The sequence below is a fragment of the Gymnodraco acuticeps genome, unplaced genomic scaffold (assembly GCF_902827175.1).
Source record: "Gymnodraco acuticeps unplaced genomic scaffold, fGymAcu1.1, whole genome shotgun sequence".
Lineage (NCBI taxonomy): Eukaryota > Metazoa > Chordata > Actinopteri > Perciformes > Bathydraconidae > Gymnodraco > Gymnodraco acuticeps.
Window position 1 is genome coordinate 464,862 of NW_022992055.1, and position 72,089 is coordinate 536,950.

The 72,089-nt window shown below is 41.9% G+C and overlaps 1 long non-coding RNA gene across 1 annotated transcript; it reads left to right on the forward strand.

Moving 5' to 3' along the window:
- The first annotated feature begins 29,319 nt into the window (after positions 1 to 29,319).
- On the forward strand, positions 29,320 to 29,864 carry LOC117537005. Its single transcript, XR_004567656.1, has 3 exons — positions 29,320 to 29,413; positions 29,522 to 29,609; positions 29,694 to 29,864. It is a non-coding gene; the product is annotated as an uncharacterized LOC117537005 (long non-coding RNA).
- Positions 29,865 to 72,089: the final 42,225 nt, after the last annotated feature.

Genomic DNA, 72,089 nt, shown 5'->3' on the forward strand with positions numbered 1-72,089 from the left:
TCTGTTGGCTGCTGCCAGACGTTCCACCTCAGTGATTCTAGCCACTCTGAGCGCCCGAGGCATGCAGCTACAGCTCATGCAGGCGTTTACCGTGAGAACCTCCCTCAGATGCTCACATTTCGTCCCCACTGACCACCAGAGGCGGCCGAGGCAGGAGGGGCAGCGGTCGTGGCCGTCCTCGGGCTCAAAATAAGCCATACAGGCGCTACATGAATGGGCCATTCCATAGGTAGCCAGATGCAGCGTAGCCGGGAGCGGGTACACAGCCTTCACCAGCTACCTGCTTAATGGAAAGAGTAGAGCGTTGCTGCTACTCGCCGAACAGAAAGAGGGATGTAATTACACCCACGTTACCGGCAGAGGGAGCGGGAGCGAGAGCACTGCCTTCACCTGGCTGGATTAATAAACACGGCAGTTCAGCGTCTACCAGGAGCGGGGGCGGGAACACAACCTTCACCAGCTACCTGCTTAACTGAAAAACAGGGCAGTTCCGCGTCTACCAGGAGCGGGGGCGAGAACACTACCTTCACTGGTTGAGTTAGAGACGAATGCCAGATGCAGCGTAACCGGGAGCGGGTGCGGGAACACAGCCTTCACCAACTACCTGCTTAACGGAAAGACAAGGCAGTTCAGCGCCTACCAGGAGTGGGGGCGAGAACACTGCCTTCACTGGTTAAGTTAGAGACGAATGCCAGATGCAGCGTAACCGGGAGCGGGTGCGGGAACACAGCCTTCACCAGCTACCTGCTTAACGGAGAAACAAGGCAGTTCTGCGTCTACCAGGAGCGGGGGCGAGAACACTGCCTCCACTGGTTTGAGTTAGAGACGAATGCCAGATGCAGCGCAAACCGGGAGCGGGTGCGGGAACACCCGCCTTCACCGGCTACCTGCTTAACGGAAAAACGAGGGCAGTTTGGCGTCTACCAGGAGCGGGGGCGAGAACTGCCTTCACTGGTTGAGTTAGAGACAAATGCCAGATGCAGCGTAACCGGGAGCGGGTGCGGGAACACAGCCTTCACCAGCTACCTGCTTAACGGAAAAACGAGGCAGTTTCAGCGTCTACCAGGAGCAGGGGCGAGAACACTGCCTTCACTGGTTGAGTTAGAGACGAATGCCAGATGCAGCGTAACCAGGAGCGGGTGCGGGAACACAGCCTTCACCGACAACCTGCTTAACGGAAAAGCGAGGCAGTTCAGCGTAACCGGGAGCGGGTGCGGGAACACAGCCTTCACCAGCTACCTGCTGAACGGGAAGAGTAGAGCGGTGCTACTACTCACCGAACAGAAAAAGGGATGTAGCTACATCCGCATTACCGGTAGAGGGAGCGGGAGCGAGAGCACTGCCTTCACCTAGCTGGGTAAAATAAAGAAGCTTAACAGTACACGCAAGACGTTAGCCGAGCAGCTGCTGCTAACGATCAAGCGATATCAAGTCAAATAACACACATGTTTAAGACCAGATAACTAGCTTCGAAAGAAGAGAACAGCACAGAGCCGTAGTTACAGCAGTAACCATGGCCAGTGCTCACACGGCATATAACCGTAGTTACAGTAGTAACTATGGCCAGTACTTACACGGCTTAGACCCGTAGTTACAGTCGTAACTATGGCCAGAACTTACAGCATAGAGCCGTAGTTACAGTAGTAACTCTGGCCAGTACTTGCACGGCTTGGAACCGTAGTTACAGTAGTAACTATGGCCAGTACTTACACAGCATAGCGCCGTTTACGGTATTGACTATGGCCAGTACTTGCACGGCTTGGAACCGTAGTTACAGTAGTAACTATGGCTAGTACTTACGGCTTAAAACCGTAGTTACAGTAGTAACTATGGCCAGTACTTACATGGCTTGGAACCGTAGTTACAGTAGTAACTATGACCACAGCATAGCGCCGTTTACGGTATTGACTATGGCCAGTACTTGCACGGCTTGGAACCGTAGTTACAGTAGTAACTATGGCTAGTACTTACGGCTTAAAACCGTAGTTACAGTAGTAACTATGGCCAGTACTTACACAGCATAGAGCCGTAGTTACGGTATTGACTATGGCCAGTACTTACACGGCTTGGAACCGTAGTTACAGTAGTAACTATGGCCAGTACTTACACAGCATAGAGCCGTAGTTACGGTATTGACTATGGGCAGTACTTACACGGCTTGGAACCGTAGTTACAGTAGTAATTATGGCCAGTACTTACGGCTTGGAACCTTAGTTACAGTAGTAACTGTGGCCGGTGCCTAAAAGTGTCAGCCAAACGGCTGCCCACTAGATAATATAATATTGGGAGGATGAAATCCTCCTTAATGGCCACACATGCAGAGCACACATCACACAGTGAAGATTGTTCTCTGCATATCGTCCTAGTGCTAGGAGTCTAGTGCTAGGAGTCTAGTACTAGGAGCAGTAAATACAACGATATAGCGCTACTGCAACCATACCATGCGTTTACCGCTGAGTTAAATAATGAAGCTTAACAGTACATGCAAGATGTTAGCCAAGCGGCTGCTGCTAACAATCAAGCAACCAAGTCAGAACACAATGTTAAGACCAGATAATTAGCTTCTAAGAAAGAGAACAGCCCGCATAGAACCGTAGGCCATGGTTACAGTAGTAACCGCACATGCGGAACACACAGCACCCGCAGTGAAGATGTTCTCTGCATATCATCTTAGTGCTAGGAGTCTAGTACTAGGAGCAGTAATACAACGATCTAGCGCTACTGCAATCAAACCCTATGTTACCGGAAGCGGGAGCACTGCCCTCACCGGCTGAGTTAATAGTTAAGCTTAACAGCAAGGTGTTAGCCAAGCGGCTGCTGCTAACAATCAAGCGACCAAGTCAGAACACAAATGTTAAGACCAGATAATAGCTTCTAAGAAATAGAAAGTACTTACCTTACTCTCTGCATCTAAACGAAAAACGGGTTAAATTGAATGAGGGACACAGCCAAACTGGGACTCAAATGCTAATGATAGCTCGGGCACAACGCCACAAGCAGAACTTTCAAAAGAGCATAAGGGCAACTTTATGGGAGAGGAAGCGGGAACACTGTCGTCACCAGAAAGTCTAAGCCAAACAAAAAATAAGACAGCAATCAGGACAACTTGGCTGGGAGAGGGTGCGGGGACACAGCCATCACCAGCAACAAGCTGACACCAACCTGTCTGTCGAAGTTCTGCACAGCCGGCCACAGCTCCTGGAGGACGCGTTAACGACCCGTAGCTCCGACTGTCAGTCACGAAGCTGCACGCGGCCAGCTGCTTGCAGAGAAATCCCTCAGATCAAAACGTTCAAACCTGAACGCTGTAGGCTACAAAAATGTAGCCATGGTACCCTCGCGCAGCGAGAAGATGAAAGGAACAGATCCTCTGATGACACCAGCTGATATAGCCGGTGTCACGTGGGTCACAGGTGACTTTGTTGGTATTGGTACTCGAGCTGCGCATGCGTGCGATGGACATATCCAGTGCTGAAAGCAACGCCTCTGGTGGTCAGTAGGGACGAAATAGAACCCACAGTAGAGTATGAGAAGAAAACAGCACATCTCAGGAAATGAGAAGCATTTGGTTTAAACATATAAGGATATAATACAAATGTCCACTACATTCTCCCCTTTTGATCATACTTGATCAATAAAAAAAACAAATGACAGGATAGACTGATATAACACATCAATGAATACACTCCATCGCTGGTTTGAGTAAACACATCACAAATATATCATAGAAAACTGGCTGTTTTTGTGGAGGACAGACTCCAATATAATGTAAGTATAAGAGCGGGGTACAAATGGATTATATTGTAGTGTCGAAACCAGACTCTTCTGATTCTAGTCTATCTCACTGTGGCGCAAAGGATTGTTGTGTAATGGAATAGCAGCATACTGAACGAAAGCTGAGGATACCATGCTGGAAACGCACTTCTTCAGTATTGGGATAATCAAACAGGTACAACTGATTAATAGGCCGAAAATTATCGCCAGGGGTGTAACTATCCTAACACAACTATCATGGCAAGTATGCAGAGGAACCGTTCTATGATTGTCCAGGCTCTCCAGTAGTATCCACATTGCTCAGGGTTGCATTGTCGTCTTTCCAGGCGAGCCCTCATCACGAGGTGGGAATGCTCCATGGGGTGTGTGTGTGTATTCCCTCGGTTGATTTTGTGACACGGACAGTCAGACTCCGCACACCGGTAACACAAACGAGGAACCAGAGGCATATGGAACCGCTCAGCTGGCACTCGCTCATGACACCTTGTGTGTAGTGTGTTTTGGTGTATGTAGTGCAAGTGTGGTGCTGGTGGTGACTTGGACACGTCACTTGTTGTCGTCTTCCGTTTCTCCTTTCCTGTGACTACCTTGCAGTGGCTGGCGTGGACCCACGTGGCTCTCTCGGCGACCTTGACCGCTGTCTGGGTGACGAGAAGCACCTGGTAGGGACCTTGCCAACGATTGGATTTCCAGCTCTTTCTCCGGAAATCCTTGACCAGCACGAAGTTGCTGGGTTGGAGATGGTGAAATGGACCAGTGGCAGGGGTAGGTAAGGCTGCGGCTACCTGACGTCGGATGTCTGCTAAAGTGGATGGCAGGTTAACACAATATGACAACATAGCATCCTCACACAAAGTTGTGGAGGGAAGAGGACATCCTGGAGCATTGAGTCCAATCTGTGGAGGAGCTCCAAAAATGATTTCAAATGGGCTGAGTTGGCTCCGTGTTCGTTCCCGCATCCGCATGTACATCAGCTCAATGGGCAGAGCTTGTGTCCATGACAGACCTGTGTCTGCACAGCATTTTGCTAGTTTGTTTTTTATTGTGCCGTTCTCTCTTTCCAACCCACCCCCACTCTGTGGATGATAAGCACAGTGCTTTCTGATATCCATGCCAAGGTATTCTCCTTTCTGTGCAATGGCCTCATTAGCAAAATGTGAACCGTTGTTCTAATTCAAAGGTTGTCGCTAGAAAGTTTTGTCTGGTAGTCCCCATCTAGGAATGATTTCCCTCAGTAGTGCCTTTGCCACAGCATTTGCTCTCTGTGCTTTTACTGGGAAAGCTTCAACCCATTTGGACCACCACCAGACAGTGCTTCTTACCCTCTGATGGGCTAAGCTCAATGAAATCCAGCATTTGGTGCTCAAATGGCCTGGTGGGAGGTGGATGTGCTCCGGGTCCTGTAACCTTTACTGGTCTACCAGCATAATGCAAATTAGGCATGCTTCACAGTGCTTTTGAGCTGTTACTGTGAACTGTGAACCCCCTTGTGAACCACTCCTGATTGATAGACTCTAACATCCCCCCTTTTGACACATGATCCAACCCATATGTCAACTTAGCAAAATGAGGGAAGAAATGTCTTGGGAGACATGGATTGGAATTTGGACCAACCCAGATGCTGGATGTTGGGTCAAAAACAGCCCCAACAGCCTTCCACTGAGCCTTCTCAACCGATGTAGCTAGCTGCTGCATGGAAGTCAGTGACGACATTTTATCAGTGAAGGAGGAGACAGGGATTTTAACAAATGATTGTGCGTGAGGTGCGAGAGAAATCAGAGCAGCTGCCTTTGCGGCTGAGTCAGCAGGAAAATTAGCGGACCCAATTTCTTAGGGAAACTGGGTCTGTACTGCTTGCGTGTGCGGCACATCTCCAGACTGCAACTTCAGATGGGAGCAGAATGGCGTCTAGTAATCCTGCAACCAGTACATGGTTAAGTACTGGTTTGCCATCAGATTTCAGAAATTGTCTACACTTCCAAATAGCCCCAAAATCGTGTACTACCCCAAAAGCATAGCGTGAGTCAGTGTAAATAGTCACGGTTTTGCCTTCTGCAAACGTGCAGTGCACGTTCAGGCTTCAGTTAGTGCGATGAGCTCTGCTGCTTGTGCTGAGAGGTGACATGGGATTGGTACAGCAGAATCTGAAACAACAGAAAAACCCACCCGATTAGTGCCCCCTTGGTCGCGAAAGGCAGACCCATCAACATACAAAATGAGGTCAGCGTTGGTCAGAGGAACGTTTTTTAAGTCCGGTCTAGGTGTGCACACCATGAGAAGTTCGGCAACACAGTCGTGTTCGTCACCGTCTTCAGGCAAAGGCTTAAGAGGGTTCTTACACCTTTTCCAAAGTCAAATTCAAGCACTTTTCAAGCATTTTCAAGCATCTTACAGCTGTTGTAAATTACATATTTATATGCACATACTCAAATGATTATTTCCCTACCTCACATTAACTCAGATGTTCTTTATGCTATAAACAACCAAATGTGTGTTTCGTGATAGCATTCTACACGAGGATGAAAAATTAAAGAAAAGAAAACTAAGTTTAATATTTCAAAATGAGTGATCTGTACATCTAAAAACCGAATTCAGGCGACCTTTCACCTCCACTTAATTAAATGCACTGGTTGCAAGATAAAAATGTGAGTTAATTGATTTAGATAAACATTTTAAGTTGCAACATTAATTTATAAGTTGTGTTGACGTAATAATGTTGGTAATTACATCAACTTAATATTGTGTGTCATTTGAACTCTGATTTCTGCGTTAATTGATTTCAAACTAAATTCAAGTTGAAGTAAGTAATGCAATTGGTTTGATAACTTAATTGTTCTACACCTTGAGTTAAGGATTTCAAGTCCACTCCCACTTAAGATGCCTGGACAAGTTCCCACAGTTAAGACAAATAGAAATATACAAAGGACATTTTAAGGTGAGTGTCATCTTTTGTCATTCAAATACAACTTGAAATTTGAACTCTCCTGATGTGTTGAAATAAACAACTGCAGTTCAAAAATAAAAAGTGAATTGCCTAATATTTTTGTTGTGGAATCAATTAATTTCTTTCTTTAAAGGCAAAAACATGAAAAAAAAGAGAAAAATCCGATTGAATACAATATTATTTGGAGCAACTTAATTTATAAATGGTTGTCAACTTAAAAACATGTGTTCATGTTCAACATGTGGTAATTAAGTACATACAATTTAAGATTACATTTAAATCCTACGGTAAAACAAGTTGGAACGTTTGGAGTAATCAACTTAAAACTTGTGTTTATGCTACCAATTATTAAGTAAGTGTTAATTGAAAACACCTCTGATTGTAGAGGAAAAGCCTTCTCCCCTAACTCAAATAACTTTGTTGCTTTAACAAAATGTCATTAGAAGTTGTCTTAACTCAATAACCATCGATGCAACCTATTGCCTTGATTTTCTTTGTTAAGCCAAGCATTTGTTTTTAGAGTGTACGTAGACTGGGCCTCCCATACAACCTGGCTGAGCCGATATAAAAACAATCAGCCAAATAACTTTTCAATACATTATTGATTACTATTCTTTTAGGTACTTTTAGGTTGGCAGTGAACATAAGTCAGAGGTACATGGTGTACTTTTCCTTCACTACATGTATTTAATACCTTTAGTTACTTCACAGATGTGGATGAATGATGTGAAATATAATCAAGTGTTAAATCAGACTTTAGTTCCACCTGGAGTAAATCCACAAGCTACCCTGCAGTACACAAAGTCATTCAAACTAGCTGCACCTTTACCAGCTTTGAGAACACTTTCATGATCAATCATTATAAAACATATCATATATATTATTCTGAAATGGACCAATCTGCACAATGAATACTTTTACTGTCTTTAACTATATTTTGACGAGAATACTTTTCTACTTTTACTTGAGGAACATTTTGAATGCAGGACTTTTACTGTAACACTCTGGTACTTCTACTTTTACTCAAGTACAATATCTGAGTACTTATTCCACCTCTGGTAGTGTATTAGTCTGAATTGTAGCTACAAAATCACGCAGAGCTGCATAAAAATAGCCTCACAATGGTAACAAGTGGAAAATAATATTTACAAATGTGTACAATGATTTGTAGGTAATTTTGACTACTCAAGACACCTGACTTATACAAAGGAAGACTGTGTTCATTCTACAATTACATGGGATTAAAGCAACATGTAGTTTTACTTGTATAATACTTCCATTTTGTATAAAAGACAGTTTGTTTTCATCTGTTTTTAAATAAACAAAGTATTGGCTTTCAGAATATTAAACTTGTAACGGCATAATTACAAGCAGAGAACGGACTAATGTAACATCACAGCAAGCATAACAACAGCCGTGTGTTATGAACACTGTTACGATGTGAGGTGCAGGTGAAAGAATGATACGTGGAGAGAGGGTTTTTCTTGCAAAAAATAAACAGGCGTTTTATTCTTAGTCTTCCACATTATTCCACAGAAACACAAACTGCATGCCTGGTGCTGCATTCACCAGCAAGGAACAAACACAAAAACGAATGCCCCTTCCCCTCTCTTCCCAACCACATTTATAGGAGACTGCCCGCCTTCCCACTCCAACCTGGCCAATCAGGTCATGGTTCTGAAAGTGGAGTGAAGGGTTAAATACAAAATTAAACACTGTTGTCTACCTTTAATAAAACCCTAAAGGCTTAAGTAAATTCATTATTGCATCGCAATAAATATTATACCTTCAAGAACAACAAGGTCTGCTTAAAACGGATAGTTTTTAACCTAATTGACACTGATAAAATCACACATTTCCTGACCAATCGCGTCCAAGACTCCGCCTACTCATACGGCACATATAAGGAGTACTTTGGAGGCGTGCTCCCCCTTTGAGCACTGGGACAAGATGGCCTCCAGGTCTGAACAAAGGAAATGGTGATTACTTGGTGCTTGTGTGTTTTACAGACTGACAAACGAATTTAGACGCATTTTATTAGTTTGTCTATGTAAACTGTTTTTATAACTTTAACTGAAATAAAGACAACTCAGAAAAAAACATGTACTACCTTTCTTAACAAACAAATAGTTAAGACCAACATGTTAGTGAGGGAGTGTGTGCGCTTCCTCACAAACACATACGCAAAAATGACATCATCTGTCGCTTAGTTTAGGAAGGATTTATTTTTAAATATTGAAGTTAAAAGCATCAATCTGGTGCACTTTGAGAGCAAAATGAAGAGATCTATGGATACATCTCTCAACACCCATATGAAACAGAACTGTAAACAGATTTACTTTTTCTTTATGGATATTTTACAAATCACCTTTTTAAACTTTATTCTTGTTTTACTGTCATATAGTATTTCATACCTGTTTTTCATTTATTCTCGTATTTTTTTATAACTATAATGATCATATAAACGTGTGCCTTGGAAATAATTGTTTACATTAATGGTGACCAAAACGTTTGAGACCCACTGAGATAACACTGATAGAGTCCTTTAGCTCACTGAGTCTCTCAGTCTGACAGGAGAGGACTCTCCTCCACCTTGTTGTTGAAAAAACTCCGTTAGCGCAGCTCGCCAGCATCAGAAGCTAACAACAACGATCTCCGGTACCGGTGCGCTCTCTCTCTCTCTCGCGCACACAAAATGGCTCGTTCCACACACACAGAGCCGAGCTTTAATGAAACACAGAGACCCAGACGTAATAGTACTGTACTGCATCATATTATTTTCGAATAAATACATTTTCAAATTATGACTTTTTTTTTTTTATCTTTTTTTTTTTTTTTATAACAATTTTTCCTCCTGGTCTCTCGCGCCCCCCCCCCCCCCTGGCATGACTCTGCGCCCCCCAGGGGGCATTTGAGAGATCTTATGAAAGTACAAAATGTTGCAGAGGCTGGAACTTGGGAAATAATCAGATAAGGATTCGGGACGAGCGTGCATGCACAGCTGCATTTACAGCTCGTAAATCCAGGACAAATCTCCACTCGTCAGGAGGTTTGTCTCTGATCTTTTTGACAGGAAACACTGGAGTGCGTACCGGAATCGTTACACGGAATAATGACCCCTTGTTTAGGCGGAGAGGTAAACACTGGCCGAATGCCATCAACAGCTTCACGTTTCAATGGGTACAGGGTTGATTTGGACGGAATGTGGACATTAAACCTACGTCATATCTGTGAGCTGCCCAGAGTGAGTATGGCACATCTGAAAGCGCGGCAGGAAGCTCAGAGATATGAGAATTACCCGTAAAGGTGGAAAAATGGCATCACCAACGTCATCCTCCTTAACCAACAGCAATGTGCGCAGAACGGCTACGTTTGTGCACATTTTCATCTTATACACGTCACGTGACATAGAGTACATGACATATTCTGTGTGTGTAGGTGCCCAATCAGTGACTGACTCCCAATCTTTAACGATTGGACCCAAATCCCTCCATCTATCAGTGGGGACCCTGGCTAGTGAAATGTGTGGACCGCCCCTGGGATTTGACACAGTTTGTGTTGTGTGGGTGTGAGTGCAACAGGAACCAGCTCTGCGCAGCAAACTCCAATACATAGTTTTAAGCATGAGCTCATCATTCACACATTCTAACAGAAAAACTCTCATCATAGCATTTACACGGATCATCAACAACGTTAGCAGTACAATGCAAATGAGAAGCCTACATGAACACAGCAGGTGGAAAAACACGTTGATCAGTCAAACGCAACAACGCCTGAGAATCAGGATATGTCAGCAGCCATTTGATACACATTCACCAGTTCTTTATCATCAAATGCCAGTTTTTAACCATCGTAGGAGATGGCTGTCGGACTTTAAGACCCTCATTTGTGGAAAAATGAGGTCTAAGCCGAACCGGAGAATCAGATCTCTGCCCAGTAAATTTATTGGGCAGACAGATGATAAAAGGAAACTGTTTTTGACTGATGTGGCAAATGGATGACTATCATCACCGTTATCTTTACTCTGAAGTGATACAAAAACTTCTCCTTTACAGTTACCCCAGCCGCTCCTATTGAGTGAATAAATCTACCACTACATTTGCAATCAGGCAAATCTGCCCTTTTTACCATAGAATGTGTAGCCCCAGAATCAACCAAAAAATGTAACATCAACACCCATGACAGCCAAAGTCAGTGTGGGACATTTCTCAAATGCTGTTTCACTGTCATATTTCAAATATATATACCCTCTTTAACCACAGACATGTCTTCTACATTTTCCAATTACTCAATAGCATGATGTGTTTGTGTGTGTGTCACTTCCCTGGTTAGATGCTGCTGGCTGAATTTCCGTCTCGCTCGATCGGGCCCCTTCCTCCCCATCTGGTGTAGGTCAGTCTGATTGTGAATGATGGCCCCGTCCTTGCTGTCCCTCTCTGCCTCCACTGCCAGTGTTCTGTGAGCAGTCCCATAATCCAATGTTCAACACTGCCACACTTGAAACATCTTTCGTCAAATGAAGGTCTTGCTTCTCGTCTTCTGCCTCGGAAAACCTCTTCTGCCTCTCCCTCGGTATTGTGAGCGGTCAGCATTCTGCGTAGCTTGCGCTGTGTCTGTGAGTCCGTTGAGAAAGGCATTATCTGAGGTGTGTCCCCCATCGGGTTTGTTTATCCCGCTGTTGTCCCCATCTACTTGAGGCTGATGGGGGTGGACGAGCTTACGGGGAGTCTGTTGACTGCATGGCTGGGGCTTGTAGTGGCGGTGGAGGTGGTTGAGGTGGGCCAGCCGGATTGCCAGGGTTGTACCCCGGGGGAGGGAAAGGATACCCAGTCGAGGAGAGGTCATTCAGGCCTGCAATGGAAGGACACAGAGATGTCTGGGGTTTACATGGTTTTGAAAATAATTTATTTTCCTTCTTTTCTACACATTCATCTTCAACCTTAATATTTTCTTTAATGCCCAAGGCCAACTGCCTTCTTTTACTCCCCAGTATTATAAACACTTTCTGTGAGTGTCCAGTTTTCTATAAGTCTTTTACTTTAACTTTATTTTTACCCTTCATTCCATCTTCATGTTCTTGTAATTTATTCTTTAGGTTCTTGATTTTTAATTTACTCAAAAACCCTCCCTTTGGAAATCCGAACATTTCCGTCCAGATATTTAATTTAGACAGACTGTTTTCACCATTTCTGCTCGCATGACATCCACAATCGGACCCTCAGGAGGGTGTACAAGCCCCCTACTCTGCTTTGCGTTCCATAACAAAGTATTTAAGTGTTTACTCTAAACACCCCGTGTTACCAAAACACTATTTTTCACCCGTCAGTGATGTAATATTTTGTTCCTCAGTACAAATCACACAAAGACTGATCGTAAACCCAGGCTACGATGGATATCCCAAATATCCTACTTTCGAGCAGTCCCTCTCATAAATGTCATGGAGTTTAATTACGTTTAACTTTAAACAATTTAGACACTGTACATCTCACTGAGTATTGAAAGCCTTTTGAGTTCGTTGGATCTCGTGAAGTCAATCGGTTCCACCCCCGGCGCTGGTCCTCTCGTCCTGGAGCTAGCGACCACCAGCGTCCGTAGGTGTCCCCAATCGAACTTGCAGAGATCCTGCCGACAACGCCAATTGTTATGGAAATCTGAGACCCAACACTGTGGAGAGTACAAGTCAGAGTGATCAAAACAAATAAATGGTGAATCAGACAGAGTTGTCTTTCTGGTTATTTATTTGAAGCTTCAAATACATAAGATACAATAAAAATAGACACAGGTCTCACAGAGTATAGAATAGTCTGCGCGAGTGTGCGCAGATATAATAGGAAAGCAAAGCTTATATACAGCAAAGGGAGGGAAGCTCAGAAATCTGTCTTCACACGGTATTAGACACCTGGCCTTGAGCTGTAGATAGTATAACGGTTCTCAGAATAGGGAAGTTCTCGTGAGACTTTGTGTGAAGACTTTGTGTGAAGAGGAGTAATCTCAACATCAGCCAAATCAGCTCTGTGGCCTTGAAGCGCTTGGGAATAAAACCCACAGTAGAGTATGAGAAGAAAACAGCACATCTCAGGAAATGAGAAGCATTTGGTTTAAACATATAAGGATATAATAAAAATGTCCACCACATTAGCTACAGGCATTTTTGAAGCTTGTAAAGCAGGGGTGCCCAACCAGTCGATCGCGATCGACCGGTCGATCGCAGGGAGATTCCCAGTTGATCGTGTGATGTGTCTAAAAATAGAACAACAATATTCTGTTTTATCGTTAATGTCCCATAACATAATCTTCCTGTGCCAGAATAATGCACTTGAACGCATCACAGCTTTGTGATTGGCGTGACCCCATGTGTCGGGGCTTGGCTGGCGGGCAGTGGGCACTAGTTCGCTGACGTTGTCCGTGGTAACAGGAGTGACAGTCCGCACACACACAAGACCGCAATGGCAGAAGCAAAAAAGCCCCAAATATATCATTTTCACTCCAAGTGGGAGGATGATTATTTTTGTATCTATTCCAATTCAAAGTCCATCTGTCTCATCTGCAATGCGAGCGTGGCTTTATCGAAGAAGGGTAATTTAGGAGCGGCATTTCAAAACAGTGCACAAACGCTACGAGACGGAATTCGCTCCTAATTCTGCCCTACGCTCCCAAAAGGTGAGGGACCTGAGAGGACAGCTAAATGCACAGCAGTCCATTTTCACCAGGCCCAACAACAAGAGCAAGGCTGCTACCATAGCATCTTATTGTGTCAGTCACGTTCTTGCGAAACACATGAAGTCTTTCAAAGACGGCAAAGTTGTGAAAGAAGCATTCCTGGAGGCTGCCAACGCGCTTTTTGGGGACAGTAAAAATAACAGTAGCATTTCAACAGGTTTTTGATATAATAAAAACTCAAGTTAGATACCGTTATTAATCAGCTGTAAGTTTTAGTTTGTTTGAACTTATTCATTATAATTATTGCACAACATGGTATAAGAATGCAAACATTAAGATCTGTTCTGTTTCATTTGATTATAGTCTATTATCAATTCATTTAAGAAACTAGTGTTGCTTGCATCCTATTTTAAAAGGCATTTATTTTTATACTCTACTAAAATACAACAAAAAAAGGGTTTGATTCTATTAATTTTGTCTTTTTTATTGCACTTTGGCAGCAGATTCCTGTGTAGCTTCAGATCTGAGTTGTCTTATTAGTAAGCCTCATTTATACGTTTGTAGCAACACTATTTTTATATAGTGGCAAAGAAAGGATTCAGTGTATTTTCTTTTTTTCATATGTGGCAGCACTGTTCAATGTTTCTTGAAAACATTACCCACTGTAGTATGTGACGTGTGAATAAACTCCAACTCTGTATCAACAACACTGTTGTGTAACTTCAGTTAAATACTTGTATGTGTGTAGATTAGAAAGAGGTAAGATAAAGGATCTGCAGTATTTTATGAAGTATTCATCGTACAAAGGTCAGTTTTATACAAGTAGAAGTGTGTATTTACCTGGTAGTAGACTGTCAGTAATGGCTATGCCTCTCTATTTGGACTGGTATATCTCGGCAGACTGGCAACTTTAAAAGTAGCTCTCGGTGCAAAAAAGGTTGGGCACCCCTGTTGTAAAGGGAAGATGACAGCTCGCCTCTCACTCGTCACTCTGCTGTTTCTCAGCGCCGCTCCCCCTCCCTCTGCTGAAATGATGAATGTAAGGCATATAGTAATCACACGGTAGGGTCCGTTAAAGTTGGTTTTTATCTGATTTCAAATAAACAAAGTCTTGGCTTTCAGAATATTAAACTTGTGTCGGCAAATTCAGATGATAAATACAACTTTGAAGCTTGTGACGGCATAATTACAAGCGGAGAACGGAGTAATTTAACGTCACAGTAGGCATAACAACAGCCGGTGTTTCTTACACAAACGCAAAAATACACAAATACACACATGTACAGTGGGGCAAAAAAGTATTTAGTCAGCCACCAATTGTGCAAGTTCTCCCACAGATGAGAGAGGCCTATAATTTTCATCCTAGGTACACTTCAACTATGAGAGACAGAATGGGGGAAAGAATCCAGGAAATCACATTGTAGGATTTTTAATGAATTAATTGGTAAATTCCTCGGTAAAATAAGTATTTGGTCACCTACAAACAAACAAGATTTCTGGCTCTCACAGACCTGTAACTTCTTCTTTAAGAGCCTCCTCTGTCCTCCACTCGTTAACTGTATTAATGGCACTTGTTTGAACTCGTTATCAGTATAAAAGACACCTGTCCACAACCTCAAACAGTCACACTCCAAACTCCACTATGGCCAAGACCAAAGAGCTGTCAAAGGACACCAGAAACAAAATTGTAGACCTGCACCAGGCTGGGAAGACTGAATCTGCAATAGGTAAGCAGCTTGGTGTGAAGAAATCAACTGTGGGAGCAATTATTAGAAAATGGAAGACATACAAGACCACTGATAATCTCCCTCGATCTGGGGCTCCACGCAAGATTTCACCCTGTGGGGTCAAAATGATCACAAGAACGGTGAGCAAAAATCCCAGAATCACACAAGGGGACCTAGTCAATGACCTGCAGAGAGCTGGGACCAAAGTAACAAAGGCTACCATCAGTAACACACTACGCCGCCAGGGACTCAAATCCTGCAGTGTCAGACGTGTCCCCCTGCTTAAGCCAGTACATGTCCAGGCCCGTCTGAAGTTTGCTAGAGAGCATTTAGATGATCCAGAAGAGGATTGGGAGAATGTCATATGGTCAGATGAAACCAAAATAAAACGTTTTGGTAAAAACTCAAAGTGTTTGGAGGAGAAAGAATGCTGAGTTGCATCCAAAGAACACCATACCTACTGTGAAACATGGGGGTGGAAACATCATGCTTTGGGGCTGTTTTTCTGCAAAGGGACCAGGACGACTGATCCGTGTAAAGGAAAGAATGAATGGGGCCATGTATCGTGAGATTTTGAGTGACAACCTCCTTCCTTCAGCAAGGGCATTGAAGATGAAACGTGGCTGGGTCTTTCAGCATGACAATGATCCCAAACACACCGCCCGGGCAACGAAGGAGTGGCTTCGTAAGAAGCATATCAAGGTCCTGGAGTGGCCTAGCCAGTCTCCAGATCTCAACCCCATAGAAAATCTTTGGAGGGAGTTGAAAGTCTGTGTTGCCCAGCGACAGCCCCAAAACATCACTGCTCTAGAGGAGATCTGCATGGAGGAATGGGCCAAAATCCCAGCAACAGTGTGTGAAAACCTTGTGAAGACTTACAGTAAACGTTTGACCTCTGTCATTGCCAACAAAGGGTATATAACAAAGTATTGAGACAAATTGTTGTTATTGACCAAATACTTATTTGCCACCATAATTTGCAAATAAATTCTTTAAAAGTCAGACAATGTGATTTTCTGGATTTTTTTCTTCTCATTTTGTCTCTCATAGTTGAGGTATACCTAGGATGAAAATTACAGGCCTCCCTGTCTCATCTTTTTAAGTGGGAGAACTTGCACAATTGGTGGCTGACTAAATACTTTTTTGCCCCACTGTATATACACACACACACTCGCGAGCTTCCACCAGACCAGTAATCCAAATGAAAATATCTTCCCTCCGTACTATTTTCATAATTTGCTCCGCTAATCAATCAGATTGATGAATTCCAGAGAAGAGGAAACTTTAATGGCCTTTTTCTCAAAATGATGACTCTGTAACAGTCATTATATAATGTGACATATTTTGCTTAATATTTGGAGTACAAAAACATCCTGATATCATTAGAAAGCTAGGAATCTCCTCTTTCCAACAGTGTATACAACTCAAAATGTGTCTTCGGGTCAATGCTTCGATGGAGCAGCAGGTCACTTTGCATTAGGTAAAATAAAGCAGACATAACAGGAAGAATATGTACATTTGAACCCAATCAAATAGGACATTGTCACAACATTCAAATGTATCCATGTAAATGACAACCAATAAAAAAGCTTATATTTGTTTATTTGTTACGTTGTTTACTTTATTTGTTACGTTGTTCTGTGTGTGTCAGCCGTTAACCTAGATAGAAAGAATATATACACTTGCAAACATGTCAGAAGAACCAGCACTGAAGAAAACTAAATACTGTCAAACTAAACTGAAATTCAACAACTTGAATGTCACATCCTTGACATCTGCAATTCTGGAGCCTGGTCCTTCAACCATAGAACCAGCGCAGCCATATGAACCCCAAAGCAGCAGCTCTGCGGCCGCCGCCGGCATCGTTGAACCGAAACAGGCTGGTTCCGACTGCATGGAGGTTTGTTGTAGGGACATTGTGACGGGCAAATAAAAGCTTATTTGGGCAAAGAGAAAGGTACTTCAATGCAGAATGGTACAAAAACAGATGGTTAATTCTTTGCAAAACCACTAAACGAGCCTTCTGTGAAATATGCAGATTTGCTGGAGTCAAACGGCTTGTAGCTTTCTCCAAATGTGGAGATGACAGCTTTGTAAATACCGAGTTAATAACTGGAACTTTTCACAGAGCTTACTTCAGTCAAACACCAGTCAACATTCAGCTTGTCAAACAAGAGCGTAGCAGGAAAAAAGAAGAGATGGAATGAACAACTGCACTGTCATATGTGTGGGCTGGTCTGTATAGTTTAATGTACAGGAAAGGAGTGAGCAGAGGGTCGAGTTGTCCATTCTTGTTCTGTTTTCTCCGACTATCTTCCTCATGAACACCCTCTCAGACTTTCATTTGCTCGCGCTACTAAGGAGACACGTTACCATGGAAACCAAACAATGCTGTAACGAGGTTCAGACGAGGTGCACCTGGGGAAGGAAGTGCTTAAAAGCTCCAGTGCAGCAGCAGAAGAGGGAGGCCTCTGGTGTGGGGACTGCTGTGTTTCTGCCTCTCATCCTAGGATGGATAATTAAACCTTTGATGTGTTGTTATTGTAAGGGAAACTTCTGCAGCAATGGAGAGTCAGGACTCAGAGAGACACGAGGAGAGTTGGAGCTTTGATGTCAAACACTGATGTGTATTACAAGTATCGGCCGGATAATTCATATCACAAGTCACAGCAGCCAGAGGTTCTGACTGCACCGGTGGGTTGCCACAACAATTCTCCCCAGCCTCTGTCTCGATAGACCTTTTTGGGTCAGTGGTGGCATTTTGTTAGCCCCATAGGGCCATTTTAAAGGTGGGAAGTAATAATGGGGACTCGTCCGGGATTGAATGTCCATGAGGTGAGGTCAATTTCTAAGCATTTGTCTGTATCTAGGGGCCGTTTGCTTTGTGGAGTACGGAGCCCTGGAGGGTTCATTGAGAGAAAAATAAATAAAACGTAGCCACGTTTTACTTTCTCGTTCGCACGAGTTAATAAAGCGTGGGCACAAGTTAATAAAGCGTGGCCTCGTTTATTTAAATTGAGGGATTCCTGTCCGTGACTCACAGTATCTGCTGCCCACAGCTGTTTTATAGAAGGAAAACCTCCTTCACTTTATGAAATCTCTGTGGCACCGATGGCCTGTACTACGAAGCAGGATTTGCTATTTACACTATTCATTCATGAAGTATGACGCTGCAAGGCAAGGCAAGGCAAGTTTATTTATATAGCACTTTTCAACACAAGGCAATTCAAAGTGCTTTACAAAAAATGAAAGACATTAAGAAAATGGCATTTAAAATCAGTCATTAAAAAGAAAAGCTAATAAAATAAACATTAAAATAAAAAATACATGGCTACGATATGAATAGTTCAACTAAACATTAAAAGAAAAAGTACATGGATAAAAGTTACAGTGCAGTATAAGATATGAATAGTTCAATTAAAAGCAGCGACAAAAAGAAAAGTCTTCAGCCTGGATTTAAAAGTAGTCAGAGTTGCAGCGGACCTGCAGGTTTCTGGGAGTTTGTTCCAGATATTTGGAGCATAATAACTGAACGCTGCTTTACCATGTTTAGTTCTGACTCTGGCGACAGAAAGCTGACCAGACCCTGAAGACCTGAGAGATCTGGATGGTTCATAATTTAGCAGGAGGTCAGAAATGTATTTTGGGCCTAAACCATTCAGTGCTTTATAAACCAGCAGCAGTATTTTTGAAATATATTCTTTGACACACAGGAAGCCAGTGTAAAGACTTCAGAACAGGAGTGATGTGATCCACTTTCTTAGTGTTAGTGAGGACTCGAGCCACGGCGTTCTGAATCAGCTGCAGCTTCCTAATAGATGTTTTAGTGAGACCTGTGAAGACACCATTGCAGTAGTCGAGTATACTGAAGATAAAAGCATGGACAAGTTTTTCCAAATCCTGCTGTGACATTAGTCTTTTAATCCTAGATATATTCTTTAGGTGATAGTAGGCTGATTTAGTAATTGTTTTAATGTGACGGTTGAAACTCAGGTCAGAGTCCATAACTACACCTAGATTTCTGGCTTTATCTGTTGTTTTGAACATTGCAGGCTGAAGCTCAGCGCTAACTTTTATACGTTCTGACTTGGCTCCAAAAACCATTACCTCAGTTTTATCTTTGTTTAATTGGAGAAAGTTCTGACACATCCAGTCATTGATTTGTTCAATGCACTTACTCAGTATTTGAATTGGAGCATAGTCTCCTGGTGAAATTGTTACGTAAATGTGTGTGTCATCTGCATAGCTATGGTAACTTATTTTGTTGTTTTTCATTATCTGAGCCAGTGGTAGCATGTAGATGTTAAAGAGAAGAGGCCCCAAGATGGAGCCTTGAGGAACCCCACATGTCATATGTGTCAACTCAGATGTGTATTTACCTATAGAAACAAAGTTGTGTATGTCCTTTAAGTAGGATTCAAACCAATTTAGAACTGTTTCCGAAAGTCCCACCCAGTTTTCCAGTCGGTCTAATAATATGCTGTGGTCAACAGTGTCAAACGCAGCACTGAGATCTAATAATACTAACACTGAAGTTCTGCCACTGTCTGTGTTTAAGTGGATGTCATTAAAGACCTTTACAAGAGCAGTCTCAGTGCCTTGGTTTGGACGAAAGCCTGACTGGAACACATCCAAACAGCTATTTAAATGCAAAAAATTACTCAACTGTTGAAAAACAACTTTTTCAATGATTTTACCTAGAAATGGGAGGTTTGATATGGGCCTGTAATTGTTCATTACTGAAGCATCTAGATTATTATTTTTTAAGAGCGGTTTAATGACTGCAGTTTTCTGGGCCTGTGGAAAAATACCTGAGTGAAGAGATTTGTTTACTATATGAAGTAGATCTGAGGCCATGCAAGGCAAAACATCTTTAAAAAATCCTGTTGGAATAATATCAAGGCAGCAGGAGGAGGATTTCAGAAGTTGTATAATGTCCTCTAGGTTTTTATCATTAATCTGATGGAATTGTGTCATGGTGTTTGAATTGATGTTAGTTGGACACAGAGACAACACATTTGCTGTTCCTGATGCAGAGGCACTGACTGCTTGTCTGATTTTCTGAATTTTGTCAGTGAAGAAGGCAAATTCATTGCACGCCCTGGTGGATAGAAATTCAGAGGCTACTGACACTGGGGGGTTAGTTAGTCTGTCGACGGTAGCAAACAAGGCACGTGCGTTGTTTTTGTTTTTGGTAATGATGTCAGAGAAGAACGATTGTCGTGCGTTTTTCAATTCCAAATTATAAAGGCCAAGTCTCTCTTTATAGATTTCAAAGTGAACCTGGAGATTTGTTTTTCGCCACCTGCGTTCAGCTTTTCAACATTCTCTTTTTTCTGTTTTCACGCTCATGGCCTTTCTCCATGGAGATATTTTCTTGCCAGTCACTTCCTTTATCTTAGTTGGAGCAATGGCATCTATAACATTTTAAATTTTTGAATTAAAATGATCTACTAGCTCATTTACTGAGATGTTAGCAGGGGCAAGTGTGGAAGAAAAATTCTGAGTAAACATTTCCCTAGTATTTTCAGTTAAATATCGCTTTGTGGTTACCTCTTTTTGAAAAAATGTGTGAACAGAAATAGAGCTCTCAAAGAAAACACAGGAATGGTCAGAGAGTGCAACATCAGTCACCACAACCTTAGAGATATTCAGACCCTTTGAGATAATTAAGTCCAGAGTGTGCCCCTTATTGTGCGTGGGCTCCGTCACATGCTGAGTCAGTCCATAGCTATCAAGAACACAAAACAGTTATTTTGCCCCTCTGTCCTGGGGGTTGTCAACATGGATGTTAAAATCACCAACAATGACTAGACGGTCAAAGTCAATACACACTATAGACAGCAGTTCAGTAAAGTCATAAAAAAAGCTTGCACAGTATTTGGGTGGTCTATAGATATTTAGGAACAGAGCTCGAGAGCAGCATTTCAGCTGAAGGGCCACATATTCAAAAGAATCAAAGTTTCCATACGATGTCTTCCTGCATTGAAGGGAATCATTGAACAGAATAGCAACTGCACCCCTTTTCTTATGCATTCTTTCCTGACTCATAAAACTGAAGTTGGGAGGGGTTGATTCGATAAGAACAGCTGCACTGTTATTTTGTTCAATCCAAGTTTCTGTTAAAAACATAAAATCGAGATTGTGCTCAGTGATAAAATCATTGATTAAAATGTTTTTCCTGCCAAAGACCTGACATTTAATAAAGCTAGTTTAAGTTTGTTAAACACACTATCAGTCATGTTTGTTGTAACAAGCTGTGGCTGACATGGAATCACTGCTAAATTAGAAAAACTCACACAAACATTTGAGCGCTTCCTGTTTCTAAGATGATTCACTGCTCTTAATCTATTACCTATCAACACAGATATCGGCAAAGCTATAGGCAGGCAGGGCCCTGGCATGTCCTGGAAAGAGTTGAGACTGCCATACGCCCTTGAGCCTGGACCCAGCAAATATCAGTTTGCAGCGTTTAGTACACACACATCTGGATTTTCTGGATTTTTTTTCCTCATTTTGTCTCTCATAGTTGAGGTATACCTAGGATGGAAATTACAGGCCTACCTGTCTCATCTTTTTAAGTGGGAGAACTTGCACAATTGGTGGCTGACTAAATACTTGTTTGCCCCACTGTATATACACACACACACACACTCGCGAGCTTCCACCAGACCAGTAATCCAAATGAAAATATCTTCCCTCCGTACTATTTTCATAATTTGCTCCGCTAATCAATCAGATTGATGAATTCCAGAGAAGAGGAAACTTTAATGGCCTTTTTCTCAAAATGATGACTCTGTAACAGTCATTATATAATGTGACATATTTTGCTTAATATTTGGAGTACAAAAACATCCTGATATCATTAGAAAGCTAGGAATCTCCTCTTTCCAACAGTGTATACAACTCAAAATGTGTCTTCGGGTCAATGCTTCGATGGAGCAGCAGGTCACTTTGCATTAGGTAAAATAAAGCAGACATAACAGGAAGAATATGTACATTTGAACCCAATCAAATAGGACATTGTCACAACATTCAAATGTATCCATGTAAATGACAACCAATAAAAAAGCTTATATTTGTTTATTTGTTACGTTGTTTACTTTATTTGTTACGTTGTTCTGTGTGTGTCAGCCGTTAACCTAGATAGAAAGAATATATACACTTGCAAACATGTCAGAAGAACCAGCACTGAAGAAAACTAAATACTGTCAAACTAAACTGAAATTCAACAACTTGAATGTCACATCCCTGACATCTGCAACTCTGGAGCCTGGTCCTTCAACCATAGAACCAGCGCAGCCATATGAACCCCAAAGCAGCAGCTCTGCGGCCGCCGCCGGCATCGTTGAACTGAAACAGGCTGGTTCCGACTGCATGGAGGTTTGTTGTAGGGACATTGTGACGGGCAAATAAAAGCTTATTTGGGCAAAGAGAAAGGTACTTCAATGCAGAATGGTACAAAAACAGAGAGTGGTTAATTATTTGCAAAACCACTAAACGAGCCTTCTGTGAAATATGCAGATTTGCTGGAGTCAAACGGCTTGTAGCTTTCTCCAAATGTGGAGATGACAGCTTTGTAAATACCGAGTTAATAACTGGAACTTTTCACAGAGCTTACTTCAGTCAAACACCAGTCAACATTCAGCTTGTCAAACAAGAGCGTAGCAGGAAAAAAGAAGAGATGGAATGAACAACTGCACTGTCATATGTGTGGGCTGGACCTGTATAGTTTAATTTACAGGAAAGGAGTGAGCAGAGGGTCGAGTTGTCCATTCTTGTTCTGTTTTCTCTGACTATCTTCCTCATGAACACCCTCTCAGACTTTCATTTGCTCGCGCTACTAAGGAGACACGTTACCATGGCTCGCGCTACTAAGGAGACACGTTACCATGGAAACCAAACAATGCTGTAATGAGGTTCAGACGAGGTGCACCTGGGGAAGGAAGTGCTTAAAAGCTCCAGTGCAGCAGCAGAAGAGGGAGGCCTCTGGTGTGGGGACTGCTGTGTTTCTGCCTCTCATCCTAGGATGGATAATTAAACCTTTGATGTGTTGTTATTGTAAGGGAAACTTCTGCAGCAATGGAGAGTCAGGACTCAGAGAGACACGAGGAGAGTTGGAGCTTTGATGTCAAACACTGATGTTTATTACAAGTATCGGCCGGAGAATTCATATCACAAGTCACAGCAGCCAGAGGTTCTGACTGCACCGGTGGGTTGCCACAACAATTCTCCCCAGCCTCTGTCTCGATAGACCTTTTTGGGTCAGTGGTGGCATTTTGTTAGCCCCATAGGGCCATTTTAAAGGTGGGAAGTAATAATGGGGGCTCGTCCGGGATTGAAAGTCCATGAGGTGAGGTCAATTTCTAAGCATTTGTCTGTATATAGGGGCCGTTTGCTTTGTGGAGTACGGAGCCCTGGAGGGTTCATTGAGAGAAAAATAAATAAAACGTAGCCACGTTTTACTTTCTCGTTCGCACGAGTTAATAAAGCGTGGGCACAAGTTAATAAAGCGTGGCCTCGTTTTATTTAAATTGAGGGATTCCTGTCCGTGACTCACAGTATCTGCTGCCCACAGCTGTTTTATAGAAGGAAAACCTCCTTCACTTTATGAAATCTCTGTGGCACCGATGGCCTGTACTACGAAGCAGGATTTGCTATTTACACTATTCATTCATGAAGTATGACGCTGCAAGGCAAGGCAAGGCAAGGCAAGTTTATTTATATAGCACTTTTCAACACAAGGCAATTCAAAGTGCTTTACAAAAAATGAAAGACATTAAGAAAATGGCATTTAAAATCAGTCATTAAAAAGAAAAGCTAATAAAATAAACATTAAAATAAAAAATACATGGCTAAGATATGAATAGTTCAACTAAACATTAAAAGAAAAAGTACATGGATAAAAGTTACAGTGCAGTTTAAGATATGAATAGTTCAATTAAAAGCAGCGACAAAAAGAAAAGTCTTCAGCCTGGATTTAAAAGTAGTCAGAGTTGCAGCGTACCTGCAGGTTTCTGGGAGTTTGTTCCAGATATTTGGAGCATAATAACTGAACGCTGCTTTACCATGTTTAGTTCTGACTCTGGGGACAGAAAGCTGACCAGTCCCTGAAGACCTGAGAGATCTGGATGGTTCATAATTTAGCAGGAGGTCAGAAATGTATTTTGGGCCTAAACCATTCAGTGCTTTATAAACCAGCAGCAGTATTTTGAAATATATTCTTTGACACACAGGAAGCCAGTGTAAAGACTTCAGAACAGGAGTGATGTGATCCACTTTCTTAGTGTTAGTGAGGACTCGAGCAGCGGCGTTCTGAATCAGCTGCAGCTTCCTAATAGATGTTTTAGTGAGACCTGTGAAGACACCATTGCAGTAGTCGAGTCTACTGAAGATAAAAGCATGGACAAGTTTTTCCAAATCCTGCTGTGACATTAGTCTTTTAATCCTAGACATATTCTTTAGGTGATAGTAGGCTGATTTAGTAATTGTTTTAATGTGACTGTTGAAACTCAGGTCAGAGTCCATAACTACACCTAGATTTCTGGCTTTATCTGTTGTTTTGAACATTGCAGGCTGAAGCTCAGCGCTAACTTTTATACGTTCTGCCTTGGCTCCAAAAACCATTACCTCAGTTTTATCTTTGTTTAATTGGAGAAAGTTCTGACACATCCAGTCATTGATTTGTTCAATGCACTTACTCAGTATTTGAATTGGAGCATAGTCTCCTGGTGAAATTGTTACGTAAATTTGTGTGTCATCTGCATAGCTATGGTAACTTATTTTGTTGTTTTTCATTATCTGAGCCAGTGGTAGCATGTAGATGTTAAAGAGAAGAGGCCCCAAGATGGAGCCTTGAGGAACCCCACATGTCATATTTGTCAACTCAGATGTGTATTTACCTATAGAAACAAAGTTGTTTCTGTCCTTTAAGTAGGATTCAAACCAATTTAGAACTGTTTCCGAAAGTCCCACCCAGTTTTTCCAGTCGGTCTAGTAATATGCTGTGGTCAACAGTGTCAAACGCAGCACTGAGATCTAATAATACTAACACTGAAGTTCTGCCACTGTCTGTGTTTAAGTGGATGTCATTAAAGACCTTTACAAGAGCAGTCTCAGTGCTGTGGTTTGGACGAAAGCCTGACTGGAACACATCCAAACAGCTATTTAAATGCAAAAAATTACTCAACTGTTGAAAAACAACTTTTTTAATGATTTTACCTAGAAATGGGAGGTTTGATATGGGCCTGTAATTGTTCATTACTGAAGCATCTAGATTATTCTTTTTTAAGAGCGGTTTAATGACTGCAGTTTTCAGGGCCTGTGGAAAAATACCTAAGTGAAGAGATTTGTTTACTATATGAAGTAGATCTGAGGCCATGCAAGGCAAAACATCTTTAAAAAATCCTGTTGGAATAATATCAAGGCAGCAGGAGGAGGATTTCAGAAGTTGTATAATGTCCTCTAGGTTTTTATCATTAATCTGATGGAATTGTGTCATGGTGTTTGAATTGATGTTAGTTGGACACAGAGACAACACATTTGCTCTTCCTGATGCAGAGGCACTGACTGCTTGTCTGATTCTCTGAATTTTGTCAGTGAAGAAGGCAAATTCATTGCACGCCCTGGTGGATAGAAATTCAGAGGCTACTGACACTGGGGGGTTAGTTAGTCTGTCGACGGTAGCAAACAAGGCACGTGCGTTGTTTTTATTTTTGGTAATGATGTCAGAGAAGAACGATTGTCGTGCGTTTTTCAATTTCAAATTATAAAGGCCCAGTCTCTCTTTATAGATTTCAAAGTGAACCTGGAGATTTGTTTTTCGCCACCTGCGTTCAGCTTTTCAACATTCTCTTTTTTCTGTTTTCACGCTCATGGCCTTTCTCCATGGAGATATTTTCTTGCCAGTCACTTCCTTTATCTTAGTTGGAGCAATGGCATCTATAACATTTTAAATTTTTGAATTAAAATGATCTACTAGCTCATTTACTGAGATGTTAGCAGGGGCAAGTGTGGAAGAAAAATTCTGAGTAAACATTTCCCTAGTATTTTCAGTTAAATATCGCTTTGTGGTTACCTCTTTTTGAAAAAATGTGTGAACAGAAATAGAGCTCTCAAAGAAAACACAGGAATGGTCAGAGAGTGCAACATCAGTCACCACAACCTTAGAGATATTCAGACCCTTTGAGATAATTAAGTCCAGAGTGTGCCCCTTATTGTGCGTGGGCTCCGTCACATGCTGAGTCAGTCCATAGCTATCAAGAACACAAAACAGTTATTTTGCCCCTCTGTCCTGGGGGTTGTCAACATGGATGTTAAAATCACCAACAATGACTAGACGGTCAAAGTCAATACACACTATAGACAGCAGTTCAGTAAAGTCATAAAAAAAGCTTGCACAGTATTTGGGTGGTCTATAGATATTTAGGAACAGAGCTCGAGAGGAGCATTTCAGCTGAAGGGCCACATATTCAAAAGAATCAAAGTTTCCATACGATGTCTTCCTGCATTGAAGGGAATCATTGAACAGAATAGCAACTCCACCCCCTTTCTTATGCATTCTTTCCTGACTCATAAAACTGAAGTTGGGAGGGGTTGATTCGATAAGAACAGCTGCACTGTTATTTTGTTCAATCCAAGTTTCTGTTAAAAACATAAAATCGAGATTGTGCTCAGTGATAAAATCATTGATTAAAAATGTTTTTCCTGCCAAAGACCTGACATTTAATAAAGCTAGTTTAAGTTTGTTAAACACACTATCAGTCATGTTTGTTGTAACAAGCTGTGGCTGACATGGAATCACTGCTAAATTAGAAAAACTCACACAAACATTTGAGCGCTTCCTGTTTCTAAGATGATTCACTGCTCTTAATCTATTACCTATCAACACAGATATCGGCAAAGCTATAGGCAGGCAGGGCCCTGGCATGTCCTGGAAAGAGTTGAGACTGCCATACGCCCTTGAGCCTGGACCCAGCAAATATCAGTTTGCAGCGTTTAGTACACACACATCCTTATCAGGCTTCGGCTGCGCTGTAAGCACGCATGTTTGTGATTGGTCAAATGTTGGTAACCCCGTCACTTTCACGTGAACGCGCTCTCAGCCGGACAGATAAACCCTGGTTGATTTGCTGAGTTGATAACCAGCTTCGTAGGACCGCTTAGCGACATCGCGTTTGTTAGGGTTAGTTAAGCCGGGTAAATCAAACATATCCAGGGTCTGTTGAACTGGCTTCGTCGTACAGGGCACTGGAGGCAGTAACGTGTAACCCAGCAGAATCTGAGAAGAGCAGCACCAGCTGCAAAGAGCTGTTCCTTTTACTGTTTACTTCACTGCGTTTCCCTTCATTACAACCGCTGAATAGAGATCGAGGCTGCTACGTTTAACCACACACACCTCCACACACATCGAACTACCAGAGTATTCCCCCTCGTTTTATGAAGGAGATGTCCTGTCACCGGGCCGCATGATGTGTGGGTGTGTGTGTGTGTGTGTGTGTGTGTGTGTGTGTGTGTGTGTGTGTGTGTGTGTGTGTGTGTGTGTGTGTGTGTGTGTGTGTGTGTGTGTGCACGTGTGTGTTTGTTTGTGCTCAGCTCCGCTCTGGGTGTGCGTGTTCGGTGTGTTTGTGTCCGACACCACCGGCATTTGTTTTCAAATTACTACGAACAGTAATTTACACAAATATGGTTCTCCATAGTTATATGTGTATTCCCAAGTGAAAGAACTTCGTTTAATCTTAATCTCGATGTGCTATAGTCCTGCCGGAGTGCACCGGAACGAACGATACTATCATAAACAAATGCCCACATACACACACAAAACGAGGCCACGCTTTATTAACTCGTGAGCACGCTTTATTAACTTGTGCGCACGCTTTATTAACTCGTGCGCACGCTTTAGTAACTCGTGCACATGCTTTAGTAACTCGTGCGCACGCTTTAGTAACTCGTGCGCACGAGTTACTAAAGCGTTTGCACGAGAAAGTATCTTGTGCGAACGAGAAAGTATAACATGGCCACGTTTTATTTATTTTTCTCTCTATGAACCCTCCAGGGCTCCGTAGTGGAGAGATTTTGTTTGAGTTAATGTGTGGTTGTTGCTGTTTGTTTAGTTGGGCATTTAATTGTTTCACCAGCCTGCAATTTCAGTGTTGAGCATCCTGACTAGTTAGTCACCGGGCAGGTTTGAAGATCTTGCCACTTTTTTGTTTTGCCTTTCTTATTTTTGGTGGTAATCCTGAGGGGTACGCTTCAATGTTTTGCTTTAGGCTATATCTATGGTCTTCGATGATGCACTGAGTTCAGCGTTTAAAGTCGCCTCGTGCTCGGCAAGCCACTGAAGACTAGCTAGGTTAGTTAGTCATCTCCATCAACAGCTCAGGGTTAGGGTGCCTCACTATTGCTTGTTTTCCAAGTTTTTGCACGGCAACCTTTGACTCTACTTTTTGTTTGGCCACTCTGTGGAGCTATAATAAATGCACGTTCAGTAACTTGAGGTATGTGACTTTTTAGGTAGTTTTATCTGCAGTCCACATTAGTTGGGTCGATTTCGGGTTGCTGCTTAGGTGTAAGTAGGCAACATTTGTGTGTAGTTTACTACAGTTGACCATGTGTGTTGTGGTTGTTGCAGTCCACTTGTTGGTGGTCACTTGTGTGTTGTTGCTGTCATGTATTGAATTGTAGCAAATTAGTAGTTTGGTTTGCTCATACCAGTTCGTCAAGTGAGCTTGTTTAGTAGTACAGGCCCATTCCCAAACCGCCCCCTACACCCTACCCCTACACCCTACCCCTCCGTTTGCGCGTTCACGCGAAGGGTCCGCCATATTGAGGGCTGGTCCAAAGCAATCAGGGCGGAGGCGTAGTGGGTTATAAAAGCATCTGACAGCGAGTTTGCATGGATGCAGGCTTGATAATCTCACTCCACAGGTGTGCAACCGTTTTTAGGGCATGGAGGAAACAACGTCATACAAATGTGAGTTCCATGTGGTTATTTTTTTAAACGATAAATAATACGTTGCCTGAACTAAAACATGCCTTTGTGAACATGTATTTATAAATCTACACTTATTAATTTGATTTGCCAAGATTACATTAGATTTTTATTTTGAAGATGTACAAATCTAAATCAGAATCAAACTAACAACACATGTGTCAATTCATGTATCCATTCACTTACGAAATCGGTTTAAACTTAAGTGTGATTTGTAATGTCAGGGACTGTGGTAAAAACCAAGGCACTTATTGCTTTAAGAATGGAAAAGGATGACCTGTTCTGCAAAAAACGCAATGCTGCCAAAGAAGCATGGGAGTGAGTTATGCACTCAATTCATATTTTGTGCAATGAAAGTAATGAATGTGCACTGTGGGTCATTACCTTAACACCAATATATATTGTTTAAATATTCTATGATAACAGGTCAATCATTAAGGAACTGGACCTTGGGCAACATGTGTCTCACAAACAGGCCTCCAAGAAATGGGAGAACCTAAAAAATAAATACAAGGTAAATGGTGTATTGTTATTGTAAAACATGTTTGTTTTTGAAAAAGCTGAACAAAGATTTCTAACATGCATTTGTTTGCAATAGGAACTTAAAAGGCCAAGGACTGGAACAGGGACTGATCAGGGGGAAGAAACCCCTGCAACATGGCCCTTCTTCATGGCCATGGATGAGGCCATAGGTGCAAGGCCTTCAATTAGTCCTCCTGTCCTTGTTGCCTCAGCCTTGGAAAACCCCACAATCCTTGTTGATCCGGAGGCTGCTTCCTGCTCCTCTTCCTTCCCGCCCCCCAAATGTGGCTGATGATCCAGACCCCTCACCACCCTCATCACTGTCTGAGGCTGGAACCACCCAGCAGCCCCCCCCCCAAAAAAAGAAAAGGTGCTATGGGAGTGCTGGAGTGCCTAGAACGCGACGCAGAAAAAGAGGACGAACGCCACAGAGAAATAATGCAGCACTCAGATACATTTCTAACCTTGTTCGAAAAAATGGTCGACAAAATGTGATTTATTTTTTCCCCCCCACCATTGGCCATTTCTATGTTGATTATTGATGTTACTTAAAAGACTTGTTTTTGTTCGCTTGTATTATTTATTTGGAAGACAATAAACCTAATTTAACGTGCTGTCCTTCATGTCTTCAATATTGTATGGGATATAGTAAATACAGGTAGACGGGTGATGAAGGTGACATTGCGTTTGCTTGATTGTTAGATGGCTACATTGTTCTGTGTGGGTTTCATAATGTAGAAGGAAAAGTTTTGCACAAAGTAATGTTGTGCACGGAACTAAAGTGTTTTTTCCAAAGTCTGAAGATTAACCCTGAATATCAGCATTTTAAATAAAGATATGTCTGTGCGCTTCATAGGTATAAGGCATTAAAATATACATGCCATTTACGGTCTTAATTGCTCATGTCAAACCATTTGCAGAGTTTCACTCAAAAACAAAAGTGATTGTATTAGAAGACCTGTGTTCATTTTCTGAACCTTTGCTCTGTGCTCGTGATTGAATGATCCAAGAGGTAAGGACATTTGTCTCCAATTTGGGATTATGCAGAAAGACAATTCAGGAAAACCAAGTTTGAAATCAACGGTGCACAGGTTTATTTTATTTCACCTCTTTTCTCTAAAGTGAGAAGTGGAGCTCACTAAAACAAACAAAATTAAATCAGGTATGTGTGCACATCATTTCAAAAACACAAGTTAACAGACAACCACGTTTTGCCAAAAAAACCCACAAAAAAACAAAGTTCATTAGATGTAATCGTGCTCTCTCAGGTGTGGTGCCATTTGGACAGGAGCAGAGAGTTGTGCAGCAATCCTCTTCCTTAGGTGGTGTCCAGGACTTTCCTGTCCACATGCTGCGGCAGGGGGAGGACTCTGGTCCCCATCTTCAGGGGGGAAGGCTTCAGCATCCTCAAGGACATCGTTCATGTCTATGCACAGATTGTGCAGAAATGCACAACATGCAATGATGTCAGGGGCAAAGCTTGGACTGACCTCCAGCGCTTTGAAAAGGGTGGCCCTCCAGCGAGCCTTCATCCTTCCAAATGCTCTTTCCACCACAGACCGAGCCCTGGCATGATGCCTGTTGAATCTGGCCTGCACCTGGTTTTTCCAGGCAGGGATAACCACCGTCCCCAAGGAGGAACCAACCAGCTGGGGGAAACAGTGCCTGGCAGAAGATGGGTCTGTTTCGCAGTACTCTGGCATCATGAACGGAGCCTGGATAGCCGATGAAGACATCCAGGAATCTCCCAGTTGAGTCACAGATGGCCTGCATCTGGATGGAAGGAAACAGCTTGTAATTGATGTACTCCTTGTGGTACTCGTTTCCTGGAGGTTTGATGTGAATATGGCATCCATCAATCGCACCAGCAGCACGGTGAAATGCAGGACTCTTTGCAAGCTGACAGAAGCCATCTGCAATCTCTGGCAGCTCATCTGCGGTTGGCAGGGAAATGAGGGTCTTCAGGTTGGCCTTTATCTTCCCGGTGACGTGTTTGATGATCCTGTGGACCGTCGATTTGGGAATCCCGAATGCTGAACCCACCACAGAGAGCGATAGTCCATGGGCCAAGCTGTAGAGGAGAACAAGCACCTCGATGTCTTGTCCCCATCCATGGTCCTTTGGGGAGGAAAGCATCTGCACTAAATATACCACACTAGATCGCTTAACTCTAAAGTCCTTCTTTAGACAGGCTTCAGGGTTGGCATACACAGCGAGAATTGGGGCAGTAGCATTGAGCTGCATGTAAAGACCTTTGCCCCCCTGTAAAAGACAAACACAGGACACAGTATTGTTCAATAACTATACTCCAACACACACACACACACACACACACACACACACACACACACACACACACACACACACACACACACACACACACACACACACACACAGCTCTGTAAACAATTCTGAGACCAAGTCAAATTAACCTTTCCTTTTTTATTCTATAAACTACTGACAACATTTCTCTGTGTTGGAATTCTACAGACACTATACAGATATACACGTATAGCTTATAAGGAAAGAATAAATGAATGTATATCACAATATATCTAAATATCTATTTGTATTACACATACAAAGTTCATAGGCTACTATATAAGAAATAAAGTGAAGATAATTGTTGTATTAGCAATATTGAAATGTTTACCTGCCACTGGCACATCGCTAAAAATGCGCCTCAACCTTCTGCGCCTTCTGTTGGATCTTGTCATTGCACCCGCTAACAGGCGACGGATAGCAACGCAGGTCAATGCAGCCGACAGATGTGGGTTGGACACCATGACGTCAGTTTCCTGCGGAGAGAGGGGAGGCCGTCCCAAAGCTTGCCGCTGTATTTATACCCTTAACCCTTGATGGAGGGAACTTCATTCAGCTGTGAGTGTGCCTACAGACGGAGTTCACTCCGTCACGGAGGGGGAGGGTCGAGGGAGTGGTTTGGGATTGGGCCTTAGTGTGCTCATACCGGTTCGTCAAGTGAGCTTGTGTTGCTGGTTTCCTGCATACCCATCACAGTAATTTGTGCATGTGGTTGGAAGATCACATGCAGTGGCGGCTGGCTCATAGGGGCGCTAGGGGTGCCGCCCCCCCTCTTCCCACATGTTTGATTGTCATTAAAAACATATATATATATTTTAAAACTTTTTTATTTTTTAAGGTAAATATTACATAGTTGGTATCAGTAAAATGTATAATCTACAATAAAATCTCGTTTAAAATTGTTTTACGATGTCTAAAGTTACTGATAAGTCACATGTTTCCTGCCTGGCAGGATCATTACCCTCTCTCGTCTGGGCGGTAAGAAAGGAGCCTTCAGCCAGAGCAGCAGCAGCCAACACATTGCTGACTGTTGCTATCTGTAAACTATGCCGCCAAAACATAATTTCAGCCAATCAGCGTCGTCAGATCTGATGGCCACAGGGCGGCAATTTCAGCGCCCGATGCAGTCTGTGAGTTGTTTGGAATCGTATCCAAGGTGACGCTACAGTCAGTAGTTGATGAGGATGGCTGCGTCTGCAGGTGGGGACTCTGGGTGCTAGTGGATCGCCGGAGCTGTAGATTAACATTTACATGCTTATTGTAGTTGTAAGTGCAATGCCTGTAGCACCATGGAGCATATGTGTGGGCTGGACTTGTATTTTTACAGGAAAGGAGTGTTTGTTATGTTTGATTGTTATATATTCAATCTCATTAGCTACAGGCATTTTTGAAGCTTGTAAAGGGAAGATGACAGCTCGCCTCTCACTCGCCGCTCTGCTGTTCCTCAGCGCCGCTCCCCCTCCCTCTGCTGAAATTATGAATGTAAGGCATATAGTAATCACAAGGCAGGGTCCGTTACAGTTTGTTTTTATCTGATTTCAAATAAACAAAGTCTTGGCTTTCAGAATATTAAACTTGTTTCGGCAAATTCAGATGATAAATACAATTTTGAAGCTTGTGACGGCATAATTACAAGCGGAGAACGGAGTCATTTAACGTCACAGCAGGCATAACAACAGCCGGTGTTTCTTACACAAACGCAACAAATACACAAACACACACACGTATATACACACACACACACACACACACACACACACACACTCGCGGGCGTCCCTCAGACCAGTAATCCAAACGAAAATATCTTCCCTCCGTACTATTTTCATAATTCGCTCCGCTAATCAATCAGATCGATGGATTCCAGAGAAGAGGAAACTTTTAAGGCCTTTTTCTCAAAATGATGACTCTGTAACAGTCATTATATAATGTGACATATTTTTGCTTAATATTTGGAGTACAGAAACATCCTGATATCATTAGAAAGCTAGGAATCTCCTCTTTCCAACAGTGTATACAACTCAAAATGTGTCTTCAGGTCAATGCGACTGATTTCGATGGAGCAGGTCACTTTGCATTAGGTAAAATAAAGCAGACATAACAGGAAGAATATGTACATTTGAACCCAATCAAATAGGACATTGTCACAACATTCAAATGCATCCATGTAAATTACAACCAATAAAAAAGCTTAGATTTGTTTATTTGTTATGTTGTTTACTTTATTTGTTACGTTATTCTGTGTGTGTCAGCCGTTAACCTAGATAGAAAGAATATATACACTTGCAAACATGTCAGAAGAACCAGCACTGAAGAAAACAAAATACTGTCAAACTAAACTGAAATTCAACAACTTGAATGTCACATCCCTGACATCCGCAACTCCGGAGCCTGGTCCTTCAACCATAGAACCAGCACAGCCAGATGAACCCCAAAGCAGCAGCTCTGCGGCCGCCACCGGCATCATTGAACCGAAACAGGCTGGTTCCGACTGCATGGAGGTTTGTTGTCGGGACATTGTGACGGCAAATAAAAGCTTATTTGGGCAAAGAGAAAGGTACTTCAATGCATAATGGTACAAAAACAGAGAGTGGTTAATTCTTTGCAAAACCACTAAACGAGCCTTCTGTGAAATATGCAGATTTGCTGCTGTCAAACGGCTTGTAACTTTCTCCAAATGTGGAGATGACAGCTTTGTAAATATCGAGTTAATAACTGGAACTTTTCACAGAGCTTACTTCAGTCAAACACCAGTCAACATTCAGCTTGTCAAACAAGAGCGTAGCAGGAAAAAAGAAGAGATGGAATGAGCAACTGCGCTGTCATATGTGTGGGCTGGACCTGTATAGTTTAATTTACAGGAAAGGAGTGAGCAGAGGGTTGAGTTGTCCGTTCTTGTTCTGTTTTCTCTGACTATCTTCCTCCTGAACACACTCTCAGACTTTAATTAGCTCGCGCTACTAAAGAGACACGTTACCATTGAAACCAAACAACGGTGTAGTTGTATTGAAGTCCGAGTGGAAACAGTAACATTTGGTGCGTTATGTTAGAATGAAACAAATCAGATTTAGTCAGAAATCGGGAGAAATGCGGGATAAATATGACCCCGGGAGGAAAACGGGAGCCTCCCGCAAAAATCGGGAGGGTTGGCAAGTAGGCCTATGTCACATACACACGCACTTTTTGCCCCCCCCCCCCCACTTCTGCAGTTCACTTGTGTTGGATCATAGTGTTGCTATTGGTGAATGAAAGCAACTTTGTAGTTGGTCTACTTGTGGTGATCCTTTAGGTCTGTGGCTGTTGCACACCACATTGTGTTGGACAGTCTGTTACGGTTTTTGTGTTGGTAAATGCTGTAACTTGGTTTGGCTTTTTAGTTTGTTTGTCACCTCATGGTGGTAGCCATTTTGTTTCATTGATTTGGCTACTTGTGTGGTTGCTTCTCATTCTGTGTGGCAGCATCTTAGTTGGCCCTGTTTTAGAATTTGAAAATATCTTGTTGTTCCACATTTGACCCAGGTTGACACTGTGAGAGAATATTTTAATCCGATCTTGATTGTATAGAGTTTCTCAGCTTTTCTGAGAATCTGTCTTATTGCAAACATGCTTTTCGTTAAAGTCATATGATCCTCTCTGTAAGTTGAGGTCACAGGTCAAGAAGCTTCTCTGCTCTTCCTGTGGGGGAGGGTTTCTTTTTCTTTTCTTTTCTCTCTATTTGTGAGACAAACAGGCCTTTTGTCCCGACATCTGGCGTTCATTAAAGGAAAGCCCACGTTTTCAAGGCCCCTCCCTTTCTCATGTAAGGTCCTGTGTTTCTGGCTTTGTCTTTAGAGATGGCTTGGTGGCTGCACGGACAGTGTGAAACCATGTAATCTCTCCGGCTGTATTTTCGTACTCTTTAATAAACTCTCAGTGTTTTGGCTAACGACGATCCAGTCTCCATCATTTCACCTCAGCATTGCTGTACAGAAGTTTTCCTCACAGATTTGCGTCACGAACAGTATACCAAAAGATCTTCAGAACTGGTAAGTGTAATTTAAAATCTATATTTGGACATTGCCTTACCAGACTCTGTGATTGACGGTATCATAAATTACCTGTGAAACTGAGCAGATGCAATTTTTTTGGGTCTCTCTATTTACATCTGTGGAATTTGTTTTATGATAACCTGGGGAATCGGTGTCAAATGGGGATTCCGTCCTGGCCGATTTCCCCTGTGATTGCTACTGGGGCAAGTGCCTACAAGAGCAAGCACAGCTCATGTAAAAAACAATAAGAATATTTGGGGCTAATAAATAACCTAGGAATATTGATTTTTACCGATTTCCTCTGTGTGTGTTTCCTGGAATTAAATTACCAGACAATTACACACGGCAAATATTCGGAGAGACCTTAAGGAGAGCATCAGTAAGGTGGAACTTCTGTTCAAAAGCAATGTAAAGATTTGTATTGAAACGAATCGCCGAATTCTGGAGATTTAAGCGGTCAAACTAGTTAAATCAACTCACCTCGAAATCTACCTGTTGCTGCCGCACGAGAGCGTGGGTAATTCCCCTCCCCCCTGCGGAGAGCGGCAGGCGAGGAGAAATAAAGCACAGTGTCATATTATTTTACTCACACCATTATGGTTTTGGAACTAAACAGAACGGTTATTAATGGGAAGGGTGGTATGCGGGGATATGACGTAACGCTGTGTTTCATAAACTGATGGGTTGTTGAATTTGGCTGTTGTTAAAATAAAGGGTACTGAATTAATTAAAAGTCTCTGCTTTTCGGACGGGACGAGCAGAGCACCACTAAATTAGCATAGTGGTTTGATTGAGAATAAATCAGTTATTCCTCTTCAACAGATTCCGTTCTTAGCACTTGTACGAGTACATATGAGTAAGAAGGCGCTCATATTAAACAGATATTTCCCTACCCCCGCTGAAGTCTCCCTAATTCGGATTAAATTAAATTGGATAAACTTCGGCTATCGCACTGATCTTTGTTGCGAGTACATGTTTGTTTGTCTAATTGCAGTGTTTGTTTTATTGTACTAACCGTTAAACATGGGTAATACTGCCTCCACAAACGATTCAGTTGGTAAGAGGAAAACGAATTCACGTGCCAAGACACCTTCTAAAAATCCAATTACAGACAGCCATTACACACACATGTTTTCCCCTAACATGCCGTCTGGAATTGTTGGAAGAAGCTTGGATTGGTCTAAAGTTATGCCGTTTACATCGTTACTTTGCGAACACTCACAACAGATTAATCAGAAAGGGAAGATTTAATTTGATTGGCCTTTAACAGGTACTTTTGACATGGCCGTGTTGTGGCAGGCATTTAAACTGGTTGAAAAATAATTCAAATTGCTCATGGGATATGGAATACATGAAAGAATGTGTTAAAGCCTGGATGACAATTGCAGAGAAAAGAGGTTATGATGAGCGAAAGAATGAAAAATCTGTTGGCACCGAGCGAGGCTCCATTGAGCTCAAAGCTTTGATTGATAGGGTTTCTAAATGTGCGGCGAGTTGTCATTTGCTTAGCCTAGAGGCTGCTTTTGATGTTAAATCAGAGAACATGTCCAGAATTAAGGAAAGACACGGAAAAGATGTTGCAGCCATTGCTAAATCAGTGATGTACGATTGGTTGAAAAGACAAGGGAAGTCTCCCAGCCCGTCTCAGCTCATTTGCATTTTAACAGACGCTGGGCTGCTGGAAGAAAATCAGGCTGTATCTCTCTGTACAAAAATAATTCCCGCGACAGAACTCTCAAATCCCGTTGCGAGAAACTCCAATGATGATCTGTTAATGACAGCTGCAGCTATCATGAATGAAAATGGGTTGAGATATCAGCCAGGACAATATAGAGAACTAGATTTAGGACAGCAGGAGCAGAGTGCAGCGGAGGGTGAAGGGGATTCTTCAGACGGCAGCCCGTTGCGAACCCCCCCTCCTCGTCCTCCGCCACTCCGTTTACACGATTACCCAGGGACGCCGTACGGCAGCAGTTTTCCAAAGATGGTCCAGCGTAAAATGATCACGAGAATGCAAACATCTCAGAATAATAATTCTGCTGAAACTGTGACCGCCCCGAAAATTCTGTTAGGAGAGGTTCCAGTTTTTAAGCCATGGACACCCGCTGAGGTCATTGATGTCACTCATCACGCTCCCAGTCCCACTAAAAGCCCAGATGAGTATCTGTCGTGGTTGACTAATGTCTGCTCGGTTTATAACTGTTTGGTTCATGATGTTAAACAGCTGATAATCCTAACATATAAGGCAGATTGGCCCACGTGCAGAGACGAGTTTAAATTTCCTGAGTGTACGCTGCAGGTGATTGGCCTCTGACACAGACGCGCGATATGTGGATTCAAAACATCGCTGCTTTGGCTATTAGAGCATGCGCTAAGACTCACACAGATTTTTCTCAGGTGATGGCTTGCGTACAGAACCCAACAGAAACTGTCCCAGAATTTATCCAGCGTTTCATGACAGTGTGGGATAATAATGCGGGCATTAAAAGGGAGGGCAATGATTTTTTCGCCATACAGACCTTGTTACATAATTTAATCCCAGAGACAGCTCAAGCCTACATGATGGCGACTCCTGACTGGCAAGTTAAAACCTGGAAACTCACGATAGCCACAATGTGTGCCCTGCATAGGAGCCAGATATTTCTGACCCCCAGAATTGCCCAGCTGCTGCAACAATTGCCTAAAAATACACAGGCTTATCATGGTGCAGATAACTCCCAGCAGTTTCAGGGACAAAACCGCGCACAGCAGTATCAAAATCAGGGAAGATCACAGGATTATCAAAACAAGAGCAAACAGCAGCAGAATACAAATTCCAAAAAGTTGATGCCATGTCATGTTTGCGGCGCAACGGACCACTGGGCGGGGCAGTGCGAAAAGAGGTGGGGGGCTCAGCAGAACACACAATCCTTGCCTGCTTTTCCCCAGTCCCCCCGACATCCTGTATTACTGCCACCCCCACACTATGACAGACAGGCTCAACATGGGCAAAACGGTCAGCAAAGTGGATTTAATAGAAGATAGGGGTACCATGGAGAAATAGGATCAGATTCACAGCATTTCCCCATTCAAGCAGCAACAATTCGCCTTTCCAATAACCCGCGTGAAGATCCGATTATGCCCGTTGATTTTAGAGGTACGGCTGTAGATATTTTGATTGACAGCGGAGCCACATTGTCTGCAGTACGTACTAAGGAGAGAGTCTGTGAAGCTACTAATGATTTTGTTACAACAATGGGAGTTTCTGAAATTCCTATGTCCGAGCCCATTTCAGAGAGTACTAATGTTTCAATCGAAGGATCAAATGTACAACACTCTTTCATTATTTCAGATGGAAGTCCTATTAATCTAATGGGTAGAGATTTGCTTTGTAAGTTACAGGCAACAATACATTGCACTCCAGATGGATTGTTTTTGACAATTCCTGACAGCAAAGTCTATCAAGCTGTCCAATTCATTCAATAATCTCAAGACAACCTTTATTGTTGGTCATTTCCAGATTTCAACATGATTTCTGTTTTCTCCACAACAGGGATTCAGAAAATTGCTAGCCTTTCCCCTGTGTGTGCTTCTTTAATGTCCCTCATGCGGCCTGTGTTGAATTGTCACTGCACAGCTGCTTTTAACCCGTCAGATGACTACGCGCGATCAGTAAGAGATTTTTGCAACAGCTCAGATAAGTTGGAATGCGAGCAGTTTTTGTTTATTGGACCACAGGGGTGCGCATTACCCCTCAGGCTAACACCCCCCCAACAGGGCTTTCATGTTGAAGAAACGATCCCCTACGTCACACTGGCTGTCACTCCAGGCAGTAATCCAAAGGAGGTAGGGGCTATGGCAGCCCGCTGCCAGGCTCGGCTGGAAGCTGCCAAAGTTTCCCCTCCCCCCCCCACACACACACACACCTAAAGTAATTAACTTTGGAGAGGAGCATTTTTTGCTGCGTCTCGCTGAGCCAATTGCTCTTCCTCAAAGCACATTCCTCCACTTACAACCAAACCCCCCCCACAGAGTATGACCCCCCCTCAGATTTTTCAGAAGTTCCGGCCACATTATGGGCCAAACACAAGAACCATGTTGGATTTGTTAGTTCAGCCCCTCCACACAGAGTGACACTTAAAGCCAATGCCAGATTGCCAGCTATCAGACAGTACAATTTACCCCATAGAGCCATTTTGGGAATTGAAGGAGTCATCCAATCTCTGCTCGATCAGGGCGTATTAATCTACACGACCAGTCCGTGTAATACTCCAATTCTACCCATACCTAAGCACAATCGCCCTGATGAGTGGCGCTTTGTCCAAGATGTGCAAGCTATCATTCCGACAGCTCCAATAGTGCCTGACACTAATTCGATCCTTGCTTCTCTGCCCCCAGACTCTAAGTACTACACAGTGATTGACTTATGTTCAGCATTTTTCTCTATTCCTTTGCATCCAGAAAGCCAGTATCTGTTTGCATTTACATTCAGAGGTAAACAAATCACATACACGCGCCTCCCACAGGGGTTTGTTGAGTCGCCTACTGTGTACGCAGCAGCTGTTAAGAGAGATCTGGACACTTTGGTCCTTACAGAAGGTAGTACCTTGCTTCAGTATGCTGATGACCTGTTGATTGCGTCCCCTAACAAAGACGCCTGTCGCATCGACTCCATTCTGCTCATGAAAATACTTTCTGAATGCGGACACAGAGCATCCCTGGCCAAGTTGCAATACTGCCAGACTGAGGTCACGTATTTGGGTCACATTCTGAGGGATGGACACCGTCTCCTCTCGCCAGCAAGGATTTGCCTGTTGAACAAAGTGCCACCACCTCGCACAAAGAAGGACATGCTTTCCTTCTTGGGCATGGCAAACTACTGCAGACATTGGATATACGAGTACGCCGCCATGGACTCCGTCCTGCATGCTGCCACTCTGCAGGCCGCCCCTAACATTGTTCAATGGTCTGAGGACATGCACACAGCTTTTCAGGACTTAAAGCAGGCCCTCACATCTGCTCCTGCCCTGGGGCTCCCTGATTACCATCAATCTTTTCATCTACACGTCCATGAGAAGGGGGGCTTTGCAACGGGCATTTTTGTGCAGAAGCATGGCTCTAATTTCCAGCCTGTTGCATACTACTCATCTCGACTCTCCCCTGTGGTACTTGGTATGCCTTCATGCCTGCGGGCAGTAGCCGCAGTTGCGATAGTTGTCAAACAATCCTCTCCCATTGTACTGGCCGGTGACTGTGTAGTACATGTCCCACATGCAGTTTTGCATATTCTGAACACCTCTGCTACTCAGCATATGACGGCAGCAAGGCGGTCTGGTTATGAAGCGGTAATTCTTTCAAGCCCACACATCACTCTTAAACGTCCCCCCCCCCCTAAACCCAGCTACGCTGGTGCCAATTCCAGATTTTGAAATAACACATGACTGCGTCACAACGATTGACATGTCTTCTTCCCCCAGAGCTGATATGTTGCAAACTCCTATCCCTCATTCAGATATTATTCTATACACAGACGGGTCTGCGAGCAGGCCGTCTGACACAGTACACTTAGCAGGCTATGCTGTTGTGAACGACTGGGAAGTTTTAGAAAGCCGGGCCTTGCCAAATGGCACGTCGGCTCAGGCTGCAGAGTTGTATGCTCTGCTTAGGGCGTGTATTTTGGCTAAAGGTAGAGTTGCAACCATTTTCACAGACTCCAGGTATGCATTTGGTGTGTGCCATGATTTTGGTGTCTTGTGGAAAATGCGCGGTTTCTTAACATCGGCTGGTAAGCCTATTCAACATCATGCGTTAGTAGCTGAGCTATTAGACGCTATCCTGCTCCCTGCACAGCTAGCAGTAGTTAAATGTGCTGCTCACACAAATTCTGATGATCCTATTTCGCGTGGAAATGCGTTAGCCGACACCGCGGCTAAACAAGCAGCAGTTTCCTGCTCTTCTATGGTGCTCCAATGCCCCTCAACACAACCCGCAGAAACCATTTGTTTGCCTTCCTTTAATGATGTCGCAGACATGCAAGCCCGCGCTGATGTTAGGGAGAAAGATTTATGGCTAAGACGAAGTTGTACACTTGACGCTGAGTCCAGCTTGTGGCTCCACCCAGACGGCCGGATGGTTTGTCCCCGTTTGTTCCTCCATGTTTTGGCACATGTTGCACATGGCAAATCACATGTAGGAAAAGGAGGGATGAATGGGATTATAAAGTCACAATGGTTTGCTCCAGGCATCACACTAGCTACACAGACCCTTGTAGATAGATGCATGATATGCCAGCAGACAAGAAGAAGAAGTGGTCCAGTTCAGCATGAACACTTACCGCCCCCCTCGGGGCCCTTTGTAAATATGCAAATTGACTTTTCGCATTTGCCACCATGTCAAGGATTCAAATATCTTTTGGTAATAGTGTGCCAGTTCTCCAAATGGGTAGAGGCCTACCCTACCAGAAAAGAAGACGCTAGAACAGTTGTAAAGTGTCTTCTCAAAGATGTTATCCCTAGATTTGGTGTTCCAGCAGGGATTAACAGTGACAGAGGTCCAGCATTAATTTCTAAGATAACCCAGAGTCTAGCTACAGTGTTAGGGTTCAAATGGCAATTGCATGTTCCCTATCACCCACAGAGCTCAGGCCAGGTTGAGAGAATGAACTTGACTATAAAGGAGAAACTCACTAAAACAATGTTGACCACAGGACTAAAATGGGTCGACGCGCTGCCGCTAGTTCTGTGCTCCATCAGAAGCTCACCAAATGCAACGACAGGGCTTAGCCCACACGAAGTATTGATGGGAAGGGTAATGTTCGCAGGATCTAGCCCCCCAGTAACACCCCCCAAACTCACTCTTTTGTGGACAGATGATTACATGACTAACTATGTCAAATATCTAACTGACATGTTGAGAAGGTTTCACAGGCAGGTGGCTGACAGGCTCCCCCAGCCTGGAGAGGAACCCACCCACCCTTTTTGGATTGGTGATAATGTACTAATCAAATCGCTTGAAAAAGATGCTTTGTCTCCCAGGTGGAAAGGTACTTTCCAGGTGTTAATAGTGACCAGAACAGCCCTGAGAGTACAAGGTAGAGCGGAGTGGATTCACGCTTCCAGATGTCGTCTCTCTCCTCTACCGGATGCTGGCGTGTGAAGGCAGTCATCATCATCGTCATTCTGGGTTTACTATACCTGGCCAAGGACGCCGTGCTAGATGAAGCTGTGAAAATCCCAACGACAGGTGGCGGGGGCTCTCGCCCCTCTGAGGGAGACAATAAGGTGCTCTTATCTAAGAGCGCAGACGACTTGACCACTCAGGGCCCAGACCCTGAGGGCAAAACAACACCAACGGGCAAATCAGTGCCTAGCGACAAGGACAGGTTGTATCCAATCACCACACAGACATTCAGTATGGTGCGAGAGACACTAAGAGAGAGAAAAGGAGGGAGAATCAGGAGGATTGTCTCCCTCCTTGATCATAAATCAGAGACTATTTCTTTTAACTGCCCAACTTCAATATGTGACTCATCTAACTGTATTATTGTGTTTCTTGTGTCCTTAGTTTACTCAACGTGGGAGATGTATCCAAAGAACCAGTACCATTGGTTCGGGGTCCCATCAGAGGTGGTAAGAATGGCTCTCTACACCATTGAAGACATGCCCCCAGAACTGTGGTGTAGCACTGTAGAACAGTTCAAGACACTGATAAGGGATAAGGTAAAATGTACAATGAGGAAACCAGATTACCAGGTTCCCAATCCAGGTGTCACTGCATGCACATTTACTGGACCAGATAGCAAAACAGATTTTCTATCCACTCCACTTAAACAATCAGGAGGTGATGTAGATTCTTCAAAAACAGACTTAATCACTCCTTTTAAACGAACTAAAACTAATTCTGCAGTAAGTTTAATGTTAGACTACGCGCATGAACGTAATGTTAGCAACTGTTGGCTGTGCCAAAATATGCCAGAATCCATGCATTCTCCCATGTTTAGCCCAATTCCTTTCACGAAAGCTGACTACGGTCTAGTGAGCTGGAATGACATAGCATCCAGAATTAGCGATGAGGCGGAGGATTGTTACACTCCTTCCTACCCCATAGACTCTGAGCAACCGTTACAGTACAAGGGCTTAGTCTCTCTCATTGTTGATACAGTAAATACAAATGACCTGCCTGACGGTTTCAAACGGTTGATGTTTTTAAAACTAATATATATGAAGAAATACGTTAACCTAACTTTTGAATACAGATTCCAGTTAGCTCTAGCTCAGACTAATTGTTCGGCTAACTTTACAAGTCCAACATGTACAATGCAACCACACACACAATCTTTGTTGGTTGAAGCTTTGGTAACAGTTGTGCCCTGGTTTGGCTCTAGAACAGTGGACTCCATTGAGGTTAAAATACATGACTGTACGCAGCCAATACCCTTAGGCAAGCCCCCTACACGTGACTGCTCAGTATATGTTCCCCCAATTGTGGTGCATGAATGGAAGAATGTGTCCATCTGTTTCCAGAATGAAGTAGGATCTCACACCTCTCCAGATGTGGGACACAGCGACTGTAATACCATAGTGAGGGTAAATTTAGCCAGAATTCCCCTCCCACAGAGAGTTTACTTAGTTTGTGGGCATCACGCGTACGGCTGTGTGCCCTATGACGTTTTTTATGGCACCTGTTATCTAGCCTACCTAATCCCTTTAATCCGTAAAGTAGAGGCTAATGAGATTGCAGCGATACTTCCCTCTCTACACAGGAACAGCAGGTCCATTACACAAGGACAACAGATAGCTAGCCTATTTTGGCCTTGGTACGGTATTTATGTTACTCAGCAGGAAATTGTGGCACTGTCCAAAGTTGTAGAACACCATCTAAATGTATCTAACACAGCGATGTTAGCTGAACACAAATAATTGCAGGAAGTTAGGACAGTAGCACTACAGAATCATATGGCGCTGGATCTCCTCCTAGCTGCCCAGGGGGGCCCATGCAAGGTGATTGGAACTGAGTGCTGTTCTTTCATTTCTGATGCTACACCTGAAGTTATGGATATGGCTCATGATACTGCTAGGGGAATAAAATAATTGCATGAAACTCATGGGTTTACATTTGGGGATTTAAGTGGAACCTTTGGATCCTGGGGAGCGGGGTTGGTTACATTTGTTGTTACTGTTTCAGTGTTTATCTTGGTTGTGCTAATCCTAGTGATCTGTTTGATCACTGTAGTTAAATTAGCCATACGAAGGGTTGCCAAGACCGCCCTCCAGGCCCCACAGAGGCTAGTGGGGTATTCAACTGTAGATGACACAATGTTGATGTATGATGCTGAGCTTCCAGATCCCTGGGTCTCCATCGCGGTTTCTGTACCATGGGTACCTCCATTCAGTGATTGATAAATTGATTACAGTTGATACTCTGAATGAAGAACAGATGTTTTGATATTGATTACAGTTGATACTCTGAATTAAAGAACAAATGTCTGATTTTTCCTTTTCAGGTTGTTATACAATAAAATGTCTGATTCTTCCTTTTCAGATTTTGAACAAATGTATTTGAATGAAATACATGTATTACTAAGTGCCTTACTCTTGAATAAAGCATAATGAAGTAAACGTAATTAATGTTAAAGATTGAGGACACTGTAACTTTACAGATTACAGATTGATCGATTCATCACTGTGAATTGATACCTTAACTGGGAATTTTAGCTGGATCTCTCATGATTCTGATTTTATACCTCAATTGGATTTCTTATAATCCTAAATTCTAATTGTGTTTTAATAAGTAATTGCCTTGAAGTAAATCTTTGAGATGTAAGGTGATTTAGAATTTGTGTTTGATGAATGAGATTAACTGAGTGATAAATGATAAAAGATCTTATTTTTGAAACATATATTTTGCTATTATATTTTTGTATTTCATGTGTGTTTATTATTGTGCTTTTTGACAAATGATGCCAAACACTGAAGAGAGATGATTTTTCTATTATGATTGACTGTATTCAATCATGGTGATTGGAATGTTTTCAATCTTGTTTACTTTTGATAATTGATGTATGTGAGCCCACCCAACTCTGAAGACGCTTATTGATTTAAGTATTGACTGAAATATTCTTAGACTAATGTTAATTGGTTATCATAAATTGATAAAAAGAATGGACTGTGAGAGAATATTTTAATCCGATCTTGATTGTATAGAGTTTCTCAGCTTTTCTGAGAATCTGTTTTATTGCAAACATGCTTTTCGTTAAAGTCATATGATCCTCTCTGTAAGTTGAGGTCACAGGTCAAGAAGCTTATCTGCTCTTCCTGTGGGGGAGGGTTTCCTTTTCTCTCTATTTGTGAGACAAACAGGCCTTTTGTCCCGACATCTGGCATTCATTAAAGGAAAGCCCGCGTTTTCAAGGCCCCTCCCTTTCTCATGTAAGGTCCTGTGTTTTTGTCTTTGTCTTTAGAGATGGCTTGGTGGCTGCACGGACAGTGTGAAACCATGTAATCTCTCCGGCTGTATTTTCGTACTCTTTAATAAACTCTCAGTGTTTTGGCTAACGACGATCCAGTCTCCATCATTTCACCTCAGCATTGCTGTACAGAAGTTTTCCTCACAGACACCTTTTGTCAGTAGTCCTGTTGTCTGATCTAATGCATTTATATATTGATATATTAAGTGTGGTGTGCTTAAGTGTATTAGCTGCCTTGCACAGCCTTGATAAAAGTCACTGAAATTCCACATTCATTTCAATGAATAGAATAGTATGGTGTTAGTTTTCTATTTATTCATTGTTTTAAGGGTGGAGGTGTTACGGCTGTATGTATTTCCTGTTTCTTTTTCCCTTTGGTTCCTCTACCCCAGGTGTGCTGCATTGCTGTAACGAGGTTCAGATGAGGTGCACCTGGGGAAGGAAGTGCTTAAAAGCTCCAGTGCAGCAGCAGAAGAGGGAGGCCTCTTAGGCAATAAGGTGAACCCTGTTATCGTTTCATCCCGCTCCACAGAAGTGGAACTACACAATCTTTAGTTCATAAAAAAGAACGAGTCATGCTTATCCACCAAAAAAAAGTTTGTCGCTAAAATTCCTGTCAATTCTTCTAGGCACGTAATTATTGGCTGAACTAGTCCCTTCAAAGCGTAATAATATCTTGGTCAAAAGTAGTGCCACGGTCCGTCACATGATCGTGCTACACCAATTGGGTAGCTGCATATACCGGTATCAACAAACAGATTTGGAAAAAATGGCGACCGCCATGGTTTCATCGAGTAGCGGGGACGAGGAAAACGCACCAGAAAGTCTAAAAAAGTCAAAATTATCAACACACAAACATTGTTACATGCATATTACGTCTGTGAAGCACGAAAAGGTTGATTATTTTACCAATACAAGATGGAATACGTACAGGACAAGCTTACAACGGTGGCATTGATTTTGAAGTTACAAATACAATATTATCATATTACAATAATAATAATAATAATAATATAATATATATATATATATATATATATTATATATATCTATAATAATAATATATATATATCTATAATAATAATCTATATATATCTATAATAATAATCTATATATATCTATAATAATAATCTATATATATATCATAATAATCTATATATATCTATAATAATAATCTATAATAATAATAATAATAATGCAATTCATCAAATTATTATACTACTTTTGACCAAGATATTATTACGCTTTGAAGGGACTAGTTCAGCCAATAATTACGTGCCTAGAAGAATTGACAGGAATTTTAGCGACGAACTTTTCTTTGGTGGATAAGCATGACTCGTTATTTTTTATGAACTAAAGATTATGTAGTTCCACTTCTGTGGAGCGGGATTTCTTTTCTAAAGGACTTTTCGAGGTTCACCTTGTGGCCTATCTGGTGTGGGGACTGCTGTGTTTCTGCCTCTCCTCTCATCCTAGGATGGATATTGAAACCTTTGATGTGTTGTTATTGAAAGGGAAACTTCTGCAGCAATGGAGAGTCAGGACTCAGAGAGACACGAGGAGAGTTGGAGCTTTGATGTCAAACACTGATGTTTATTACAAGTATCGGCCGGAGAATTCATATCACAAGTCACAGTAGCCAGAGGTTCTGACTGCACCGGTGGGTTGCCACATCAATTCTCCCCAGTCTCTCTCTCGATAGACCTTTTAACTAGTTTACAGAGAGTTAATCCACATATTGGGGGATGGTGCGTAAACACCTGGGAACACTGGAGATATCCCCAACTGGAGATACTGAATCACTTGCCTGACTCTTAGGCTCTGTAAACGAGAGTTGACCGGTCATAAAACTGAGAATAAGTGCAGCAGCACATTCTTTAAAGGAGATAACAGGATCAGGGTTGGTTATTAACGTCAACAGGCAATAAGGTTACATATCTTAGGAGTAAGAAATAATTATTCCCTAACAGTTATAATAAATCCTATGGATTTGATGATTTTAAAGGTGTCTTTCGTGTTCTATTTGGGTCAGTGGTGGCATGTTGTTAGCCCCATAGGGCCATTTAAAGGTGGGGCATAATAAATGGGGGCTCATCCGGGATTGAATGTCCATGAGGTGAGGTCAATTTGTAAGCATTTGTCTGTATCTAGGGGCCGTTTGCTTTGTGGAGAGATTTTGTTTGAGTTAATGTGTGGTTGTTGCTGTTTGTTTAGTTGGGCATTTAATTGTTTCACCAGCCTGCAATTTCAGTGTTGAGCATCCTGACTAGTTAGTCACCGGGCAGGTTTGAAGATCTTGCCACTTTTTTGTTTTGCCTTTCTTATTTTTGGTGGTAATCCTGAGGGGTACGCTTCAATGTTTTGCTTTAAGCTATATCTATGGTCTTCGGTGATGCACTGAGTTCAGCGTTTAAAGTTGCCTCGAGCTCGGCAAGCCACTGAAGACTAGCTAGGTTAGTTAGTAATCTCCATCAACAGCTCAGGGTTAGGGTGCCTCACTATTGCTTGTTTTCCCAGTTTTTGCACGGCAACTTTTGACTCTACATTTTGTTTGGCCACTCTGTGGAGCTATAATAAATGCAAGTTCAGTAACTTGAGGTATGTGACTTTTTAGGTAGTGGTATCTGCAGTCCACATTAGTTGGGTCGATTTCGGGTTGCTGCTTAGGTGTAAGTAGGCAACATTTGTGTGTAGTTTACTACAGTTGACCATGTGTGTTGTGGTTGTTGCAGTCCACTTGTTGGTGGTCACTTGTGTGTTGCGGCTGTCATGTATTTAATTGTAGCAAATTAGTAGCTTGGTGTGCTCATACCGGTTCGTCAAGTGAGCTTGTTTAGTAGTTTAGTGTGCTCATACCGGTTCGTCAAGTGAGCTTGTGTTGCTGGTTTCCTGCATCCATCACAGTAACTTGTGCATGTGGTTGGAAGATCACATGCAGTGGCGGCCGGCCCATAGCTTAAATATATATATTTAAAAACATTTTTATTTTTTAAGGTAAATATTACATATCAGTAAAATGTATAATCTACAATAAAATCTTGTTTAAAATTGTTTTACGATGTCTAAAGTTACTGATAAGTCACATGTTTCCTGCCTGGCCGCAGGGTGTATCATACGCTCTCTCGTCTGGGCGGTAAGAAAGGAGCCTTCAGCCAGAGCAGCAGCAGCCAACACATTGCTGACTGTTGCAATCTGTAAACTATGCCGCCGAAACATAATTTCAGCCAATCAGCGTCGTCAGATCTGATGGCCACAGGACGGCAATTTCAGCGCCCGATGCAGTCTGTGAGTTGTTTGGAATCGTATCCAGGTGACGCTACAGTCAGTAGTTGATGAGGATGGCTGCGTCTGCAGGTGGAGACTCTGGGTGCTATTGGATCGCCGGAGCTGTAGATTAACATTTACATGCTTATTGTAGTTGTAAGTGCAATGCCTGTAGCACCATGGAGCATATGTGTGGGCTGGACATGTATTTTACAGGAAAGGAGTGTTTGTTATGTTTGATTGTCATATTCAATCTCATTAGCTACAGGCATTTTTTTAAGCTTGTAAAGGGAAGATGACAGCTCGCCTCTCACTCACCACTCTGCTGTTCCTCAGCGCCGCTCCCCCTCCCTCTGCTGAAATTATTAATGTAAGGCATATAGTAATCACACGGCAGGGTCCGTTACAGTTTGTTTTTATCTGATTTCAAATAAACAAAGTCTTGGCTTTCGGAATATTAAACTTGTTTAGGCAAAGGCCTTTTTCTCAAAATGATGACTCTGTAACAGTCATTATATAATGTGACATATTTTGCTTAATATTTGGAGTACAGAAACATCCTGATATCATTAGAAAGCTAGGAATCTCCTCTTTCCAACAGTGTATACAACTCAAAATGTGTCTTCGGGTCAATGCGACTGATTTCGATGGAGCAGGTCACTTTGCATTAGGTAAAATAAAGCAGACATAACAGGAAGAATATGTACATTTGAACCCAATCAAATAGGACATTGTCACACCATTTAAAAATATCCATGTCAATTACAACCAATAAAAAAGCTTAGATTTGTTTATTTGTTACATTGTTTACTTTATTTGTTACGTTATTCTGTGTGTGTCAGCCGTTAACCTAGATAGAAAGAATATATACACTTGCAAACATGTCAGAAGAACCAGCACTGAAGAAAACAAAATACTGTCAAACTAAACTGAAATTCAACAACTTGAATGTCACATCCCTGACATCCGCAACTCCGGAGCCTGGTCCTTCAACCATAGAACCAGCGCAGCCAGATGAACCCCAAAGCAGCAGCTCTGCGGCCGCCGCCGGCATCGTTGAACCGAAACAGGCTGGTTCCGACTGCATGGAGGTTTGTTGTCAGGACATTGTGACGGGCAAATAAAACCTTATTTGGGCAAAGAGAAAGGTACTTCAATGCAGAATGGTACAAAAACAGAGAGTGGTTAATTATTTGCAAAACCACTAAACGAGCCTTCTGTGAAATATGCAGATTTGCTGCTGTCAAACGGCTTGTAACTTTCTCCAAATGTGGAGATGACAGCTTTGTAAATATCGAGTTAATAACTGGAATTTTTCACAGAGCTTACTTCAATCAAACACCAGTCAACATTCAGCTTGTCCAACAAGATCGTAGCAGGAAAAAATAATGGAATGAGGAACTGCGCTGTCATATGTGTGGGCTGGACCTGTATAGTTTAATTTACAGGAAAGGAGTGAGCAGAGGGTCGAGTTGTCCGTTCTTGTTCTGTTTTATCTGACTATCTTCTTCCTGAACACCCTCTCAGACTTTAATTTGCTCGCGCTACTAAAGAGACACGTTACAATTTAAACCAAACAACGGTGTAGCTGTATTGAAGTCCGAGTGGAAACAGTAACATTTGGTGCGTTATGTTAGAATGAAACAAATCAGATTTAGTCAGAAATTGGGAGAAATGCGGGATAAATATGACCCCGGGAGGAAAATGGGAGTCTCCCGCAAAAATCGGGAGGGTTGGCAAGTAGGCCTATGTCACATACACCCGCACTTTTTGCCCCCCCCCCCCCCCCACTTCTGAAATGAATCCGGCGCCGCTGCAGTTCACTTGTGTTGGATCATAGAGTTGCTATTAGTGAATGGCAGCAATTGTGTAGTTGGTCTACTTGTGGTGATCCTTTAGGTCTGTGGCTGTTGCACTCCACATTGTGTTGGACATGTCTGTTATGGTTTGTGTGTTGGTAAACGCAGTAACTTGGTTTGGCTTTTTAGTTTGTTTGTCACCTCATGGTGATAACTATTTTGTTTAATTGATTTGGCTACTTGTGTGGTTGCTGCTCAATCTGTGTGGCAGCATCTTAGTTGGCCCTGTTTTAGAGTTTGAAAATATCTTGTTGTTCCACATTTAACCCAGGTTGACACCTTTTGTCAGCAGTCCTGTTGTCTGATCTAATGCATTTATATATTGATATATTAAGTGTGGTGTGCTTAAGTGTATTAGCTGCCTTGCACAGCCTTGATAAAAGTCACTGAAATTCCACATTCATTTCAATGATTAGAATAGAAAACTAACACCATAGTTTTCTATTTATTCATTGTTTTAAGGGTGGAGGGGTTACGGCTGTATGTATTCCCTGTTTCTTTTTCCATTTGGTTCCTCTACCCCAGGTGTGCTGCATTGCTGTAACGAGGTTCAGACGAGGTAGACCTGGGGAAGGAAGTGCTTAAAAGCTTCAGTGCAGCAGCAGAAGAGGGAGGCCTCTGGTGTGGGGACTGCTGTGTTTTTGCCTCTCATCCTAGGATGGATAATTACCTTTGATGTGTCGTTATTGAAAGGGAAACTTCTGCAGCAATGGAGAGTCAGGACTCAGAGAGACACGAGGAGAGTTGGAGCTTTGATGTCAAACACTGATGTTTATTACAAGTATCGGCCGGAGAATTCATATCACAAGTCACAGCAGCCAGAGGTTCTGACTGCACCGGTGGGTTGCCACATCAATTCTCCCCAGCCTCTCTCTCTCTCTCTATAGACCTTTTAACTAGTTTACAGAGAGTTAATCCACATATTGGGGGATGGTGCGTAAACACCTGGGAACACTGGAGATATCCCCAACATGCTATTTTCAAAAGCTAAAAAGACACCAGAGCCTGTTTTGGATATTGTTACTATGCAAGGACAAGTACTTGAAGTGGTTACCAGTTATAAATACCTAGGTATCTGGCTTGATGATTGTCTTACTTTTAAACTTCATGTCAATAACCTGCTTAAAAAGCTGAGGGTTAGACTAGGTTTCTTTTTCAGAAACAAGTCCTGTTTCTCTTTTGAAGCCAGGAAAAGGCTATTCACTGTGACCTTTTTACCTGTGCTGGACTATGGTGTTTTGTTGTATATGAATGCACCTGCCTATTGCCTGAACAAGTTAGATGCCGCCTATCACAGCGCACTGAGATTTGTCACAAATTGTAAAGCACTTACTCATCACTGTACCCTGTATGCCAAGGCAGGTCTGCCATCACTTACTGTAAAGAGGCTCAGTCATTGGTACACGTTTATTTATAAAGCTTTGTTGGGTAAACTCCCATATTATATCTGCTCTCTGATAACACAGAGAGTTTCAAGCAGCTATTGTCTGAGATCGCATGATGTAGTATTGTTAGATGTGCCAAGAGCAAGGACTGTCTTAGGTAAGACAGCTTTTATGTGCGCAGCTCCATTTGCTTGGAACAGTCTTCAGCAAGAATTGAAACTGAGCAATCTCATTCCTCTGCATGTTTTTAAAGCTAGGCTAAATGAAATGCTCGTTGATACTATGGCCACTTGTAAATATCTATAACTATGTAAATGTATCCTGTAAATATAATGTATAATGTCCTTTATTGTTTTATGTTTCATGTGGAACATATATGATGCAGGTCTCCCTTGAAAAAGAGATTTATGATCTCAATGGGACCAATCTGGTTAAATAAAGGTTTGAAAATGAAATGAAATGAAATCTGGAGATACTGAATCACTTGCCTGACTCTTAGGCTCTGTGACCGAGAGTTTACATAAAACTGAGAATAAGTGCAGTAGCACATTCTTTAAAGGAAATAACAGAATCAGGGTTGGTTATTAACATCAACAGGCAATAAGGTTACATATCTTAGGAGTAAGAAATAATTATTCCCTAACAGTTATAATAAATCCTATGGATTTGATGATTTTAAAGGTGTCTTTCGTGTTCTATTTGGGTCAGTGGTGGCATTTTGTTAGCCCCATAGGGCCATTTTAAAGGTGGGGCATAATAAATGGGGGCTCATCCGGGATTGAATGTCCATGAGGTGAGGTCAATTTGTAAACATTTGAGTTGTATCTAGGGGCCGTTTGCTTTGTGGAGAGATTTTGTTTGAGATAATGTGTGGTTGTTGCTGTTTGTTTAGTTGGGCATTTAATTGTTTCACCAGCTTGCAATTTCAGTGTTGAGCATCCTGACTAGTTAGTCACCGGGCAGGTTTGAAGATCTTGCCACTTTTTTGTTTTGCCTTTCTTATTTTTGGTGGTAATCCTGAGGGGTACGCTTCAGTTTATTGCTTTAGGCTATATCTATGGTCTTCGGTGATGCACTGAGTTCAGCGTTTAAAGTTGCCTCGAGCTCGGCAAGACACTGAAGACTAGCTAGGTTACTTAGCCATCTCCATCAACAGCTCAGGGTTGAGGTGCCTCACTATTGCTTGTTTTCCCAGTTTTTGCACAGCAACTTTTGACTCTACTTTTTGTTTGGCCGCTCAGTGGAGCTATAATCAAGGGTGCACATAATTTGTTTGCCCTGGTTCTCAAAGGAGCACCTGGAGATGTTGCTTGGTGCTCATCCTTAAAATGAAATAAACCGTAACTTTTGAGGGGGTCTTGACTTTATTTGCCAGACACACGGCACTGAACACACATGCAGAGTTGAACACTGAACACACATGCAGAGGTGAACACAGAACACACATGCAGAGGTGAACACAGAACACACATGCAGAGGTGAACACAAGACAATATTAACACGACCAGTAATCCTACAAGCTGTCATCACTACCCTCCTGACTGATCTCCTGACTGATCTCCTGACTGTCTTCCTCTCTGTCAGACATAGTAGCTGATGATGTAGGCCTACTTCTTTCTCTCTGGTTGAGTCTGTGATTAGCTGCTTGCATCCACAAGTCAACAACTGGTTTTGGGTCGAAAGTCTCTGTTGTCATCTTAGACAAGTGGATGTAATCAAATAAGTATGTGAACATAACCAATAACCTACCATAGCCAATAACAAATTAATGTAACTTATTTTATTTGTGTTGTTCAAATATCTTATTTTATCTTAACATTTATTTATTTATGCATTTTTTTTAATCTCTCCAGTTTTAAAGGATATTTTTGGTTACTGTCCTATAGTATACATTGGAATGATTTCAAACCTGTTTATCCCAATAATTATAAAGGAGTGCCTTGGAAATATGTGTTTACATAAATTGTGACCAAACTGTTTGAACTTAGACTAAAGTAAACTATCTAAACACTCAGTCCTTACCTCACTGAGCTGTAGTATCAGCCTCTCAGTCTGACTGGAGAGGACTCTCCCTCCACATTATTGTAGAAACATCTTCTTCTTATATCCGTTAGAGCAGCTAGCACCAGATTATAATAACAACACCGGGCGGTGCGCCCACCCTCTCTCCCTCGTTCACTCGCATTTTGGCTGTGAGCTGCGGGCGCCAGATAAGCCAACATCCCCCATTTTCATCACTTACAGCGCCCATCATACAGGGCAAATGAAACGTGTAACCGGGGTGAAAAGGGTGTTACATTTACTTAATTATGAATATTGTTACAACAAGGCCGAAAATTAGGATGAGCCCCAACGGTCAAAGAGCCCAGAGCTGCCAGCGCAGCGCCTCCACAGATCTGGCGCTCAAGGCGAACATCTATAACGCCAGTGCTACGGGCCGACCCTGAGTTCATATGCAACTCGCAAATATATTTTTCTCTCTCTCCTCTCTCCTCTCTTTTCTCTTCTCCCTCTTCTCTCTCTCCCTCTCTCTCTCTCAATTTTGGTACGCAAATGCGCCTTTTTTCAAATGACCCGGTGCTCTTTTTTTGGCGGAGGTGCGCATGCGCACCTGCGCACCAGTTATGTGCAGCCCTGGCTATAATAAATGCACGTTCAGTAACTTGAGGTATGTGACTTTTTAGGTAGTGGTATCTGCAGTCCACATTAGTTGGGTCAATTTCGGGTTGCTGCTTAGGTGTAAGTAGGCAACATTTGTGTGTAGTTTACTACGGTTGACCATGTGTGTTGTGGTTGTTGCAGTCCACTTGTTGGTGGTCACTTGTGTGTTGTTGCTGTCATGTATTTAATTGTAGCAAATTAGTAGTTTGGTGTGCTCATACCGGTTCGTCAAGTGAGCTTGTTTAGTAGTTTGGCTTGCTCATACCGGTTCGTCAAATGAGCTTGTGTTGTTGGTTTCCTGCATCCATCACAGTAACTTGTGCATGTGGTTGGAAGATCACATGGTGTCCATTTTTGTGTTGTGGTAGTGACAGTTCACTTGTGTTGGATCTGTTGCTATTAGTGAATGGCAGCAACTTTGTAGTTGGTCTACTTGTGTGTGTGTGTGTGTGTGTGTGTGTGTGTGTGTGTGTGTGTGTGTGTGTGTGTGTGTGTGTGTGTGTGTGTGTGTGTGTGTTGGTAAACGCAGTTTGGTTTGGCTTTTTAGTTTGTTTGACACCTCATGGTGGTAGCTATTTTGTTTCATTGATTTGACTACTTGTGTGGTTGCTGCTCTTTCTGTGTGGCAACGTCTTAGTTGGCCCTGTTTTAGAGTTTTAAAATATCTTGTTGTTCCACATTTGACTCAGGTTGACACCTTTTGTCAGCAGTCCTTAACCTGTTGTCTGATCTAATGCATTTATATATTGATATATTATGTTTGGTGTGCTTAAGTGTATTAGCTGCCTAGCATACAGCCTTGATAAAAGTCACTGAAATTTCACATTCATTTCAATGAATAGAATAGTATGGTGTTAGTTTTCTATGTATTCATTGTTTTAAGGGAGGTCTTACGGCTGTATGTATTCCCTGTTTCTTTTTCCCTTTGGTTCCTCTACCCAGGTGTGCTACATTACTGCAACGAGGTTCAGACGAGGTGCACCTGGGGAAGGAAGTGCTTAAAAGCTCCAGTGCAGCAGCAGAAGAGGGAGGCCTCTGGTTTGGGGACTGCTGTGGTTCTGCCTCTCATCCTAGGATGGATAATTAAACCTTTGATGTGTTGTTATAATAAATCCTATGGATCTGATGATTTTAAAGGTGTCTTTCGTGTTCTATTTAGGTCAGTGGTGGAATTTTGTTAGCCCCATAGGGCCATTTTAAAGGTGGGGCGTAACAAATAAGTATATTTATTCCAGTAACACAAGGGAAAAAAACATTGTTTCAGGTTCATATGTTGCCGCATTACAAAAGATTGAAAAGCCTTGACGGCTGAATATCTAATATTTACATTTATTTTTGATTGTCAAGTAACAGCTGCCCACCGTCAAAAGCTAAAAAAGGAAAGTTGAATAGTTAGATTAAGAACAAATATTCGTAATTTCCTGTTTATGATTGAGTATAGTTATTGACGTCAGACTCATTGCTCGACTACAGCAAATATTTTACATTTCTATTGTAGGAAATGCCGTAGCTATTTATCTTGTTGAATGTAGAGGAAACTTCTATATAACACTGTGTGACCAGAAATAGCCGAGCTAATCTTCTTTCCTTTCCATAAACAATCTGACATACACAACTGGCTTCCGTTTCGTGGAACAAAGACATTTTCATTGTCATCACAACGGCCCCACAACTGTCAATTCAGACATACACACACACACACACACACACACACACACACACACACACACACACACACACACACACACACACACACACACACACACACACACACACACACACACACACACACACACACACACCGTCAAACAGAGAGATAACAACTGTTATTTTGGGGGGGTTTTCTGTTCGGACAGTGAGTGGGGACAGCTGAGCGGGAAAAGGGAACACATCTCGACTTCCCATCATTCATCAGCCGACTTCTGAGTGTAACCATGGTATAGACGCTTTTTGAGGTGAGGTATGAAGACTTCGGAAGTTCAAAGGTCAAGTAAGGAGACTAACCCTGCACAAAAACCCACCACCATCTCCAGTCACACAGATAAACATAATAATAATCAGGGGTGCACATAACTTTTTTGCCCTGGTTCTCAAAGGAGCACCTGGAGATGTTGCTTGGTGCTCATCCTTAAAATGAAATAAATAAACCGGTCTTTATTTGTCAGACACACAGCACAGAACACACAGAGGTGAACACAGAACACACATGCAGAGGCGAACACAAGACAACATTAGCACGACCAGTAATCCTACAAGCTGTCATCACTACCCTCCTGACTGTTCTCCTCACTGTCTTCCTCTCTGTCAGACATGGTAGCTGATGATGTAGGCCTACTTCTTTCTCTCTGGTTGAGTCTGTGATTAGCTGCTTGCATCCACAAGTCAACAGCTGGTTTTGGGTCGAAAGTCCAGTTTTAAAAGGATATGTTTGGTTACTGTCCTATAAAATACATTGGAATGATTTCAAACCTGTTTATCCCAATAATTATAAAGGAGTGCCTTGAAAATATGTGTTTACATAAATTGTGACCAAATCGTTTGAACTTAGACTAAAGTGAACTATCTAAACACTCAGAGTCCTTTACCTCACTGAGCTATAGTTATCAGTCTGACTGGAGAGGACTCTCCCTCCACATTATTGTAGAAACATCTTCTTCTTATATCCGCAGCAAGCACCAGATTCTAATAACAACAGCGCCGGTACCGGTGCACCCTCCCTCTCTCCCTCGCTCCCTCGCTCCCTCGCTCCCTCGCTCCCTCGCACTTTGGCTGTGAGCTGCGGGCGCCAGATAAGCCAACATCCACCATTTTCATCACTTACAGCGCCCATCGTACAGGGCAAATGAAACGTGTAACCGGGGTGAAAAGGATGTTACATTTACTTAATTATGAATGTTGTTACATCAAGGCCGAAAATTAGGATGAGCACCAACGGTCAAAAAAAAAAAGTTTCCCTCCCAGAACTACCAGCGCAGCGCCTCCACAGATCTGGCGCCCTAGGCGAAAATCAACGCCAGTGCGACGGGCCGGCCCTGAGTTCATATGCAACTCGCAAATATCTTTCTCTCTCTCTCTCTTCTCTCTCTTCTCTTTTCTCTTCTCCCTTCTCTCTCACTCTCTCTCAATGTTAGTACGCAAATGCGCCTTTTTTCAAATGACCAGGTGCTCTTTTTTTGGCCCGAGGTGCGCACCTGCGCACCAGTTATGTGCAGCCCAGATAATAATAATAATAAAGCTTTATTTATTTAGCACTTTTCATACAACACATGCAGCTCAAAGTGCTTTACAAAATGACACATCACAAGTTAAAAATAAACAACAAGAAATTCCCCTCAGATTATTTGTTAAGAACTTTACGATACATGCAGCAAAATATAACATTTTAACGTTAATAGACAATGAGGTAAAAGGTGTGATAATGAACATTTAAAAAAAAGTATTTCTGTCTGACAGATACGACACAAGACAAATGAGTCGATGCAACAATATAAAATATAAAACCCCATAAAACAAAGTGAACATATAGGTACAACAGAAATGAAATAAAAAGATAATAGAAATGCCATAATTCTAATAAAGGTTAAACGATTACAATATTAAAAAAACAAAACATCACATCGTCCTCCTTATTAAACAACGTCATGAACCATGGCAGTACTCTGAGGTTGAGTTGGGAGACTAGTTTATTTTTTGGAGCGAATGGGGGGGGATTTGTTTGACTAGGAGCAGGGTGGTGTATGGGGTCACTGGTTGGAGTTGCATGCCGGTGAGATGGAGACTGGGGGATGGAAGCTTGAAGATAGAGTTGGTTACTGGGATTCCTAGGGCTGTAGACAGACCAAATTAACTTCAAGAAGTATCTGAAATTCCTCTTGAACTGCATGTGTGAACACAAATATTTTTAAAACATACTGCACATAACAGCTGAATTTAAAGTGTTTTATGTTATGTCCAATTTATGTTTATATTATATGTTGGTATTTAAACAAAGAGATAACAAACTAGAAAGGCACTTGGAAAGCACAGACCTTCAATGTGAAAAGAAATCAGAATGTGTGTGCATCCAGCCTGTGATTCTAGTACTTAAAAATGCGTGTGGGTGTGTTACTTTGCATTATCGTTGGGTTTGGACTGTGCAACCAACATTCCTGTTTCTGAGATAAAAAGGGAACTTTAAAAGTGTTTCTAAAAAGCAGGTGAAACTTCTTGCAGTTAATTAAACGTTGATGCTGAGAACAAATGTCAAAGCACAGGTTAAAAAAGTTAAAATAGTCTCCAAGGGGATGATATGACATGACCGTAGCAGCTGAGAATGTCCTAAGTGAGGAAGGGGAAAAGGAGGATGGATGGGAGAGGGAAGGATCTGATGCAGGGGAACCATGGAGGAGGATCAAAACCACATGGAAATAGTTGTTAAAAGATATGAACCTGTGACATTTTGTCATCCTGTTTCTGTGTTTAGCCAATGGACATGTGTCAGTAATGAACTCATGAAGCTTAGTTTAAGGTTTGGTTTGATTGAAGCACAAAAGCATGATTTAGGACAGAAAAACTCTTGGCTTGGATTAAAGAAAGGATTTTGTCATGGTTTAAAAACATTGACTGTTTATATGAAAACTGTCTCCCATGTTAAAGTTCCCTCTCCTCATATTAAATGTGTGATTCCACAATAATGTTACACAACTTCCTCTTTTACTCCAGAAGAATGAATCATAATTGCCACAGTCCCTTAAATAAATGTGTCATTTAAAAGTAAACAAATTTCACTTTTCTTTAAAAACACATGGTTTCGTCCTGCTAAACGTTGACACACACCCACAACTACTGAAACAAAAATATATCAATACAAAATTACAGCAAGACAGCCCTGTTGGAAAGGCTGAAGAGTTTTCCACATGTTAAAGATACGCTGAAGGAACCGGGCAGAAGTTGCTGTATGAGCACTTCATGGCAGTGAAGTGAGCATGTTCATTATTTCATAAGCATGTTTTACCATCTGTAAATCCTTTCTTTTAAATGCAGCTTGTAACGGCACCATGTTGAGATCACACCCATCTTTTTTTCCATAAACTATTTACTTCCTCTTTCCTCTTTAGTAACGTGACATCTCTATCTACACACTTTCACCCTCACACACACACACACACACACACACACACACACACACACACACACACACACACACACACACACACACACACACACACACACACCACACACACACACACACACACACACACAACACACACACACACACACACACACACACACACACACACACACACACACACACACACACACACATACTTCCTCTGTTAATCCTTGTAGAAAAAGTTTGAGTTATGCTAAGGCTGGAGTGTGTGTGTGTGGCATTGTTCCCAGTGTGATGATTGCTTGTGCGGCCAAGGCTTAACTTTTGTGCTGAGTAACTCTGTGACCAAAATCTGACCTGAAGCTATTGGCAATGTTTGTGTGTGTGTATGTGTATGTGTATGTGTGAGTGTGTGTGTGTGTGTGTGTGTGTGTGTGTGTGTGTGTTTGTATGTGTGTGTGGACCACTTGCTGAATGGACAGAATGTGCCTGACTTCATGATCTAGTCTAGAGTGTGTGTGTGTGTGTGTGTATTTGTGTGGATGATGTCATGGGGCTATTCGCTCCAGTAAACTGCATGCACTTGCACCAAACTAAATTTGTGTTTAATTAATGCAATAAAAGCTCAATTATAAATACATGCATATATAATATTGCTGAATGACTCTAACACAATGCCTGTTTGTGAGTTGGTTTATTAGAATATTTGCTGAATGGATTGCTTTACAATTTCTGTTGAGGATGAGTCCTGCTGAACTTGGTGATCTAGCACCACCATGAGGTTCACATTTGTGGTTAAGACTGAAATGTCGTACAGTAATTCAAGTTCCCCTTAGCATGCGTAGTGATAACGAGTCTATAATTCTCAATAATGTTTCATCTTTAATTCGATCTCGATTTGTCCAATATTTAGTTTTATGACCTTGAGCGCTTATGGTATCAGTTTGCAGCCAAAGTGTGAAGTGGCTGGGATGAGGATCACTTAATCTGAGGCCATGGTTCTCAGCAGGAAACCAATGGACTGTCTGATCCAAGTTGGGAATGATTCCTTACCCCAAGTGAAGGAGTTCAAGTACATGTGGGTCTTTTTCTTGAATGAGGGGACAATCTAAAGTGAAATTGGTCAGAGAATTGGAGCAAAAGGATGATATTGTAGTGAATTCACCACACTGTAGTGACGAAGAGAGCTGAGCCAGAAGGCAAAACTCTCAATTTACAGACCCATCTTCATTCCTACTCTCACCTGTAGTCATGGCCGAACAATATTACAGATACAATGGGTTGTAATGGGTTTTTACCTGAGGTTGGCTGGCATCTCCCTTAGGGATAAGGAAGTTCAGTCATCCGGGTGGGACTCGGATTAAAGCCACTGATCCTTCACGTAGAAAGGAGCCAGTTGATATACTATATAGGATTATATTACCACACTTTGCGACACGACTCAGGATAATCGGTTAGACGGACGGACGGACGGACGGACGGACGGACGGACGGACGGAAAGAAAGAAAGAAAGACAGACAGACGGATGGATGGATGGATCGAAGTCAAAGTCAACTTTATTGTCAATCTTTCAGTTTGTGTGTACAGACAGAGATCGAAATACCGTTTCCCACAATCCCGAAAACAAAATACAAATATATATAAAAATATGGATGGATGGATGGACTGACGAATGGATGGACTGACGGATTGATGGATGGACTTCAGTTGTACTTTTTATTTACTGATAAGCCGCCAATGAAGGCATTTTCTTTCTCTTTTTATTTTACAAAACACAAGCACGATATAATGTGTAAATCAGTGAGGTATAGATTAGATTTTGTTACAATTGGACAGAGCCAAACTCACTGTCACCCTCTATTTGCATAATCTGGAATCAGATTAACCATAAAGGCATGAAGGCAGTATCAATCTTCTCATATAAAAGAATATTCAGTACATACCTTATGTGTACTGTTTGAATATAAGGCCACAATAGGAGTTACCATTGGGCACACCTAGTGTAAAAATGCATGATGTCATTTGGATATAAGTGTCCAAAGGTTGATCTAAAGTTTATTTCTTCCTTTCAATGTATTTAGGAGAGCCTTGTACACAGGATGTTGTTGTTATCCATTCACAGAGCTAATTTAACCTTTTAAGCACTTCCATTAAAGGGTGTGGAAAGGCATGGGAGAAACAGCAACTAGGAAAGAGGAAGGAAATGATAGCCATTTCACAAACTAAAGTCTCCCGCTGCACTTTTGTTTTGCTTTGCTTAGACTTTCATGTAGCCTCGAGGGACAAATTACAAATCTAATGATATCCCTGTCGTTGCTCTCTTTCTCTCTGTTTCAGCCCTTTCTTTGTGTCTTTGTATGTGTCTGTCAATATCTCTCTTTTAATGTATCTCACAACATGTTCCCCTACCTGTCACTCAAGGTAAGGCAAGGCAAATATATTTGAACAGCACATTACAACCCCATGCAATTCTAAGAGCATTACAACATTTAAAACATTAAGATATAGTGAAGCTTAAACATTAAATAATTTGAATACATTTACAAAACAGTCATTGCAAAGCCAAGAGAATACAAATAAAACAAGCTGAAATAGAATCAGTGTGTAAAATGCAAGTACTGTATAACAGTTACAGTCCAGTGTATGATAGGAACAGTTATTAGATGTCTTACTTCTGAAGTTATTATGTCTTATATCAGGTGTAAAGACATATTCTGGTAATATTTACATTAATTATGTGACCGTCTATGTTTCATGTTTACTGTAGATATTTAATTGCTCTTTTTATTGCACTTTTAGTGTACAGTTTTACTATTATGCTGCTGTGTTTATTGTATTTTGTAACTCTGGCACAACAATTTCCTTCGGGATGAATAAAGTCTTACCTACCTATATTCTGACTAGATATTAGACAAATATATTTGGCAAGATTTCGAGTTTTTGTAGCATATCTTTTTATTGCATTAATTAGTGTACTGTGATTCACAGTGACGTGCGGTGAGGTTCATGGCTGGTGAGGCACTGACTCTTTCAGAGTCAGATTTACAAATATTATATTCTGACCTTAATCGAAATGTTCGGTTATTTTCAAGAGCTTTTTTAGTCTGACGCTTCGATTCATTTTAAACAGACTGTTCAACAAAAGGATACCCAAAATCTAAATATTGGATTGTTCTTTCTTTGTAAGATCCCATGTTCATTACAATTGTGGTCTTACCTTGACTTGAAGATGAAGTCCATGCTTTCCTTCTGGACAACAATCTCCATTACATTTTTGTAAAAGTCCTCCTTATCTCCCTCTAGTTTCAAAAGTCTAGCTTGTTGTTTGCATCTGCGTAGAATAACAGTAGCAACAAGAACCTGTGGGCTCACTTGCGCCCCCTTCAGTGCGGCAGAGGTTATGGCTGCCTCTCCTGGTGCTTTTTTCATTGCCGTTGTATGATGAGACCAGCGGGCCTAAATATAACATATACGTGAAATAAGTTATTTAGAGACTATGGATGGCGAGGATAAATGTAATAAAGGGATCTACAAACATTACATTGGTGACATACAGTGAGATGGAGCAGGCATGCGCTTAGGGCCCGCTTTCCAGTCAGTTTCTGTGGGGTGACGCATTCTGAGGTGAGGCAGAGCTCATCTGTGCCTCACCTCACCCCACAGTAACTGGCTTGAGCGCGCTCACAAAATAAGTGACTGGAGCGCTACATTAGTGCCCGCGCTCCAGCCAGTTACTGTGGGCTTACGTGAGGCAGAACTCGTCCCTGCCTCACTCCTCATCACTCCCATGTAGTTGTAGCGGAGCTCGGCCAATTTGCTGATATTGACTATAAAAAGTGATTGGAATCATACAGAAATCACACTTACAACACAGATCAGTGGAGACATTTTATTATTATTACTATTTTGTTTTTCTTTAGTTGTTTTTCCGTTACATTGGAGTATGACAGGTGAGGCTCTGCCTCCCCTGCCTCCCCTGACTGCACGTCGCTGGTGATTCATGCAAAACGTACTGTATAGTCTCTCAGTGTCATTATCCTCATACTGTATATGTACAAGAGAATGTGAAATATGTGTTGATTTACTGTTTACATATTTACAAAAAATATTTTGCACACCTGCTGAAATGATCCAAAAAACAATAAAGCACTTACAATATATGTCAAGGATGTCTGTTATTCTCTTTATTATCAAGAGTCATGTTATACTACACTGAACAAAAATATAAATGCAACACTTTTGTTTTTGCTCCCATTTTTCATGAGATGAACTCAAAGATCTAAAACATTTTCTATATACACAAAATAACCATTTCTCTCAAATATTGTTCACAAATCTGAAAGAATCTGTGATAGTGAGCACTTCTCCTTTGCCGAGATAATCCATCCCACCTCACAGGTGTGACATATCAAGATGCTGATTAGACAGCATGATTATTGCACAGGTGTGCCTTAGGCTGGCCACAATAAAAGGCCACTCTAAAATGTGCAGTTTTATCACACAGCACAATGCCACAGATGTTGCAAGTTTTGAGGGAGCGTGCAATTGGCATGCTGACAGCAGGAATGTCCACCAGAGCTGTTGCCCGTGAATTGAATGTTCATTTCTCTACCATAAGCCGTCTCCAAAGGCGTTTCAGAGAATTTGACAGTACATCCAACCGGCCTCACAACCGCAGACCACGTGTAACCACACCAGCCCAGGACCTCCACATCCAGCATGTTCACCTCCAAGATCGTCTGAGACCAGCCACTCGGACAGCTGCTGCAACAATCGGTTTGCATAACCAAAGAATTTCTGCACAAACTGTCAGAAACCGTCTCAGGGAAGCTCATCTGCATGCTCGTCGTCCTCAGCGGGGTCTCGACCTGACTCCGGTTCGTCATCGTAACCGACTTGAGTGGGCAAATGCTCGTTGGAGAGGTGTTCTCTTCACGGATGAATCCCGGTTTTCACTGTTCAGGGCCGATGGCAGACAGCGTGTGTGGCGTCGTGTGGGTGAGCGGTTTTCTGATGTCAATGTTGTGAATCGAGTGGCCCATGGTGGTGGTGGGGTTATGGTATGGGCAGGCGTATGTTATGGACGACGAACACAGGTGCATTTTATTGATGGCATTGTGAATTCACAGAGATACCGTGACGAGATCCTGAGGCCCATTGTTGTGCCATTCATCCACAACCATCACCTCATGTTGCAGCATGATAATGCACGGCCCCATCTTGCAAGGATCTGTACACAATTCTTGGAGGATGAAAACATCCCAGTTCTTGCATGGCCAGCATACTCACCGAACATGTCACCCATGTTTAGGATGCTCTGGATCGGCGTATACGACAGCGTGTTCCAGTTCCTGCCAATATCCAGCAACTTCGCAAAGCCATTGAAGAGGAGTGGACCAACATTCCACAGGCCACAATCAACAACCTGATCAACTCTATGCGAAGGAGATGTGTTGCACTGCGTGAGGCAAATGGTGGTCACACCAGATACTGACTGGTTTTCGGACCCCCCCAGACCCCCCCAATAAAGCAAAACTGCACGTTTCAGAGTGGCCTTTTATTGTGGCCAGCCTAAGGCACACCTGTGCAATAATCATGCTGTCTAATCAGCATCTTGATATGCCACACCTGTGAGGTGGGATGGATTATCTCGGCAAAGGAGAAGTGCTCACTATCACAGATTTTTTCAGATTTGTGAACAATATTTGAGAGAAATGGTTATTTTGTGTTTATAGAAAATGTTTTAGATCTTTGAGTTCATCTCATGAAAAATGGGAGCAAAAACAAAAGTGTTGCATTTATATTTTTGTTCAGTGTATGTTACTATGTTATGTTACATGTTACATCAATATACTTTTTTTTGTCATGGTTCATTCAGTTTGTTTATGGGGCCGTTCATTGGTCCAATCTTAGTGCTCTATTAATAGTTGTAGAAGGTACTTGTTTGTTGTAACTTGGTGTCTATATTAAGATTGTTAAACTCTTCCCTGTTGTTTTAGGACAAGTAAAGCACTCTCAGTGATGATGCAAACGCTAGGTGTTGTTTTTGGATTATCTCATCGTGAAGGACTTCTTGTATTTGACAAGCAAAGACAACAATCTGCTGACAGTCAAATCTGTGTCCAAGTCTTAACATTGAGTGTCAATCATGATGAAGTCCAAGCTATGCATGTCCCCCAAATAACTCATGCAGAAATAATGAAGCAACAATAAGGTCACCAAAATGTTGAAAATGAACCTCAGCTCTTGTAATATTTCTAGAGTAAATACAAATAAAAGAAAAGAGACACCTTCATTTGCCCATTGAACCAACACACATACACACAATGATTCAATGTATTATAAAAGCCTAGCAATCTAGGGCCGAGTGACCTATATATAAAAGTGTCTTATGTATCCAATCAAAGCACTTCCATAGTATTTACATCCTATACATCTTTATGCTCTTGCATCGCAGGATTTTAGTTTTGGTAGCCTAAGTTTTGTAGATAATAATTACCTGTGTTACTCAGTGAGGTCAAATGTGAAGCAAAACCTAAGTCACTACATTTCTTTTTAACGTTTTTAAATACTTGGATCAGGAGGGAAAGAGAGGGAACTTTTTTTGCTGAAACTTTCTGAGTCTCTTAACACACAGGAGAGACAACCCCAGCTAGCGGGGAACGTTCTCACAACTTTGGCTAACGTTGTCTACAGGTTCTAATAAGGTTTTAAAGAAACGTTTTAATCTGATGTTCAAAGAACGTTTTTAGGATGTTTATTTTTTCAAATAATGTTCCTATAAGGTTTAAGGTTAACTAAGACATAACGTTTTAACTGCAACATTCAGAGGATGTTTTGAGGATGTTATTGAGGCCTGAGATGACAGAAAGTTTATTTATAAAACGTTCCTTTAATGTGATATGTTAACAAAGGTGGAACGTTTTGCCTGCAACATTCTAAGGATGTGTTTTGGACGTTGTCGGGGTAACACATTAAAGATGTTCTTTATAAAACGTTCCCTCAATGTTACATGATAACGAATGAAGAACATTCTCCAAGCAACATTCTGAAAATGTTTTCAGGATGTTTTTTTTATAAAACGTTCCTGTTATGGCGAATAATAACACGGTCATGCTCAACGTCAGATTTATTTCTAGAGCGCTTTGAAAAACAAACTTGTTGCATTTGTTTTAAAGGATGTTTTAAAAAAAATCTGATGTCACCACATTTTCGTTTTGAAAAAAACAAACAAGCACGTAATTCATGATAAGCTGTAAGCAGATATCGCATGTTTGCGGTGGCGTGTGTGAGTTCCCAGCTAGAAATGTTTGTTACCATTCGTTGTTCTAGGAATGTTTTCGGCGGGATGTTTTATTTTGGTTACCAGAATGTTCTTCTGAAAGGTAGGATAACGTTCTTTAAAAACATTCTTAAAATGTTTGGTGATAACTTTCTTAAGATGTATGATCGCATTGAGACAATGAATAGGACGTATCAAAATGAATTTGCATGCCAATATTCACTCACATGCACTTATAATCACACTAAGGTATGTAGGCCCACAGTATTCATAATATCATTTGTGTAAAATATCCAAAAATAATCACACTTTTTTTTACTATAAAGGTTGTGTCTCGTATGTAGGTTCTAACTGTTGGATAAGCTATCTGGCCGTGTGTGGTTTGTGAGGGCTGCGTATAAACAGTGTCCGCTGTTTATGCATATTGGATACAAATCGCTATTGCACCCTTCAGATTTGAGACCGACAGACATACAGAGGAACGGACCGACTGTCACTGCCCGTCCCTGAAACCCCTGTTAGTGTTTGTATGTGTTTGTTTCTACTGTGTGTCCCCCCCCCCCTCCTGCTGGTCACACTATGAAAACCTGCACTCATTCCCTGTGTGTCTCTCTCTCTCTGCCTGCTGGTCTGCTCTACACGGCTGGGAGCAATCTCCAATCAACCACACCTGCAACCTGCTCATCAGCCACACTATGAAAGCCTGCAGCCTGCACTCATTACCTGCCGGATTGTTGCCGTGAACAGTTTGTTGCGTGCCGCTCTAGCTTTTTACCAGCATATTCTTTGACAACTTTGCCTGCTTTTACCTCACACTCATCGTTATGTCTCTCCCAGGAGGAATCCAAGGCCTTCCACACTCCCAAGACCAGCCAGGCCTCTCTACCCACCCTGGAACAACTGTTTCCCACTGCCTGCCATAACCAACCTCCACTCCCAGCTCACCTTTTCTAATAAACAAATGTTACTTTCACCAGCTGATTCCAATCCTTTTACATGTGGTAATAGTCAAATTCCAATAGTTAAGTAAACTATCAAAATCATCCTAATGACCACAGTGGTCAGTCCGCTTACCCAGGGATTTTGAGATGAACAATTCCAGGAAATATTATGTCTTTATGTTCTAATAATGTAAAACTATTTTAGTAAATTGTTACCACAGAACATTTGCATAATGTTTTAAACATAAAACATGTTATCCTTCTCTAAAATAATAACATTCTGGCAACATAAACAAATCTAACTTGCAGCTGAAAACGTTTTAAGAACAGTAGGGCATAATGTTCTAACAATGTTACCAAAAACATTTTAGGAAGGTTATCCTATCTTTCAGAAGAACGTTCGGGGAACCAAAAGAAAACTTCCCGCTGAAAACAGTCCTAGAACAATGAATGTAACATTCTCAGAATGTTTTAAGAACCAAACATGTCTAGCTCGGTATATACTGTATGTATCAAAGACATTAGAAAGTGCATTTTGCATCATAGGGAACCTTTAAATGATTGTGTTGTTCAATTGAGATCACATCACATATGGCGTTTCTCGAGTTATTTGTTCTTTTTCTCTATTTTGACACTATATGTTTCCGTCAATACAATTACATGTTCATCTTTTAAGCTCAAAGTGTTGTTCAAGAGTCCAAGAATATTTGACCAGCTTGTATGAAATGAACACATTTGATAAAAACAACAATAACACAAATAATGGGATTGAACGTGTACAGTGAGACAAATATAAAACCAAGAACTATAAATACATCTTCTATTTCATACCATGGGTTATTTTATTTATGAAATTCAGTGTTGATTAAAACATCAAATGAATAGATACCAGAATTGTAGTAACCAACATGTCATACAGTAATGAATATACTGTACACAGTGAGGCACATAATAATTAACATTTTAATTTTTTAATCAAGTCTTTTAAAATCCTAATTGTAATGCTAATTGTATTATGAAAATGAGTTGCAGGCGAACTTGAGCTCCAGGAGAAAACCCTAAATATGAATGTTCATGGCCTCAGTTTTCTTCATATTTACTGCCAGTACTTTTGTACTATGTGCAGCTGTTGTTGTATTTTTTCAGTTTGAGACAGTAGAGAACACCATCATCAGCATAAAGCAGAAACTTCACCTCATTATAGAGAGACCAGCAGCAGCACATTGCGCCAACCCAACAAGATGTAATTCATATATACATTAAATAACGTTTACATTTAAACCCTGAGCTTTGAATATACTTTAACAGCTCTTATGAAATCCTCACATTTTTGAAAAACAACAAAAACAAAACAATGTAATTGAACCCAAAAGTAGAAACACCAAAAACAATCTGTACAAAGATATTCTATTGTTGTTGTATTTATTAAATTCAAAGTTGTTTAAATCACAAATAGAACAGATACCGGTACTTTAGTAACCTAAATGTCATAAAGTAATGAATATATACTGTATATGTTTACACAGTGAGGCATACAAATAATACATTTAATTAACATTTATTTTAAAATCAAGTCTAAACACAACTAAAAAACACTAAATATGAAAATGTGAAGGAAGGGAGGGGGTGATGTAGGAAGAAAGAGGTGAGGGAAATGGAGGAGAGAGTTTGGGGTGAAGTGAGGGGAGAGTATGGAGGAAGTAGGTAAATAAAGGATGGAGTAAGGTGAGAGAGGGTGAGGTAGCAGGAAGTAGGTACAGTAAATGGGGGAGGGACTTAATAGTGAATTTTTTTACATCTATTATACAGATTGTGGGAAAACCTGAGCTCCAGGATAAAACCCTGAGTATGAAAAGGGGAAGGCAGTAAGGGGTGAGGTAGGAGGAAGGAGGTGAGGGGAAATTGAGGAGAGAAAGAAGAGAGGAAAAGGCAGCTACTGACGTCCAGCCTCCTCCTTCTCCTCGTTCTCCCCCTTTGCTTTCTTTCTCATCTCCTTCTCTTGCATCTTGCGTAGCATTTTCTGCAAAATGGCATCCCTTTCCTCAGTCGCCCTCCTGCGAGCGAAGAATCCTCTGCTCTTATTCTTCATGTGAAGACACAGGTCCTCCAGAAGTGTCTTTTCGTCGTCCATCTTCTTCTCTTTAGCCTTACAGCTCTCCTTCGCCTGTTTCAATCGTATCTCCATCAAAATAACCCTGGTTTCCCAGCGCTGGTCTTTCTGGGTCAGGTCTTCTGAGAACTTTTCCTCCTTCTCTCTCATCTGGTCTTCAAGCTGCTTGACATCCGTCTCCCAGCTTTTTTTTATCTTGGCCAAATGATTCTTTTGCTTCTGCACCTGTTTGCATTTAGCCTCCACCTGTTTTAGCTGAGTCGCCCAGCTCTGGTGTTTTTCGGCCAAATCTTCAGAGAACTTTTTCTCTTGCTCATCCAGGTCGTTCTGCAGCTGCTGGACTTTCATGTCCTTCTGTTTGAAATCGATCTCCCAGCTCTTGTTTTCCTGGATCAGGATATATATGGATTCCTTGGCCTTTTCAAATTTTGCCTTAACCACTGTCTCCCCGATCAGCATTTTCAGAACCAGGTTGTCCTTCTTCTTCTCTTCCTCTTGAAATGTGGTTTTCATGAAATTAACCTTGGTTTCGCAGCTCAGGTGTTCTTCTGCCAGGTCTTTGGAGAACTTGTCCTCCTTCTCTCTCATCTGGTCTTTCAGCTGTTTGACATCCGTCTCCCAGCTTTTGTTGTTCTTTGCCAGATGCTCGTTCTCCTCCTCCACCTGTTTTAGTTTGTCCTCCACCTGTTTGAGCTCAGTCTCACAGCTCAGGTTCTTCTTGGCCAGGTCGTCCTTTTCCTGAGACACCTCTTTTAGTTTGGTCTCCATCGAGATCTTTTCTCCCTGCTTTTCCAACTGGTCCACCAACTTTTGGACTTCCTTGTCCATGGCTTTGATTTTACAGGTCTGGTAAGTGTTGTGCTTCATCACCTGTTTCAATTTCAACTCCATCTTTTGTTTTTCCGTCTCCAAGGTGTGGTTTCTAGCGACCTGGTAGTTTTTCTCTTCCACTACATACTTCATGCCTTGTTTCTCACTCTCCCAGCTCTGTTGTTTCTCAGCCAGGTCCTTGGTGGACTTTTCCTGGCTCTGAATGAGTTCTTCCTCTCTTCTTTTCAGCAGGTTTATGGTCACCAGGTTCTCCTG